The sequence below is a fragment of the Gavia stellata genome, chromosome 15 (assembly GCF_030936135.1).
Source record: "Gavia stellata isolate bGavSte3 chromosome 15, bGavSte3.hap2, whole genome shotgun sequence".
Classification (NCBI taxonomy): domain Eukaryota; kingdom Metazoa; phylum Chordata; class Aves; order Gaviiformes; family Gaviidae; genus Gavia; species Gavia stellata.
Window position 1 is genome coordinate 9,793,312 of NC_082608.1, and position 72,089 is coordinate 9,865,400.

The following is a 72,089-nucleotide window of genomic DNA, read 5'->3' on the forward strand; positions in this document are numbered from 1 at the left end:
CTCATAATGCAGTCTGAATGTTGGAGTCCTTGTTTCATAATTTATCACATCAGATTTTGACTCGTAAGAACCGTCCAGTGGGTGAGACTGGGAGAGCTGCAGCTGTAATGGCATGCAGCACTTGTGATTTCACTCCATCAGCAATCACTCAGTAGCCACGCAGCAAAGTGAATAAGAAAAGGTCTAGCGTAATTGACAGTAAAAGGCCTCTGAATTGAGTTACTCCTGCTTTTCCTCTTAAAGTTTCTGATTAGAGTGTAATTGCTACTCAGTAGCAGTCTTCAACAGAACTCTCATTTTTTCTCAACCATGTTTTTTTGGTTTTCTGATGCCAGTGTTAGTCAGGAGCAGCTCAGTAATTCTATGCTTTTGGACTTGGTGCTGCATAGGCCCCTCCTTTTTGTAATGAAGCTGTTATTTCACAGTCCCTAGTGCTCATCTGGTTTGACTTTAGCAGAAAATATGGCTTTTGACTTAGAATTCATTGACAGCAACAAATAGGATGAGGTTACAGTTTGTCAACTGTGTTCACTGGGCACAGGATTTGTTTCGACTGTCTGATAGATTTCACACAAAGTTCAGGAGCCAAATGCACGATGTGCAGTGCCCCAGGCAGGCAGCACATCACCATGCTAGTGCAAGTGCCCCAGCAAAAAGATGGGACAGAATTAAGAAGAGGCTGCAGCACAGCAGGATGGCAATGAATGACTAAGACACGTCAGGCTGAAACTCTGTCTGAAACTCTGGCAGTTCACCATCATTTACAACATATGTTCTTCTCTGAAATTCAGACAAAGCACAGTAGAAGTTTCTTTCTCTACAGAAGCATCCAAGTAGAATGAAAAAAGAAGAGAAATTGTCTTTTAGAAGGATGGGAGGGTTTCCAATATGTCTAACAACCATTATGGTTTTATGTCAAGCAGTAGTTGGGGGGGGGAAGAGTTCTCTTCTACGAGATCTTTTCTTAAAGGATATGATAGATGATTAAGGTGCACAGAAATCTTCAATAGTATATACGTGAAAGTTCTTCCTGCAAGGGTTCATTGTAAAACAAATGTGCTGCTTTAAGGATAATGGCATGGTATTATTTATGTAGACAGTTCCAGCAGTTCCCAAAGAGGAGTAAATGCTGTAATCATACCCATAAAGGCCTGCCTGCTTGCTTGCACATTATTTGGCATTAATTTTAGTACAGAATAATTATCAAAGGAACATTTGGATTTATTATCTGTAGAGGCAATTTTAAATGAGGTATGAATTCAATACAGTAAGTGTTCTCTCAGCAGTGTGAATCCAGAATAGAGTTGTCGTCTTCCACCTGATAAGTCAACCTGTGCCTGGGCATATGGAGATTTTCATAATATATTCTATTCAAGAATTAGAAAGCAGTAAATATTTGTGAAAGCGATAATCAGCAACTGCTTCTGTGGGCAGCGATGATATACTGTAAGATTTATAAACGAGTCCCTAAAGTTAGTGATCCTGCACTGGATGCTGAAACCTTGGCTTGGTTTTAAAGTCTTTTTGGGGAGAGAATGAGGCAGGAGAGTGAGGTGTTAAATGCTGGGAGTACAGTTTTAAGATGAGAGCCTGAGTTAACACTACTCAGTACGATGATCACCTGGAGTGAAATGTTCACCTAAAATTCCAGCGCTGCCATTTTTCAGCTTCTAAAAGTAAATGGCTTAGGAGATGGTACAAGCCATCTGTACTGCTGCAGACTGTAGGTTTTATTGGGCTATTTTTGATCTCACTGGACTAAACTCTGCTCCTGGTTTGCTAGATAGCAGTGAAAAGAAGTGTCCTTTTCCATCTGCCCAAGCCAAGTAATTTATTTTGCTCTTCAGGATCGAAGTGTGCTTTATGGCCTCATCACCTCAAGGCTTGACAGTGCTGTAATGGGCATTATACAGTGCTAACCAGGAAAGCCACATTCAAGAATCAATTCAGGTCACCCCACTTTTTGATTAGAGTAAGCCAGCAGAAGCATAACATACCTTTGCTTCATACACTAGTGTTTGTGCAGGAACCCATGTCACTAAGAAAATACTGCAAGTATTTCCAAGAGCCTTTCAGCTGATTTTTCAGCAATTGCTTCTTCTTCAGTAATCCCCTGGGGTCTGGGAAGAGCTCCTGTGGAGAGCCAGTGGAGCCTGCTCTAGTCTTTCTCCTGCCACTGTCTGTCAGGTCATAAATATGGCTGGTTTTGAACAAGACCGAATATTCTTCTGCCTGTACAACTGCTTTATTTATTTACTTATCTATATATTTATTTACTTATCTATATATTTCTTTAATAGGAGTGGTAGATAGTGTGGGCTGGCAAACATTGCCCCATCAGGGTGAAACGGCCCTGCACATATGTGAAGTTAAAGAATGGTGTTGAGCAAATCAAAACTGGCAAGTGCTCGGGACTCAAACTCCATTTGGGACTTTTTCTAGTAATAAAATTAACTTTAAAACCCCATGGGGCATTATAACTTTTTAAGTCGGAGGAGAACAGTGTAGCAGTTCTGAACAGTAATGAGCAGCACTGCCAGCCATGGACTGTACTTTGTGGAATTTCTCCTGAATGTGGAAATATAGGCAGGAAAATATAGTGACCTACCTGAAGAAAATTTTTTGTTTCTCTTTTTGAAGTAACTGATTAGAGCACAAACCTTGAAAACTAAGAGTTATAGTGTTCACAGTTCTAAAAGTAAACATAGCGAAGTGATTGATAGAGGATCAGTTAACTCATTTATCCCTTTTCTCTCTTCATGATTTACTTATAAGTGGTGAAGTATTTCCCAAGTGGGTGGTCCTTACCTGCTTGTGGAGCTACAGGTAAATATCTGCTCACCTGGGGCTTGTTTTTCTCATTGGTGACCTCCAGGAGGCAAGAGTCTGCGAAAGTAGCTAAAATGAAAGTCAGCAGAGACCCTTCTGTAGATCGTGCTGTCACAAGCAAGATACTGGCATCTGTTCCTAAAAAGCAGAGCCAACAAGTAGATTTGGTCAAGCCAGCACAGAAGATAATGTGACCACAAAAGGGGAAGGGCCTGGTGGCAGTTTGCAGAGAGGATGGGGAAAACTGATAGTTGGACAGCTTGCTGGGATGGAAAATAGAAAAGCTTAGGAGAGATGGACCATGCAGAGAAAGAATGAGAACACTGCATCAGTAAAGAGAATAGGATTCATGGCACCATAAAAAAAGGAAGTAGCAGACCAGATTCGCGTGTGGTGTAACATGGTGCTGCGACCATGCCTATTTTTACCAGGTGAGGATCTGTCTCACTCCTTGTAAAAGGGCTGGTGGGCTTGTCTAGCTGAAAAATGTCCTGCGACTCAGTGAGCAGCAGTGGCCCTGACACAGGAGTTACAGGGGGGTGTCCAGTCACCAGCACTGTGCTGGAGGTCAGAATTAGATGATCATAATTTTCCCCTCTGGCTTTAAAATCTATTAACAGCTATTTTATGATGCTGATCATTTATCAGCGCGCTGCAGACTGCAAGACCAGGACCACCATGATATACTTCATAGTTAATTTATTTCCATTAGTTCACAGCTAAACTTAATTTAAAAGAATTTCTAGAAATTGGATTGGAAAGAAGAAAACCTAGAGACTTTCCAGTGTAGAACTATTTGGGGAAAAAAATGGAATTTCTAGAGCTGTGAGTTGGTGTGGGGGCTCAGATGCAGATGTTTGACACTTGGTTGTGGCAGTGATACCAGCCTGTTCCAGGAATGCCCCACATTTCCCAGCACATGATAAGGAAGATTAACATGTGTGCCCAGACAGATGCATGCTCAAGGCTCCTTCAGCATGGCTCTCTTCATGGCTGAAGCTTTGCTAATGAAACACCTTTTGCAGCAAGGACTGATACACAGTTTAATTACTTTCTTCTTGTCCTTCTGGTGAGTAATGTTAACTGTTCCTGAAAACAAAGCATGTCCTGTCTCTTCTTCAAACCTGTCAGAGCTGAGACACACTCTGTCCCTCAGTCCATGTCATCGCTGGTGTATGGAGACAGTAAAATGGGTTCTGCTGATGAAAATGAGAAAAGTGACTTACTCTGTAACTGGTGTGGAGAGGGAATGGAGACAGGCTTGGTGCAGGACAAAAGGAGTAACTGGTTGCATCATTTATCCTCTCTCTCTTACAGAATTGCTCTCTTTCTTCTCTTTTTACCTTTTCTCCTGTCACAACCTTGCTGCACCATGGGGAAAAAGGGATCCTTGAGGAAGTGGCCTGGTCACTTCTCCAGCACAGTAGTTCTTCTCCAAGTGCTACTTCAAGCACACGAGCTTCCAGGAACCATGTGGTTTTAGCTCCAGGTTAAATCTCACTGCACACCCCATGGCAGGATTGCCTCACAGAAGGATGGGGAAGTCCTTCTGATGATATAGGAAAAAGTTAAGATTCTTTTCTACTTGCATATGTTACAGGGATTTTTTTTTTCTGAGCTTAATCTTCTAGATTAAATTAAGTCAAATAATCCTCTTGTCACTATAAAAATAATTACCATAGCTTTTGAAAAGAACATAGAAAATTAAAGGTTTTTTTAACCCCAAAAACCCAGAGCTTTTCTTTCTAGCATTATTTTAATGAGCAAAAAACAGTGTTAGATTTAAAACTGCAATTAAGATGAGACTACAGAAATTACCAGCTTTATTTTTTGACCATATCTGCTGTTGATGCTGCTAATAGGTTCCACAGGCACTAGTACTAATTGGCCTAACACCAGATAAAGCTAGATTTTCTTTTAGGCAGATTTTTAAAAAAATATATATAGGGAGAGTAAAATCTCCTTGTTTTTCAAGCATAACAACTCCAGGTCTCATTTCAGTATAGAATGTTCTCCCCTAACTTCTGTCATCAGTCCAAGCTCTGTCTTCTCCAGCCCAGGCTGCCCTACTGATGCACCAAGCACAGAAATAGTCCCAGTGGGAGAGGAAGCAATGACCCTTAATTAGTAATATCTCTTTGCATCTCTTAGAATAAGTAGCACTATTTTTAGTAGTTTTCCTTGTAAGAATTATTTATATTCCTGTACTCTTTGGCACAGATCCATTAACGAAATGTACTTTAATGTCAGGTGTATGACCATTACAAAATACAAACTGAACAAATATGACAAAGTTACTGATTGCTAAAATACACAGGGTCAGGGTTTTATTCCCCACTGGATGAAACTCTCTACTCCCCGTGCTTAGGCATTTTCTGCACTGGGACCATAAGCCCTTAACGGAGCTTCCCAGTACAGTCCTCAAAAGGGAACAGGTAAAGCTGAAATAACTGTGACTGGCACCAGTGCACTTGTCCTGGCTATCGACAGGGCTACTCTACGGATTAGCTAAGGCCTGAGTGTTTGCGTAAATCAGGACAGCAGGAATTGACCCAATGTTTGTAGAGTGCGTTTTGAATTGTAAAGTTTATTTTCTCCTATAAACTGTCTGGTTTTCCACTGTTAAACTACAAGGATTTTATTGCACTGTTACTAATTTCACGACAGGCCTGAAAAGTATCCTAACTGAGATCAGTTCATTTTGCTTATACACTCCTTGCTGCCTTGCCTTGCAAAATGGCTGAAGTGAACAGGTTTGAACAGTGACTCAACACGCATGTTGCTTTCCAGTGTCAGGACGTCTTGGTTTATTCCCCAGCCATGGCTAATGATGTCTCCAACATTGTCTGCGCAGCTCTGGGACTTGTTGGTTTGCTTGTTTGTTTATAGCAGCAGCATCAGCAAGAGGGGGGAGCATGAAGCATCGAACAGCTGAGAGCAGAGTCTTTTGTAATTCCTTGTAGCTCTTTCAAGTGCATCCATTTGTTTGACACTGATGCTGTTGTATATTTTAACCAAATCACACGAACAAAGAACCCAGTCCTGAAGCCTTTGCTTATTCAGTGTCTGAGAAAGGACTTCCAGATGTTCCTTATAGATATTTAAACTCTTGTAATCTAAATTTGAATTTTGGATCTAAAATCAGTGAGTGTAGCTCTCTACCAGAATCTGAAGCCTGATCTGGAGGAGAAAGTTTAATGATCATATTGATGCCTACTAGTAGAAGCTCTCGTGAGATATTTTCACATCTAGGAGAAGATGCCACCTTTGTACTCCAATTACTTTTAAGATATTCCTAAGCCTCATCCTGCAGATTTATTAAAGTGAAGGATGAGTGACAATATTCACATCGCTTTTGTGGAGAAAAGTCTCTAAATGCAGAAGCAAATTTCCCTGCTTCTCTTGCCATCATCTAGCAACCATGATTTTCTGTCGGTGTGGTATCACTAATTTACCGATCTGACACCCTTTGATATCATTCCAATCCATCACAAACTCTACACATTATGCTTGTGTGTGTTTTACTCCTTTATTTTTTAACTAGATGTACACAAATGAATACTGACTTCAGGTCTAATACCCGATTTACACAGATGCAAATGGGTGCCTTTAATTTGCAAGCATGGTTAATATAATTAAAGGCATTTGTGCTTTTTAGCCACACAATTGCATATGGCTTTTAAACAGAATGATTTTCCTGAAGGATTTTTCCCCACTAATGAACATAATGACTGAACATCAGGTACAGAGCCACTCTGCAGGCAAGAGAGTGATATTCTTGTAAAATGAGGTATCTCCTACGGGCTGGTAGTTGCATGGTCTGAATATAGGCCTATTACCAAACAGACCTGATTTTTGCTGACTGTTCTGACATACAGTCCTTTATTTGGGGTGATGGAGGGGAATGTACAGGAGGACAAATATATAATAGTTCATAAATATAACATTCCTTATTTAAGTGATCTTTCCAAAAAGTAAAAACTTTCCTAACAATGCTTTAATACCATATAATCTATTCCACTTCCTGTGTAAAAGCAGAAACAGCTTAAAAATTTCAATAATTTTGTGTAAAATATTCCTGAACTAGTCATTTGTATGCTGGATTTCTACTTGATGCAATATGAAACTGGGGAGATACCTTATCATACTCTGAAAGCTGACATTGTAAGGCACTACTGAAAATATTGCAGAGCTTTGCATAGCAAAGAATATTCAGCCAGGTAGCTAGTGAACGTCCTGTGTTTTTAAACACAGATACCTTTGCTGCTTCAGTACTATTACAAGTTTGGGAGACAAGCATCTAGCCCATAATATTTATACCATTTTTAAGTGTCATGGGAAAAAAAATCCAAAACTGAAAGAAAAGAAAAAAAAAAAAAACCAGGAGAAAAAGCAATCTAGCTGGGAAAGCTTCAGGGCCTCAGTTCTCCCATATTGTCATTTTTACAACGGTCAAAGTCTCTTTTAATGAAGGGCTGAGCGAACAGACAGAAAGGTGTCCCCACTTTGGAGAGAGTGCAGGCTAATCAGATCTACCAAGGGTCTTCTCTCTCAATACAGGAGAGCACTTGCACAGTGTGACAGCAAAGGCGGTGTTGCCAGCACGTCAGGGCCTGCGGCGCTGTGGCTGTGCCACACGAGCTGCTCCTGAGCACTGCACCCCACTGCACAGCAGCCCCTTTTCCGATGGAGCAGCTCAGCGCACAGGGCACGCTGGGGTCCCGCCTCAAGGGAGAGGCGGTTGCTGTGGCAGTGCGCATGTTAGATACCAGCCCGGCTACTAGAAAACGGGAAGCATCAGGGAATGCATGGTCCTGTGAACAGTGCGGCAGGCTGAGCAGTGCTGATCCACTGGCTCGTGTGGTCTCCCATCATGGGGAATAGCTTGTAACTGGGTACCTCACTCACAAATGGATTTATAACACTGCTAAATACCAGAAGTGCAGCCTGCCAGTATCTTGGTTGGAGGTAACCCCTTGGTAGAGGGCTAACTTGTCACCATATCCACTGCTGGCACAAGATCTGTCAAAACATACAGTAATAAAAAATGAGGGATAATCTTTAAAAACAGCTGGGTTTGACACAAGATGTGGGTTGGAGTTTTTATCTTTCTGCCTTGTGTAAAACTTGGTATTTAAATTGTGGCTTCATTAGGGAAGGCTGTACTTTCAGATACCTCTTGTTTTCAAACAAGATCTCAAGCTTTCCTGCCTGGTTTTCCTGAAACCTTTGGAACTGGATCGGAATTTCACATGGAATCAGAAATAGTGTTTATGTAGATTTAAAAAAAAAAGGTTTTAAAACATCTCCCAAAGGATAAATCCTTTGCTTGCTGATGATAAGGAAACACTTTTTTTGCTAGTGGTTTACTGTTGTTTTCATGGCTTTAATTTTTCTTCCCATTTGTGCTTATGTCCAAAGGTGTTAAAGCTGAACTATTGTAAAATTAATTGCTTCGGGAAACACGGCATCATTTTTCTCCCATCTCTGATGTTCATATTGCCACTGAGGGAGGGAGAGAGATGGAAGGAGAGGTTTCTGAATGTTGTAGTAGACAAGCTGCTTGGTTTTTTTGCTGATAAAGAGAGTGATTCCTTCAAAGTGGAGTAGAAAGATGTCTCAGGACTTTGGCTGTGAATAACATCACACACGGCTGCACTAGGAGCGGAGTCGATATCATGCTTTGTGGGCCACCGAGTGTCTGGGAATTAATGCTTTATGATCATGTTTAGAGGAGGCTGAACCAAATCTAAACAAGCAAAAAAGTTTGATATTCTGAAAACTCAAACCTTTGGAGAATGTCTTATATATTCTGTGCTAATAAGAAGTGTAGTAAAAAAATTACTCTGAAGATTTACACAGACACGTAAACATACAGATGTAAATTTGTATAAAATGCAATGGAAGAGGGGAGGTAGATTTAGATGTGACTGTAAGAAGGAAAAACTAAACACAGCTGGACTGTTGTAGCCAGAAAATGAATTAGTACTGCATTTTTCTGCCAAACACAGAACATGCATCTCATTTTTAATTGTCTCCTGAGCCATGGATATACAGCTAAATAGATGTGATAAAAGGTCAGGGGTTTTAAGCTCCACACTGAAACAATAAAAAAGACAGAATTAATTGTCCTGACACCTTTTGCATCTCGTACGAAGGACAAATAAGGCAACTTCAGTGTGGTAATTTAGACTCAATTCTGTCTCATGGAGTTCAGGGACATATTGCCCTTTCCCTGTCCCATAGAGGACCAGATTTCTTCCTCACCTAAACATTTACGAACTCTTTGCTCAAACACTTCCCAGGCAGGGCAGGAGGTTAGAGCACACCAGAGCTGACAACAATGCTGGTGAGCCTCAAACAATATATAAATCTATCCATCTTAATTATCAGAGTCTCCAAACTTTTATTTCTCCCTTGAGGCCTGCTGTTTTCTCAAAATCTGAATGTAATAAATCCCATTCCTCTGCCAGTAAAGACAAAACAACAGGGAAAAAAAGCAGTGCTGTGAAAAAAGTGAAGGACCAAAGTCCATGTAAGCATCTGAGACGATAAGAATTTCCCCTCTCTGCAGGCAGATTTACCCCCATCTGTAGAGGCTTCAGAGGTGATCTGTGAAAACCATCATCTGATTCTTCTAGTTCCTTGTTGAGGGCCCCAGTTCTCCTTGCCTTGGTGACCATCTCAGGGGGCAAGTCTCAAGGCTGGCTGCCTTGTGCTAGCCTGTGCAGTGGCCTTCTCACGTCTCCATGACCCTCCTCCCTGACGTTAAGCTTTCCCCTTTCTCCTTCCTCCCCAAGAGGGCTTTCTGCCCTCCCCTTCCTCCTCCAACTTGTGCCCATCCTTCCCTAGCCACAGGTGACTAGTGTTTTCATCTTTGGCAGTAGCGGTGATGGCATATATCTTTCTCTGTTTCACCTTCCTGGCACTGGAGGTAGCTCGTTGCTGCCCTGCTGGGCTGTAACTCATTTTGGTGTGCTGCCAAGGAAGAGTAAGTTTTGGTAGACTCTGTGTCAGCTACATGGCAGCACTCAGGGCTTGTTCTGCTCCAAACTACTCCCAATAAAAATTATTTATGAGGGGCATCTTTTCCCAACGTGGTTTTGAAGAAATGACCCTGATATCTGTATCTATGTGTTTGTGGACACACACACACACACACAAAAAGCAGTGCTGAGATATTATTATTTTTTTAATATTAGACATCTCTGTGCAACAAATACACAATTTTTCTTTTTTTTTTTTTTTTTTAAGTGTGGTCACATTCCCTGGATTAAAATTCAGCATCACCATGCAGCATTTCACTTATCCTGTTTAGTGTTGGAGTGGTGTAATACTGAGATAAAGTTATAGAAATCTGAAATCAAGAAGTTTTTTATCCATTTTAAGAGCTGCTCAGAGTCATCCTAAAGTTAGGAATCATGCAGAAGGTATATCCTCTGGAAAAAGAGCAGACATTTCACTGCAGTCTGTTTATTTCTGTTTATTTGCAAAATAGCCCTCCTTTCACCTTAATAAATAGAAGAATTAATGACAGCTTTTTTTGGCACCCTGGCTATTACTTTTATATAGCCATCAAAAGGAAATGTGAACAGGATTGACAATTTCATTTATCTTTGTGATAGAAATGCAAAGTAAAGAATTTGTAGCAAGTTGTGTGTACATCATAATAAAAGAGCAGCAAGAAGCCCTTTTCCAGCCAGTGCAATTTATTTACCTCTTTTAAAAATCAGCTTCTCATTGTGTGCCTACAAATCTGTCTGCTCTGAATATGCATTCAAAGAGAAAGAAAACAGGACAACTTTGAAAGGATATTACATAGGAAATTGCAAAAAGTACTTTATAATTACTTGGAAGTTTTGTCAAATTGGACAGTGTATTTTTGTGCATTTCAATAGGGTATAAAAATGCACTAGTCTGATGACCATGGAAAAGGGAAGCCAGCGTGAGACTAGCATGGTGCATAGGTCCACTCCTGCTTGTAGCAGTTTCAGTGAGTGTGTGTCTGTCCCCAGTGAAGGTGTGACTGTCTGCAAAGGTTCTCATCTACAGAGGGTCAAAGAACAGAGAAAACGATAATCCTGGGACAGAACTGATTTATATATGCTGCGGTTAGATAGCGTTACATAAGTTACAAAAGATGAGCATAAGATGAAGGGGCTGAAATTAAGACTTGGAAGAGCTAGTTCTCCTCATCACAGGGGCTTCACCATCATGCCCGCAGGATGGAGATTATTAGCTGTCTAATGTGGATGACTCCATAGATTCTAAACCACTGTTGAAAAATATCCGAATTTTATATAACAATTTGGAAGAAATGCCCAAATCTATCTGTCCCAACCTGCTCTGTCTCACCCACTCAGATCCACAAGGTATGCTGGCCCTCACTGCCGCAGCCAGGCCCTCACTACAGCTTCACACATGCATCTGTGCAACACTCCTGGCTCATCCCAAGTTGGAAGAAGGCCCCAGTGGAGTTAGCCAATATCAAGTGCCCTGAAAGCCTTTTCCTGCTAAGATGGTTGGGTAAAGGAGCCACTCAATTCCATTAGCAGGCCTTGCACCCTCTGCACTTACTAATCATAAAAAATGTAAATAACATTAATGTAAAAAGTAGCCAGGGTTTGTTACAGGAATGGAAGAGAAATTTACTCCTTGGGTTGAGGGGAGAAGCATCACTAAAGGTCTAGAAAGAATTAGTTATGAGGCAGGGTTTTTTAAACATGAATGCTATAGTGCCCACCAAGCACCTGCCAGAAAATTTCAGATAAATCGGCCATGAGAGGTGAATCATGACAGTGAGCAGCTGGGTGAAAAAAAACAGGCTCTCCATGCCACTCCAAGCTGGTATTTCCATAACGTCCTCCTCAAGGAACAGATCCCTACCATTACTGTTTACCTAAACCAAAGGCTGATGTGGTTCTTTGTCCTGCGGATAAGATACAGTCCCTGAACAGAAGAGCATTAAACTAAAGACTCACAAAACCTCCAGTCCAAAGGCAGGAATAAAACCAAAAACATTGTTGAGTCCAAGATAAAAAGGATTTTTGGCATTCAGTTTGACAGCATTAGTATGCAGTATCAGGAACACTTTCTTCCCTCCCTCTTGTCTCTCAACACCAGCACAAGTCAAATGTGGAAATAACAATAATTCTTCAGTAGAAACAACACTGTGTTTCATGTGCTTTCTCTGTCTGGCATTTCATTGAATTTGCAAAAACCTGACAAATCTAACCAACCACTAAAACGCATAATAACAATGACAATAAAAAAGTATGCTTTGAGGGAGCATGCACATGTAAGCGCAGATGATGAAGAAACATAAGTAGAATTTCTGACTCATGATGAAGAGATTGAATAATCTGGTCAGGCAGTTTTAGTAATTCGTCATTTATTCATTAACTTGTACTGTAGCATACTCCTATTTATTTGAGTGCAATGGCAAAGTACAGCTGCACAGAATGCAGGCAGAGAGCTAGCTAAAGGATAGTTTTAGGACAGATGGTATCCTAGATTTGTAAGAAGGCCTTTCTATAATTAACAGTGGATTCACCACATCCAAAACATTTGCTCATGTAATGTGCCTTCATGTATCATCAGGGTTATGCTAAAGCCTATCAATTACTTTGCAGAATTCATAAAAATATAGACATCTAATATATTTGGAGAGTAAAAGGTGAGTCATTAGCTGCATTTTTAATTTAACAAACTTAACTGTATAAATAAGATTTTTTCCCCAGGCTATAACTTCTAATTTTGCACCTATACAAATTCATGCTATGGTATTAACAATTCATAAACTACAAAGGTGTTTTTCAGTCTGTGTGGAATATTGCAGGAAAATTTCTGTGCAATACAACTTAATAGCATATGAAGTTATAGCCCACACACTTGTTCAGTGTTTTTGGAAGCAGCTGTATGTCAAAAGTGCAGCTTTTTTTCTACCCGGGTAAGCCACAAGTTCAAGTGCAATCGGGTGAACATTTTAGTCTTAGTGTAACCTCTACCATTAGACAAAAAGTCTGGAAAGCTATCAGCTATTGCTCAAGAAAAGGTCAAAAATAACTGCCAAAAAGACTGAATTCTTTGTTGCTGGATATAGAGGTTGATCCAAGTACAGCCAAAACAGCAATAAAAAGTATCTCGCAAGAAAAGCTAAATAAAGATGACAGTATCTTAAAAAGATAAATTATTACAGCAGTTACATTGGAGGGAGAAATCTGCCTGCTTGTTTAATCTCAGGTATTAACTTTACCCTTGAAAAGGTGAGACCTTTTGGACGCTTCATGAGTAGTGCCCATGGGCTGCAGCTACCCCGCGCTCAGGAGGCCTCCACAGCCTCACTGCCTGCGCCCTCACGTCCCTGTGTCCCATCTGTCACTCCCCCCAGCTGCTTCCAGGATGGTTGGGCACAACAGAGAATTTCCCAGAGAGTGAGCGTCTCCTGTGCTTCTGCTCTCCAGGGCTTTGTTCTTCCCCCGTGAGCCCCGGTGATTCTCTGGGGTAACAGAGAGCTTTTTTGGCTTTTGAACAAGTTCTTCCCATTCCTCCCCTGGGTTGCTTTAGGTGCTGGTAACTGTCCACACATGCAGAAAGCCAGAGATTATTCCAGCAGATCCCTCTTCCTTCCCACAGCACCTCTCCCCTTTCTGTAGGGCCATGCTGTAACATGGGAATTATTTAAAAAAATGAATTAATATGATTTCTTTTAGCCATGACCACCCTCACCTACTTCAGGCCTCTGGTTTCCAGAGATCTGCTTTTGACTTGATGGTATCGCATTGACAGAGAAACTACAGACAACAGAAGAGCTTCCTAATGCAAAAAATGTTGCTTGTTACTATCAGGATTTTCAATAATCGCTAGCTAATCTGTGATTCACTGTGATGCACTTCACCAGAGTCTCATTAGCCAACCAATCCTGCCTATTTGACTTGGCATTTCTCATCCACAAAACAAGGCCATGAAGTTGGACTTTAAAAGGTGCCTTCCCTGACAGCAGAATGTATTTTGTATAAAATCATAAGCAGCAGTGAGGAATCATCACCCATAAGATAAAATGATACTCTGTCAAGCAGATAATGTAATGCTGATAATCAGTGTAAGATGAAGCATGGTTATGATTTTGAAAGCCAACTATGAGTTTCCCATTCAAAGCAGCCTCTCTCCAGGGCAGTGATTGTCCCTGGAGGGGTTGTCTTTGTCCCTGCGCCTATTGCCCTTGTGCGGAGAAAGCAAGGTGGGCTCAGCCCTGGCGTGCCATGGCCGGCACTGGCAGCGAGGAGCAGGACTGGTGCGCCTCACTGCCCAGGTATGCAAAAGTGCTTCTGACATTTCTCCCCATTTGTTAGAGCAACCATCTGGCCAATGGACTTGTTCTGAGGTGTAAAACACAGCTCAAAGAGGCTTTATTGCTAAGAAAGATGCAATAAAAATAGATAAGCAGAAAACATCATATGTAGAGCTTTCATACACAGAATAATAATGCTGGGAAAAAAGACTGAACTTCCACATACGGTGGCTTAAGTTGAAAGCACTGGAATATACCGTGAGTGCACACACAGCTGCAAGAAAAATACTGATTTTGCTGGGATCGAAAGCTCTAATCAGTGCTTAGAGTCTTCCTCGCAGTTATTCATCTGCTAACAGTGTTGTGGCTGAATGCATTCTGGTTATCGCTGCAGTTAACATCTTCATAACTGCTTCCCAGTTTCCTCCTGAAAACCTAAACTCCACAGTAGCAGAAACTAGGATCGCTGCTGTATGCAAAGAGCTCTAAGGGAGAACACATATTATAGTCAACTTCATACAGGATTATGAGGATTAACTCCTAAAAAAGATCAAAATAAAGCAGACCTTTTGAACAATGGAAATCGCTATCTCTAACTAGCAGTGCAGTCAATTTATTTAAACAAATATCTATTTTTACATGGTGGATTAATCTCAGATTAGTGAATTAAAAGCCTTAATATTTAAGTAGCAGTAAATATTTGAATTCTAGCATTTTTACAGACTTGTTACTGTTTATTTCAAATACCTTTCTGCTTAGTGATATGATTTATTCTGTGGCTAATCAAATGCATACCTTTTTCCTTCTTCCTGTCGGTTGCAATACACTTAAGGTGGGTGCTGATCTGAGCAGGCTGTAGGTCCCTAGGGTTGGGACAGAACGTGCCTTGGCACAGCTGGGCTAGAGCTGCAGTCCTGCAGTACCGTGACCGCTGCCCGCTGGGTGGTTACCCTGCCCACCACCTGAAATACCTCACAAATGTCATCCATGCAGCCGGAGTACCAGAAACACAAATTAATTCCTAGCATGCTATGAAGCCTGTCCTTTCCAATTCACCTGGATACCTGCCTCTGCGTTTGAATGACTGCCTGCAGTGAACTGGACATGACTGAATTACAGCTTGAGAAATATTAATTCTGCTCAAAAATTTTCACCATGCAGAAGGCTTCAATCAGAGCAAAGTCACATCTGAGCATCAGGACTCTTACCCACATAAGAGACAAGGAAGGGAGAAACATATTTATGCGTCCAAGTTTTATTATCTACATGTTATCGCCTAAATTAGCCTCCTGACAGTCAGTAGAGCTTTCAGAGGGAAGCATCTGAAGTCAGACACATGCTTATCCCTAACAGGAGCCACTTTGAACAAATGTGTGTTGCCATTTTTTTTCTAAGACTCTGCAAATAGAACCATTTGTCCATGAAACACTTTGTTAGAACTATTTGCTCACCTGTAAGGATTCATTTAATGAAGACCTTTTGTCTCAGACTCTTTTCCAGGTTGCCTTTTCAGATTAATTGCTGGACTTGTGTATTTCTACAGTGGTCATTATCACTATTTTAAACTAGTAAAACCTTGTTTAAATTTTTGTAAAAGTCAAACTCTCCTGAGCGTTTCCTTGAATCCATCTTTCCGTATGTTCAAAACCTAATGTGAGTATTGGGCTTTGTCTATAGCCAGTATTTTCTGCCCACCCTCTTTCCACCTGACAAGCTCCTGTCTGCTGAAAATTGATTATTAGTTACCACTCTGTAATGCACAACTTCTAATCCACACGTACTAAATGTGCTGCTGATGTTAGGTTTTGGTGTTCCCTATTAGAACCTGTACAAAGGGCTAACACAGAAAACCCCTGTCAGAAGTTAACCAGTTCACATCTTCAGAGAAGGGAGGTGAGAAAGGATTATTTCTCATCTCATTTCACTGAGAACACTGAGAAAAACATCAGAGTCCACACATGAAGGATGTGGAATCAAGAGCAATCTGCCTTTCAGTTCCCATCTTCTTCCCTTTGCTTGTGGCAGCATCTCCCCAGGTCTTCTGGTGCCACAATCTCTTTGGAGGATGGGGAGAGGCTCCTATTCTTGGGCCATTTGTGACCAAGCAAGTGACTTAAATCCCATAAATTCTTGAAATGTTGTTGGTCCTTTGGGGCTGTGCAACTCTTTCTCCATTGGGAAAAATTGCTTTAGGCTTGTGGGCTGCAGGAAAATTACCCAAGAGAAAATTCATCTTGGCCAGGAGCGGGCTTTGACCTTCCCAGCCAGAAGTCGAGAAGCAGAGAGAGGCATCACTCATGTCTTATCAGTTTCTCAGGTCACTCACTGGAGCGGTCCCTATTTCCAAGCTCTGAACATAGCCTTTCACAAGTGACTGCCAGCATCTGCCTGATACACCCACTGACTGCTTTCTTTCATTTTTGGGGATAAGTTGTTCAATTTTCTGGATGGATTATTCTTCAGTTTGAGCCTTCCTACCATGGCCATAAAATGCTAATGTATCAACAGGCCACAGCCAAACTTCCACAGTGTCACCTCCCAGATCAGCACTTATTCTCCATGTGTGTCAGCCCTGCAGCTTTCCAACTACAGCGAGCACTGAGGAAACACTAGGAAGTAATTGATCCTGGTTGAACAAAATAGTCATTTCAATTCTAATTTAGGAGCCATAGTCTCTAAGAGTCTTTCCGGAACAGTGGGTAGTGGGTTGATTCACCAACAGACTGAAGAGATACATTATTGGTGAAAGGGTTATCTGCTAACCAAAAAATACACGTCCTTTCACATTCCCTTCTCTGTTCCACAAACACATACAGCGATGAGAGGGGTGTGGAGGTGACTCCCTCTCAGGCAGGCTGCTGCAGGCTGCAGAGATGCTCTGCTGGCATCTCCATCCAGGCTGCTTTCTCCCAGTGCCATGGTTGCTGGGAGGAATGGGAACAGAATCGGGAATCCAGCCCAAAGTTTCTTTTCATTTCATATAAAGAAAAGTAATACAAATTATTAAGTCAGAGCATCTAATTCATCTGTACAGCATGAGGTCAGGTGTTTCAGCTGATAAATGAAGACATCGACGACTTTGTCTAGTTTTGGCAGAATTATTAAGAGCATGTTTATATTCAAGCTCATTAAGGGAGACATCTAAAACCAGAAGCATCCAAAATTAATGGATGTTTTTTTAAACTGTTGGCTTCAATGAGTTGTGTTGCATTCTTTTATTAAGTGGATAGGTTTTTGTGGTTTAGGCAGAGAGCCGCTGCAGATAGTTCCTTAAAAATAAAAATACAGTCTTGATCTGTAAAGGAAATTTAATTGAATACTTAGAAGCCTTTCTGTGTGTCAGCCCAGATATGGTGTATTTAATACATGTTTGTGCCTAATATGATTTTCTGTGTTGTGTGCGTTTTATATATATAACCTAACATTCTTGTTCTACTTGAACTTTCCTTTTTCTTGCACTCTGTTCTTTTATGCTCTAGTATTAATTGGAAAGACAGGGTTTCTGTACGTTTTCTGATTGCACTGATTTAACAAAGGCCGTGATTTTGGCTTTATCAACTAGCCAGATTCACATTGTCAACACCTCTTCTCTTGCTATCTCACTCACCCATGATTCAAAGACGTAGTACTTCGGCATGCTATGTACTTAAATCCCTAACTGACAGTTGCAGTAACTTGCATCCATTTGGAGTATTCCTCTATGTTCTCACAGCTGAAGTGGCATTTATAAAGGTATTTAATATAGAAGATCTTATAAATCATTTAAAGCACAACAGTTCTGAATACTGAGTATCTCTAGATATACTATATATAGAGAAATATAGATCTATATAAAATAAAATGTATTTTATGTTAAACTGTTACTAAAACAATTGGTTGTGGCAAAATGCCCACAGGTGAGCACAAGAAGGTCACCCCCCCATACCTGGATAATCATTGTGGTGAGGCCAGGAAACAGAGGCCATTGTGCTGCAGAGGATGCTGCAAGTCCTGCTGGCTCAGCTTTCTTCCTCACTTCTGCAAAGGCAGTATCCTCTCTGCCATAGCGGCTTGTTTCTGTGAGCTACCTAGCAGCCAAATCACGAAACCTAATGCAACAACGTTTAATAAAAATTTTTTTCATACTAGCTTTAGCTTCTGCTCCTGATTGGAGGAATGCAAGAGATGACTTTTTAACAGCAACATTTTTTCTTCCAATAGTTTATCCAGTATTTATTATTAAAAAAAAAAGGAAAAGAAATCAATTCATTCTAAGCAATAAAACTCATTTCCCCACCTCTAGTTAATCAGGCCCTATTTGCTTAGTATCTGTGATGTTGCAGTAATTATACTAATTCTCCAGTCATCCATTGAGTCTCCCTTGAAAAACTGGATAGATGTGACTGGAATTTCTAATTCTTTTGATTTTCTGGCTTTGTACTAGTGGACAGCCTAGCATGACGTGATCCTGGCAATGCAAATAATAAAAAGGAAAGGAAAAACAATCTTTGTTTTTTAAAAAAGTAAAGCAAACTCTCCAGTTTTACACATGGAAAACATGTATCCTTCTTTAAAATCTTGCACAGTAGGTTTATCGCCTCACCCTTTACATTAGGAGCTGGCAGATTGCTGAGGGACTTACGTTGCAGCCCACACGGAAACGCTTGCAGAACTGAGGCCTAAGCATTTAAGAGGTTGCTGCAGATCTTGTCTGATCTATTGGTTTCTTATGTGGATTTTTTTCCATATGAGGTGCTGGGAGTTCTTTGAGCTGAAATATATGTCAATTTTCTGTGTGGGAGATGTTACTAGTTGTTGTGGGCCCAGTGGGAAATACAAGGTGTTGCCTAACTTGGTGATGTTCTCTCCTGGACTTAATGTTCTTTTTTTAGTAACATTTTAGTAGCGTTCTTTTTTCAGTCTTTATTAATAATATTTTGGCTTCAGTTCCCCACTAATTATACTGCTTTAAGAATGTGATGAATCAGGATGTTGGTAAACAATTGTTAAAGTTATTTTGTAGGCCCAAATATAGAGTATTTTGAGTTTTTTCAACGTGTTTATGTCTTTCTAAAGGATGATTATATTACTTTTTCTGCAGAAGAGGGCCAAGTGTTAATTTATAATCTCTAAAACATTATTTTATAATAGTTATCTTTAAGATATAAGATATTACAAGACAGCACTCTAATATAGTTTATAAACATCCTGGTGTAAGTTAAACACAAACATGTTACTCAAAGGGAGCAACCACAGTGCGTAGGTAGAGACATTTCAGAGGCAAGCCATACTCACCTCTGCACCGTCAGGCACTGCTGGGACATCTTGGAGTCCGATCTTCTCATGGTAGTGTTGAAGTTTGGCTGCTTCCCTGTATTTAGTGCACTTCTGCAAAGCAGAGTATTTTTGATAATTCCCAAGACTGAGCTGAGTTGGCTTTTACTCTGCTACTCTGTCTCTGGGTGATCCACCTCATTCAAGCTCTTCCCAAGAAATTTACTACATCCCTTTCTGTAGGCATGGGTTGCACCGAGCAGTGAAGGTACAGCAGCTTCGATCTGCTGCAGGATGAGCTGCTGAAAGGCAACCTCACGTGCTGATGGACCTGACAGATGACAATTTTCATATGTTGTCTTCTCTTGCCATCTAATACTCCTGTCTAAGTGTTAGGCAGCCAGCATCATGTCTTTTATTAAAACAGGCTATACACCTTAAATTTCAGATAAATGTTACAGTGTGGAGTAATCTGATTTTCTGACTGCTTTTGATTTTATTGTAAGCACGGTGTACTAGAAGATGAGCTATTGTTGCATTATTATGAATATATGTTGCCTTCTCTTTCTGTATGTTCTTGCATGAGCGTCTGATACTGTTAGATCGTTTAACAAAGAATATCAGATAAGAAAGCTAGATAAAGTAGAAACTGAAGGCAATTAAAAATGCATTTGCTGCATAAAGTGAGAGCTGTGCCTAGCCAGAATGCAGAAGCGTGCTTTCTACGTTAATCAGTTTCATGGAAAGTAAAATGAAGCTTTTTGGTGGAAATGTCACTTGTCCAGAGTAAGGATGAATAAATTAAAGAGATAGCAGAGTCTGACAGTTTTAACCCTGAATTTCCTAATATAAGACCTATCAGTTCTTTCTTAAACACTGTGTTAGACTTCTGCCTATCACCTGGATCCTGGAGTAACTTCAAGGCAGTGCAGCCCACTGCTTGCAGATGGGAAATAGGAAAGTCATCATGTATATTGAAAACAATCCAGACATTTCAACTTGCAGCTTTTATGACCTTTTACAGACTTCTTATGGGAACACAAATATGCTGTCAGTTTGGTTTGGGCCTGATCAGGACTGGAATTTGGGTGGTGGGGAGAAGGAAGGAAAAATGCAATTATACCTCTTGATTTGATGTTAAACCAGTGACATTTTAAAGGCAACCGGGCTGGCAGATGCCAGCCTGTTGTTATGAGCTACTCTGAGGCAGAAGCTCCACAGTGAAGGTCACTGTGTTGGAAGCGGAGATACGAACATTTTAGCATCTCTCTCTTTTGCTTTTCTTTGTTTACATCCAATATTTGCTTCTGCCCCTCACCTATTTTCTAAAGTTAATACAGTTTTCAGTAGCCAGTCAACATGCCTTCAGCATATTCATGTTCTTGGGGAGGCAACCTGAGCCCCAGAGTTTGTTTGAATGCTGCCTGTGAGCTGCAAGCAGCAGCACTGCCTGCTCCACAGCAGGAGCGGAGGGCCAGGACTGCCCTCCACATTCACAGGAGTCATTTGCAAAAGCATTTACTTTCTATCAGTAGGAGCAAAACTGGCCCCTGTGACTCTGAAAACATGTCAGTCTAATGCGAAAAATGAGGGGAAAAAAAACCCTGACAAAAATCTAAGAATAGAGTGCTAAACAGGACTTAATTCTGCCAGAGAATTTAGGGCAGAGATGAATGTTGCTTAAATATGGTGGGAATACTGCATCAAGTATGTTACACCGCTTTTATACCAACTCAAAATAAATGTCTCATCACATATGCTTTGTGTGTGTAAAACTGGATATTTTTGCAGCTTTCTCCTTTTCAAAGGTGACCTGCACTGTTTTAATTTCTGAATGGATTAACTCCAAACAGCAGGGTATGAATTAAAGGCTCCTCAAGCAGCCATTAGAAAGTATTTTGGTTATTCAAATAATGGAGTTGCTAGTCATTTAAAAAATTACAGGGAGAAATGTTCTTAAATGTCATCAGCTACACAGTGCTGGAATCACTTATGGGATTTCATGAGTTGCTATAAAACATGGTCCAGCAACAGCAAAAGTAGTCTCCCATTACCAGTCCCGTAAGTCTCAGTGTCTGCTTAAAGCGCCAGATACTCATCCACTGTTAATCGCCATCACCTCCTGAGGTCAGCGATGCTCCTGCATTTCATATCCAAGGAGGATTTAGGCTAACAGTGGAATATGAGAATGGGACTAAGAGACAACAAAGGTGACTGCCCCTTCAGGAGGAATTCTGCTGGTTTCATCCAATGGTCCCTTCAGTCTCCTTCTGCCTTCCCTGGAAAGGTGCTCAGGAGCCAGGAAGGGCACTTCAGACCTTCTCCCTGCCACCATCTCCTAGGGGATGGCTTAGGGGTGAAGTCACTTGGATAAAGTGATGAAGAGTCCTGTTGCCAGAACAAATGCTCCTGTGTTTTGGCTTATCCTACTGCAGAGAGAATCTACTCTACTAAAATCTGATTTGGAAGTGGAAAGCTACAGAAATGTCATAGGATTTCTGCATAAAAACAACCAATTTCAGTTTGCCTAGGTGTAAAATACTGTTACCTATCTGCCACACAGCTTAATGTAATATCTGAGCGATGGTTACAGCGAAAAAATATGATCATCAACAAAACACAGCCTTCACTTTAAGCACCTGAATAGTTTCCCTGATTTCACTGAGAATCAGTGGTGTGGATGATGCTGCAGGATCAGCAACTGCAAAGGGAACTTCTCCCTGTGATATTCCTGCTGTTCATCACCTGTTCGGGGTATGAGTGCAGGCTGGTGATAGCTTCTGCACTGTAGAAGTCCCTTTTGCTGGCAGGATTGAATCAATAAATGGCTTCAAATGTTGTTATGATCCTAAAAGGAAAATTACTTGCACAGAGTACTTGCTAGTCAGTGTAGAGCACAATAGCCCCCCATTATAATTTTAGTAGAAGAGAACACAAAAAGAGTCTTGTTATTACTCTAACTTCAGACTGTGAAAAACATGCTTGTGTTCCGAATTCCTTACTTTAATTGAATACAAAGATATCAGCACTTCAGTGTTCAGCTGCTACATATAAAATTAAATTTGGTGGGTAGTAAATACAGTAGAACTGAAGGTTTAATGTTATAAATCGAGGGATGCATTCAAGATAAAACTGTCTTCACTTCAGCAACACTATTACTACAATAACAACCTTAGATTTATTAAAATAGAACTAAGTTTAAATACATTTGTCTTTCCCTGTCATTTTTATTACTTATTTTTTATATGTAAGAAACAAAACTCACTTAACATGAACTGGGTATTTTTACATTCCAAGCCTTTATAAATTTTCACAATGCTGCAATTTCAGAAGGGATTTTTAAACATCAATTTTAATAAAAACTTAAGTAAAAGTTTTTCAAATATGATTTGTCACTAGTAATTTGATATAAAAATTACTTCTGTTTTGATTCTGTTTATCCATTAGGAGTTTTCTAATCAATCCTGCTGTGAAGGGCACGATGTCGTGGAACTGCCTCACTAGCAGAGGACCCAACTAATCCATTCTTGGGATTGACTGAAAGACTTCTGCTGCTGGGCGGAGGCTGCTGGATTTACTTCCTCAGGTATGTCTGTGATGATTGCGTTTCCATGCCTTCATGTGGCCTGGTAGGTGAAGCACTACGCGGGGACTCTGGCAAGGTGGTAATAAAACTCACTGCAGTGCAACATGGCGTAAGGCCATATGTGAAAAGAAATAATGATGCTTACTTACTGCATGAAGCACACTGAGCTTTTGGGTGGAAAAGCAAAGTGTAAGTGATTATTAGACTATTTGATTAAATGGTGTTTAATAGTTATTACAATAAAAGCTTTTATGATTGGTGGGGGCTGACTCCACCTGCCTGGGGACCTGGGCTCAGCCTGCTGGCAGGATTCAGGCTGGCAGGATTTAGGCTCCCAGTAAAGACTACAGGGAAAGGCAAGGAGTTGCTCTTCAGGCAAGCTGTCATAGACCTACCAGAGGACTGTTGCAGGATTTAAATCATGATATGATTGGTAGGAATGGCTGAAAATGCTCCGAAGAAAAAATTTTCCAACAGGAAATACTGATTTGATGCAGTTTCAGTATTCTTCAGGATTGCGTGAATTTTACTGAAACTTCCTGCTGGAAACCGCGTGGGTGGGTTTTCCTAGCAGGGAGCCAGCAGCTGGCCGGGCCCAACCGCTTAAGCAGTCTGTCTGGCCAGACAGGGAGTTAGCTGGGAAGCTGGATACTAGCACCCATTTAAAACCTGGTCCGATTTAGTTATTCAGAAAGTGAATGTTTCTAAATAATTTGTTCCACAGAAATCTTCATGCATCCAGCTTTGCATTCTGGTAGAGAATGAAACCATTAAAAACATAAAGGAAATTTTCGGTGGATCATAGAACACACTTCCCATGCCATCCCAGTGATTAAATGAATTTGTGGCTTAATAAAATGGTGACTTTTAATGGCATTTCAGGAAAAAAAAAGGCAAATATTTTAGAAAGGCACCTCACATTTATTAAAATACAGCTCCCTCACATTACTTGCAATCACAAGCAGAGTTTGATTTTTGCAGTAACTCAGTGTAATGACTTTACTGACTTGACTTTTGAGTGCTTCTATTTTTTAATTGGGACATTTGCCTGAAAACAGCTGATACACAGAAACATTTTCTTTTTATGATACCGTATTCTAAATCAATAGTGTTTTGGGTTTTTTTTCGTAATGTATTTTAACAAGTAATAAACATAGTGAGTTTGGAAGCCTGACAGCAACTGAACAATCAACTCTGGGCACGCACCCCGAGGAGACCCAGACTTGGATCAGGACGCCAGCAAAAAGCAGTCAGTTTATTGCTCGTCATTCAAGAACTTCATAGTTACTTCTCGAGCGAGTCTGGGATCTTGAGAAAAGCGGGAGGCGCATGTGGAGAGTGCTGCCGAGTCTGGGTTGCACAGAAGACCTCCGCGGCGGCGGGGACGGAGGCGAGGGGCCGCGGCGCGCTGCGGGCAGGCGTCGGGCGGGGCCCTCCCGCTGTGGGCGGAGCGGTGCGCGGCCGCGGAGGCGGGGGCAGGGCCCGCGGGTGCAGCTGCGGCCGGGGCCGCTCGTCGCCCCGGAGGGGAGAGGCGAGCTCGGACGTGCGGGCGCGCCTCCTCCGTGCAGCCGCCGCCCGTGCAGGGGCAGAGCCCGGGCCGCGACGGGAAGACGCCGGGCGCTCCCCCGGCGCGGGGAGAGGAGGCTTGTCCCTGCCGCCTCGCTGGACCTTCCTGCGAGCTCCGAGAGCGGACTTGTCAGTGTGATGGGTCTCGGAGGGGAGCCCGGCGTCGCTTCCTCGCTTGCGGACAGCAGGAGCCCCCACTCAGCGCAGGGCAGTTGAATCCCGCTCGCGGCGGAGCAAGGAACCGGGACGAGATTTATTGCTTCATTCCCAGGAACGTCGCTTCCACCTGCGAGCGAGTTTGAGCAGCCGGCTGTGGATTTTATATTTGCTTCCCCACAAACTAAGGTTAGTCGAGTGGCTTTGGCTTTTTGGGAAGGAGCCCTGACCCGGCCCCGCTGTGTGCGATGGATTGAGGCGTACCCGGCTGCGCCCCGAGCCCGGCCCCCGCCCGCAGCCCACATAGATGCGATGGAAAATCGGGGGCTCTTCTGCACCCTCTGTTACCTGATGTTCAACGCGCCTCTGCTGTTCATCGTCACCGGTGAGTAGGAAACTTCTGCCTCTTCCCGCGGGGAGCCGCCGCTCCGGACGCAACTTGCCGGCGGGGCTCCGGTGCCGGCGGGGCTCCGGTGCCGGCGGGGCTCCGGTGCCGGCGGGGCTCCGGTGCCGGCGGGGCTTGCCGCCCTGTCCGCAGCTGAGCTCTAGCCGCTTCGCTGCCGCCGGCAATTGCTCCAAGCCCTGTCCTCGCTGCCGCTTTTTCCTGTGGAAGTGTTGACGGCTGGGGGCAGGGAGCGCAGCCCGGGGGGGGCTTTTTGCAGAACAAGGTGGCACTGTTGCGGCCGCAGCTGCCGGCAGCGCGGGCTCGGCGCCTCGCAGCCGCCGGCGCGGAGCGGGGCGCAGCGGGCGCGCAGCCCGGGACAGGCCCCGCGCCGGCTCTGGAGGAGGGGGCAGCGGGACACTGGTGCCCCTGTATCCAGCCGAGGGCTTGCTTGGGAGGACGAGAGGTTTTAAAGTCCTCTTCAAACTTTCCCTTTCCGCTGGAGCCGCGGCCCCCGGCTGCAGGGTGGAGGGGAACGGCTCGGCCCGGCCCCGGCTGCGCAGTCCTGGATGCTCCGCTTATCTTGCGGTCACCGGACTACAGGAAACCCCTGTCTCACTCAGGGTTTAGCCCTTGAACTGAAGCAGCTCGCCTTACACTGAAAAGGACTGATCTTGTATTTTAAGCTCTCCCGTTAACCAGCCCTTGTAACTCTTATCTTCCCCTCCCAGCTACCTTTACTGAAGTTCCCAAAGATGTGACTGTTAGGGAGGGAGATGATATTGAGATGCCTTGTGCTTTCCGAGCCAGCGGATCCACCTCTTACTCCTTGGAAATCCAGTGGTGGTACCTTAAAGAACCAGCCAGAGAACTTGCACACGAATTAGCCATCAGTGTCCCCGGCAGCAGGAGCAAGGTAATACAGTGCTATGGAGAGATATCTATTCATCGAGTACGACATGCTTAGAGGGTGATCAAAATAAACTCAGCAGTGCCAGAAAAGAGAGCGCTTCCTCTACCCAGTGCCAGCAAGCAATTGGAAGCACCAGCCTCCCTGGGCCCTCCCTGGGACAGGGGAGGACAGGGCATGTGCCATGGGGGACTTCACCTCAGGAAAAAACATCAGTGCTTTAAGGATTGTAAATAGAAAATAATAAATGTCTCACTGCAAAATCAGCAATGAGGACCCAAGAGGGGCAGTCAAAAATAGCTGTAGTATGAAGTGGGGACAAGCAAAAACCAGCGCTTCTCTAGGCTGGGCTAGGAATCGTTGTAAAAGGTGGGAGAGCCTCTGTTTGCTGACTGATAGCGTGAAGAAAGGTATGAGGGATACACCTCTCTCTGTTAGTATGTTGAGTACATATCAATCTGCATATACAAACGCACACAGTTTTTTGGGGTGCACGTACACACCTGTGTCCGTATCTGGAGCTCATCAAGACATTTTCAGACAGTCGGATGGAGTAGTTAAAATTCATGAAGCAGAGTTAAATCTTGCGTGTTCTTTCCCCTCCCCCTAGCAAGCCGCCTGGCGTGAGGGTAGGCTCTAGTCTAAATTTTTCAGCTGTATTTCCCCAACATAAGCCAGTTTATTCTGCAGCCTCCCCCTAGTGCAAGACACCTTGCTGGTGCCAAACGGGGCTGTACAAGGAGTGGGGTAAAGCAGGATTTCTAGGCTGTGTTGCCCTGCTGCGCAGGGCACGTCATCCCCTCCAGCCCCTGCGCCAGCAGGGTGCCCCGCGGCAGCCTCCGTGCCTGTGCCAGCTCCCCTCTCTGTGGCACGCTTGTTTTCCTGCAGAGCTCAAATAGAGATGCAAAGCATATAGACGCTGAGCTAATGTGATGCCGCCTAGCTGGGGAAAGTGTAAGTCAGTTGTCAGACAGGGAAATAAATCGCTTGGATTTAAATGTCTTCTTTAACCTTATATAAAAACCATGAGTTGCTTTTACAATAAATGATGACAGGGCATGCCTGGAGAATGATGACCATCTCCCTGGGAGGCGCATCAATGAGATCTGAGGCATCATTTAGGTTTACAGTGGTTGGCTGGAGACAAAAAAATAACAGAGTATGAAATCTGCTGAGTGATACCTGCTCCCAGGATGTTTCAGGACTGAAGCTCTGCCCTGAGCAGTGCAGGATCCATCCTGCCCAAGCACTTCTCAGCTGTGCTAATGCTGCTGGTAAAGCGTCTTCCCCAGTGTTTCTCAGTGACTGGGAGCAGCACAGCATGCAATGAGCATTTCTTTGGCTGCTGTTTGCACTCTTGGTGAAGGCAGCGCTTCTGTGGGTACCACAGGAGCTTTACCAAAACAGTCCCCCCAGCTGAGCACTGGTTTGCTGCCTTCCCCATCGCCCGGGGAACTCCCCGCCACCCATGCACGGGCTGTGTGAATGGCAAGCGGAGAAAGTTGCATCTGTCCATGTCCTGTCCTTGCACTGGGGTGGGAAGATGAGCATCTTGTTGATGTGCTGGCGGAGCTGAGTCTAATCCCCCTTTTTTCTGTTCTTTTAGGTAACAAATAAGGATGCAACCAAAATCAGCGTAAGTGCAGCTCGAGCTGGGTGGTGCGCACCCCTCCTCCCATACACGTGGGATTTACTGCATGCCCCCTCCTTTCCTGACACATGAATGCAGCTGATCTCACTGGCAGCCCTGCTCCTGCAGCACGGCGGGAGTGTGGCACGTTTCCCCTCCTCGGTGTGCCGTGGCTCGGTCGAAACGTTACATCTGTTCCTGGTTTAGCAGTCACGTCTCATTCCTCGCAAATCGAGAGGAGGTGATGCTTGCCTTACAGCCCTTCCTTAGCCACGTTTGAAAAGGACTGTGGGCCAGATCAGGAGAGAAGTTTGCTTTTTCCCTGCCCTCTCTCTGCAAACCCCAGTCGTCTGTGGCGACCCCCTTCTCCCCCTGTCCTGCAGGAAACGAGCCCCCTTCCCGTGGATGCGGGCCCGGGATTGCCTCCGCCCCCGCGAGGCGGCCGCTGGAGCGCGCCGGCCCCTCTCCGCGGTGCTGAGGCGCGGCTGAAGCCGTTCCCTCCCGCCGCAGCGGCGGAGCGTGGCCTGCAGCGGGACTGTAGGGCACCTCCTGGGTCTCGGCTCGGTGCCACTACACCCAGCAGAGCCTGGCCCGCTGCAGCGGGCGCGGGGCGAAGACCCCCGGGGCGCTGGGCTTTCCCCAGGTGTCGGGTTCGGGGCGGTTCGTGCGGGCCGGAGGCTGCCTGGCAGCCGGGACGGCTGCGGGGCTCCGTGCGGGACGGGGCAGGAGGAGGGGGGAGAGAGGACCCCCAGGCTAGGGGCAGCATGCGGGGGGGGGGGGGGTGTTGGCAGAGCGCTAGTGGTGAGGGGTGCGTGGTGGCGTGGGAATGATGCGGAGCAGGGGCTGATTCCGGATGGCCCCTTGGGACCCCGAAGTGGGGCTTTAACGGCGAGGTGCTGGGCTTAAAGGTCCGGTGCACTCGGTTGGGGTTAGCCGAGGTTCGGTGCTCTTGACAGCGGAAGACGCGTACCTGGGGCGAGAGCGAGCTCTGCCGGGGCTGCAGCGAGAAGAGCAGGGTCGCTGCTGGGGAAGGGAAGGCGGGGGCCGGCGGCCGCTGCTGAGGCGGCGCCCGGCGGTGCGCTCTCTTGCAGACGGTCCGCGTCCAGGGCAACGACATCTCGCACCGGCTGCGGCTCTCGGGCGTGCGGCGGCAGGACGAGGGCGTCTACGAGTGCCGCGTGGCGGACTACAGCGACGACGAGACGCAGGAGCACAAGGCCCAGGCGCTGCTGCGCGTCCTCTCCCGCTTCGCGCCGCCCGACGTGCAGGCGGCCGAGGCGGTCTCGCACATCCAGAGCGGCGCGGCCCCGCGCCGCCACGGCCCCGCCGCCCGGCCCACGCCGCCGCCCGGTCCCGGCAAGCGCCCGCCGCCGCCCGCGGCCGAAGGGGGTGTCTCCGCCGCCGCCAGCGCCACTGCCACCGCCACCGCCTCGGCGGCCGCCGCTGCCTCCTCGGCCTCGCCGCCGCCCGGGCAGGCCGCCATCCTCCGCCAGCAGCACGGGTCAGGTACGGCGCGGGGGCGCGGGCGGGGGGCGCCCCTCTCCCCTGCCCGGCCGTGGTGGCTCCCTGAGTCCCGCAGCTCGGTTTAGGGTCGGGCACCGCGACCCTCCTCCGTCATGCGCGGGAGTGTCGCTGAGGTGCTAAACCTCAGTAGTTGCACCCCCGTCTGTAAGTAAACGTACTTCAGTTATCCCAAAAGCCGGGGCCGGTGCGTTGCACACTGCCTTGTCAGAAGTTAGCACGGAGGCGTGGGGCTGGGGAGACGGGTCTGAGAGCAAGGTTGGGACCTGCTTCCTTTCGGGAGGTGCTGTGGGAGGCCCCACGTCCAGAGTTCCCCTTGCAGCTCTTTGGACGTGGTGTCTTAAACAGTAGCTGTAGCCTCAAGTGAGCAAAATGCCATGACTGTTCTGCAGAGAATTTAGATCAGGGAGCGGTTACAGGGGCTGGTCGCCCTGGGCAGGCGCGGGGCCCATGCAGAGCAGGGTGCAGGTTCGCAAGGGAAATGTCAATTGCTATGTCACGAACACCACATCTGAATTACTGGCAGGATAAGAATTGGAGATACTACGCTCTATAATGGTTTGCAAATGTAAACATAGTGCTAATACTGATTATCTATCAGTTAATACTGTGTTAAGTTAGTAATGCCACATTACCATGTTACGGCTAGCAGGAGAAGGCTAGGCCAGGCCATTGTAAACCTTTATTTACACTAGTGACAGCAAAGTCTGGGACAAAGAACACAAGAGTCTTAAATCTGTTATTGCAAAGGTGTTTCAAACTGTGTGGTGTTGCTCTGGGTGGGCTTCAGCTCCCCTCTCAGCCACTATCACTTAGCTAATGTTGAACAAATGTCCCTGCCAACTTATCTGTGGAAGAAGGGAAAGAATTTTATGCCACTGTCTGTGCAGGGAAAGCCCTGAGCTCCTCTCTCTGCTGAGTCTCTTCTGACGCAGATTGATAATCCTCACGCAGGAATGTTCGCACTTCTTCCTGATACCTCTTCACACTCTCAGGGCAAACAGTTGCAGGTTTTGGCTCACAGTAATAGAAATCAGTTGTATATGGGTCACTGTGACCTGCTAGTGCTTTACAGGTGCTATGTTTTCTCTGGCTATTACTTTTCCCTGTCTTCTGAATAATTTAGTTTCTTTCTCATGTAGAAATATATGTGGAAACTAGGTTTTACTTTTTATCATTCCTAAGACTAAGCTGGCTGTTCATTGGTGTCTAGTGGAAGACAAATTCATAATTCCTGAGGTCTAACTACAGGAGCCTGTGGGCATATAAAAAAGTTCAGTTTGCTTTTGCTGAATTCACTGACCACAAGAAATTAAACCGAACACCTTAATGCTCACGATCTGTTGTTTTCCCGTTGGAAAGATTTGCTTTCCTCCTAGGAGCCCAGGGCTGGTGGTTGCTTTTGTGTTTCTTCTTTCCACTCCCCCACAGTGAGAATTCTTGCAATGTTTTCCATGCCGACAGTAGAAGTTAGATTAAGGATTCGCTGCACTGTGCACCCAGCCTACTGAACCCGGAACTTACATGGTGCATAGGAACTGAAAGCAGGACAATGGAAGTGCAGTGGGCTCGGTTCCATCTCAACAGATGGATGTGAGTGTGTGCCGCCAAAAGAGCATGTCGCATATGTCTGTTAGGGCAAGACCCCTGCCCAGGTCATCTAAACTGCTGTCTATGCTGATTTTTTACATGTCTGTGGTTTGGGGATGTGGCACTGCAACATCATTTCTAGGCTGGATTAAATCCTGAAAATAAAATACAAGCATGGTGGCCAGCAGTGGAGATAATGGAATAATTTAAATCAGTGAAAAAAGGTAGTGGAATGCAGAAAAATATTTTGTGGGGATCTCCAGATAGAGACTGATGCTAAAAGGGCTACAAAATAGGCTAAACCAAAATTTCCTGCTGTGACGTCTCTCCTGTGCACACTGGGATCTGTGAACAGTGCCACTCCGTGGCAGTTTCCCTTCTGGGAGAAAGCTGAGTCAGTGTAGAGAGCACAGGACTCCAGTTTTTGTTCATAGTACTTACTCAGTAAGGTATAAACCAGCAGCTGCTTTTGTCTCCATATGAGGGAGGCAACTAATTTTGTATTTTGGTATGGTCCTCTGTAAAAATAATGCCTTTTTACTCTGCTTGAATTCAGATCTCCTGAATAACAAACAGGCTTTTACTTGGTTTATTGTAATTTCCACACCTGTGGCAGTTTGGAGCTGCCTGTAATTACTTATCAATAAAACATCAGCCACAGCATGGCTCAGGAGATTAGCAGCTGAAAGACTTGGCCCTCAAAGTTCCTGATTCAGGTGCCTTCTGGACCAGAACTGTCTGAGACTTGTTACCACAAGTTGTCTCTTTGGTTGCTTTTGTGAAGCAGATTGCTGGTCACCATCCCAGTCCCCATCACCTGTGTATTTTAGAAGGACTGTCTGGGCCAGGCGCTTAGTTTGAAGCAGAGACAGACAGCTTGGTGTAGAGGTAAGAAATGGATATTTCTCCCCTAGGCATGAAGTGTTGCTCCCTACCCAGAATAAAGGCATGTGGATAAAATGATAACATGGAAGTCAGTGTGATGAGGACCTGCAGGAATATCGCCTGCTTTTGTTGGGAAATCGAAGACTCGGGTCTCCAGTGCTGTCACTCAGGTTGGATAAGCACTAAACTTTCTTCAAAATGTCTTATAAGACAATGACATCCTTGACCTTCACAGTTTCCCATTTGTATGTTAAAGTGGTGTTCTTTAGAGCTATTTTAGGTACAGTAATTATTTTTCTCTGTAAAGAATGCAGTCTCTTTGTAGGAAATACTTCCTTTTTCTCTTTTTTTGCCTGTGTAAACTAGAAGCCCTGTTTCGAGTCCACGCCCTCAAGGCAGTGTCATAGCTGGTTTTCCACACAGTAGGGCCATCAAATCAAATTAAATCTTTGTTCACATAGGTGTATAAGACTGCAGGACCTAACCCTGTGTTGCTGTATGAATTATATGTATGCATAGTAGCATAATACATGTGCTTCCTTATCCTATTTTGAGCTCTGTAACACACACACAGATAAGTACTTGAACCAAATCTGTGTGTAGTAATTGAATCATCTAATACATTTACTCTCAAAAGTCTTTAGCATTTCTAAGTCTTCTCATTGTACATGGTGATATTTCCTCTACAAAAGCAGAAATGTGCTCAAACAATGGATTTGCCATCAGTGATTAAGAAACACCCTCATTTAATACACTGGAGAGCTCTGCCTAAAAGCTGATGGCATGGCACTAGCCACAGTGTCCTGCATGAATTGGGTTCTAATCCTATCTTCCTTGCAATAGAAATCTTCCCAGTATGTTCAGTGTAGTAAGATAGGGCCTCCATGTGCTTGTATTCCAATAAATGTGGTTATAGATCAAATGCTGCTTTCAGATGTGCCTGCAGGGCTCTTGACTTCAGTTGGAGTCCCAGTCACACACCGTGGAAAAATGTGATTCTTCACATCTTCTAGTTGAACTGAAACATGAACTTCCTAGAACAAATGTATCTGCTACTGAGATTCTCTAAAGAGCATACAGTCTCATCTGACAAACCAGGTATAAATAGAAAATCCATAGTTTTGGACATGTAATCTGAAATTGTATTTGGTAGAAATTTGTGATCAGCGTTATAGTATATAAGGGATTAGATCCAATGTAACAGAAAAATTGCCCAATATGCCAGAAGTATTAGCTACTCAAACAGAATTTTATCTGTAATGTTTAAACTACCATATAAAAACTTAGTCTCACGAGTAAGGTAGAATGAAGTGGAGACTGAGAACATGTTACTTAGGCTGCAAGGAGGTGAAGATCTGCTGGTAAAAGCATGGGTTTTAATACTATCAGCAAAGTTGTTGTCCATATGGTTCTAAATGAAAATAAAATTTAGCTTTCAGTTTAAATACTTATATGCAAATGGAATCTTCTGCTGTAGGGAAGAAATCAGGGTGAGCAAGTGAAAGAGTGCATGTAGTGTTAATGTGTTTGGAAGTATTCCTAGTTTTTACTGGGTAAGTAGGAGGGATGTAGGAGCATCACTGAGCAAGACACATAGTGTCTCTGTCCCAGAAAGTTTGTAGTCCAAGTGGATGAGACGGCTAAATGGCAGGAGGAGCAATGACTGACTTTGAGCGTGTGGCAGCAGTGAAATTAAATATGAAAACAAAATTTCAGATCTCTTAGGTCTGGTGCTTTAGTCATGAGACTTTGTCATCTGATAGGTGAAGTAATAAACAAGGATCTTCATACTGACCTTCTGGAAGGCAAACTGGCTGTATTACATCCTACCAAACGGTCTTCAAAATGAGTGCCTGTGTATTGGCTTGGGGGCAAATTTTAGTTTAACTTCTGAACAGAATGTAGACCAGACATTGCAACTTCCAAATTCCCTTTTATTTGTTTGATCTCTAGCCTCAAAGCTCTGAAGTGAAAGCTTTAAATAAAATAAACAAAGATGGGAGTGTGAAACAAGAAACTCTGCTTTATTATGCTTAGAGTGCTCTAGGAAGGACACAGAGACTCATATGTTATGCAGAGATGAAGTGTTAACAGTAAGGAAGAAAATAAGTCTTTACTTCACACCTATGCCCCTCTCCCCCCCACAAAGCCTTTTATGTCTGAGGCAGAAGGAAGTCTGCTTGTGGGCTACATGGCCTGAGATAATAATTCTGCAGTCCCTGTGCATGTGCAGCTCATGGTGATGCTCGTAAGAGCAGTACATGCACAAAGTCTAGCTGTGGCAACCTCCCTCGAGGCAGGAGACCATGTGGGAGAGTGTTAGATCTCCATTGTGTACTGGAAAGCAAAAGGTATTTTTTTGCAGCTTAGAGACAGGAAAGTAAATGAACACACTATTTTCTTGAGCGTAATGAGCTGTGGCTCGTTAGAGGGCCTCTCTTTGGAGTGGCTGTGGTTGAGTTTCGATTAACTTTGGGTAAGGGTTTGGGTCTAGGCCTCTCCTGGCTTTGTCAGAATTTGAATGACTCTGCATGCTAGTTTGAGAAACAGCCAGTGGAGCTCGTTTATCTTTGATAGATGAACATTACACAAAATAGCAAGAAAGGAAAGTCTCTCTATGTTGCTGTTCAGCTTAGGCTCCCTACCTTTCCAACTTGGTAATGTCTGGGTCTCCTTCACTCCCCCTGTGCTTTTTATGAGACCATATATGAGCTCACATTTTGTTGTTATTTGTAATTAAATGCAACCCGGGTCACATCACATTTTCCTTTACATTAAATAAAGTAGCAAGACAGAGGCCATAACTGAATTATCAGGCTGACCTCCTAAATGTCACTGGATAATAAACATGCAAAAAGAATTCTCATTAAATACACATCACTAGCACTTTAATATCTAGGCAAATTAGACTGCTTTGGGGACAAGTGAGGTCAAATATCTTCTTTTGTGTGTGTGTAATACGGATTAATTCTTGAACTGGACAAAAGCACGAACTGCAATACTGTGTCACCTCATTACATAGGGCAGAAACAAGCTGTGCCGGGGTGTTTTTGTACTGTGGAAATGCAATTTATTTGAGTAACCTCCTTTGAGCAGTTCTTGCTTGTTCCCTGGAGGACAGACAAAACTGTACTAACCTATTCTACTAAAGCCTGTGCAGTGTCCTTGAAGAAATCTGAATATTATTTGAACTTCTTTAATATCTTTAAGTTATTGATGAAAAAATGTTCTAAAAAAATATTGCTGAACACAATGAAAGGGGTATTGCAGGTCTTTGTAATGAATGTGGAAGCTGTACCTAATGTTGGTCTAGATTTCTATATGAGAGTGATTCATTAGTGAGTGAAAATTAGAAATTTGTATGATGGAAGGCTGAGTGTACCCATGTGTCTTTGTGCATGAACAAACAGCATTTGGGGCAGGAATATACATATACTGCTAGTTCTTTATATACAGTTTCAATAGATACTTTGCAAAACAGAGTCTTAGTTTGCAGTACCAGCTAATGTAGTCTGCATATTTCACAAGAGTCAGATAATTGGTAGGTATTCCCCACCTCTGTCACACTGATGCAGCTTTACAGATTTATAAAGTAACACTTGAACTGTGTTGCGAATTATATAGTTGCCTAATACTCTAAGTGGTGTACTTCGAAGTCATAGCAGAAAGAAATGTCAAGACAATCTTACTGGTACTAGCTTTGAGAGGATAGTAATAGTGGTGGTCTGTAGTTGGAAAGCAAGCATGAAGTAGCATCTGCTGGGAAATGAATCTTACAGTAGTCCTGTGAAGAAGGCGTTTCTTCTTTACATAACAGAGCCTGACAGGACTGTGCTGGTAGTAAGAGAGGTTTGGTTTGGGCTTTGATTTAGCTTTGCTAAAGCAGTGAGAATGCTGGCAGGTTCACTATTGCTGTTTACGATGTGTTTTTTTAAAATTAGATAATGGCAGAGCAGTCCCATATGTCAATAATAAACAGTTCAAGTAGGTTTGTATTGGAAAAAATGGGGTTGTCAGGAGAATGGTATTATTTGTCACAACAGCGGTTAACAACCGAGTATTTTATATTGCTAGGCTGTTATCAGTTGGGAGGCAATTTTATTAGCTGGAAAGAAGAGCAGTTTGGCAGAGCAGCAACTGTGCTCTGTGGAGAAGTCAGTGTGATCGCAGCGCGCAGATCGTTGTGCCACGACTGGAGAAGGGAGCTGTGCTAACGAAGCTTAGGCAGGATGTCAAGTAGTTGCCTAATACCTGGTCTTACCCTGCATTTGCATGGTTGCGGCTAGGAAGCAGAGCATCCGTGTTGTGTGTGCTAGGAGTGGCTGCTAACTTCAAAATGAGGCAGAGCACAGTTAGTAAGTCCTCCAATGGACATCGTCTTCTATGTCTGTTGTTTTATTGGTCGTGTGTAAAATTTACCAAACTGGTATAATTAGAACTACTTTACTACTTTATAAATTTTAAAATCGACGTTTCAATCCGAATCCCTCTCACGCCAGGGAGCTGGAGATGCCACATGTAAAGAGGGCACTGAGGAATATCCCGTGACCGCAGGTTTTCTGAATAACCCCTTGCTGGCTTATTCTGTAAGGTTTGGCCTCCCTTAGATCTAGGCCATGACAATGTCTTTAGTTAGCTAATGTCTAGCAAATATCAATCATTGGAAACGTTTGGGCGGTCTGCATACTTGTAGGTCACTCCCAAAATGTCACTGTTTGTTTATAGCAAAAAGGTGATCCCTTCTTTATGTAAATCACAGGCTCTGCTTTTTTTCAGGCACATGCTCTCAATACACCCGTTTTCCTTGTGTCATCATGTATTCTGCTAATGCACTTAGCTCTATTCTTCAAGTATGGACAGGATAGGGTTATTTTTCAAAAAAATCCTTAGATAATCTGCACTTGGATCTGCTTAACTTTACTAATTCTGATTGGAGTGATAATTACAACTACATTGGCAATTTGCTCCTAATCCTGATCAAGTGAAAAATACTCTAAAAGGCAGTGAAGTGAGAACTACAGTGTTGTCTTCTTTACTTCTGGGTTGCAAATATTTAGAGCTTGTATCAATTACAAAATGTGAAATCTGTGGTTCAATCCAGTGTAACTTTTATTGCAAGTCTTTTCCTATGGAATTGTGTGACTGTATCTAGCTTGCCTGGTTTTCGCAATGTCGCTTTAGTCCTCCTGCTTATCATGAAAAACTTGAGAATATGGCTGAGACTCACTTCAAAGCTCAGTAACTGAAACCCTGCTACCAGCATTCTTCACTGCCTCATGATTTGGGTAGTTGGAGTTGTGCTTTTTGCAGTTTGTGTGTATCAATATGCTGTGGGCTTGCTCACATAGTAGTACTGAAGAGGGACATGTAGGGCTGGATGCTCATTTACCACCTGAACTATCACTAATGTAGTCAGTTATTTTTTTATATGTTTTAGTTCAAAATTAATTTTCCACCAAATCACATTACAAAGAATTTTGTATCTCTCATTATTCAACTGTCAAGGAGTGAATTAATGGTGCTTGGCTTTGTTAAGTTAGTTTTAGATCATGGGACTGCAGAAAATTCTGGAAATGAAACAAATCCATACCTGCATGTTTTGGGTCTCTTTAATAAGGTATTTGCTGAGGAGAGATCATCTCACAGATACCAAAGCAGAAATCTGTTTATGGGAACGTACTATAAAGTAGAGACCAGCTGCAGGTCTCAAAAGAGGACAGTTACTGGCTTATTTAAATGCAGACCAATATAAAGTATTGAAGCTCTAAAATCTATACAGAATGAATGACTCTTTTTAAGTATTCAGGATGCGTTCCTATTCTACATGGACACTGTCTATAGCAGTGTTTCCTTTTGGAGCTTGTTAGAAATTAGTGTTGGTGTTTTCTTGAGGCATGTCTTGGTGTTTTCTTGAAGTTTTTCTTTAATTTCTCCAAGAGTGGATATTTGGAGTCGTTGGGCAGTTTATTTGGCTGTCTCCAGTGTAGGGCAGATCCCAAGGGCAGCTGCTCGAGGGTCCGGCTCCATGTGAATCAGCTCAGCTGCTGCTCTGCTGAGCTTTCCGGAGGCACCACCTTCTTTCAATACAGCAGTTCTCATAGTCAAATGTAGCATTTGGAAGAAGTGGAGTGAGGCTTTCAGTAAGACTGCTGACTGCTCTATACATCTTTGGCTACCACAGAAGGGAAGTAGGGATATTGAGAGAAAATGTACCACCTGTTCCCTGTATTGTGTGTCCCTACTTCTTGTAACTGTAGTGGGAGATGAGTTTTCACCAGCCTATTGACAATGAAACTGCGTATTTCTCTGGTAACCTAAAAAGTAGAAATATTTTTGATAAAGGTAGAAGTATTTCTTGCTCTCTACCTGGTAAGGACTTCCATACATTCACAAATCCATTAGTTTAACTACCCCTCTTTGTGTTTGTTAGTAGCTGTGTTTAATACAAAAATGTCTTGCCATGCAGACATGCAGCAACTGCCAGACTGGATCAGATCAATTGTCCATCTAATCCTGTAGCTTATGTCTTATAATGTCTTTACAATCCAGGAGAAAAAGGGAAGAGCCTCCATAGAGGATGATTGAGCACTGGACTGATCCGTGTACCATATGCATGTTTGGAAGGGATTGTCAGTCCTAGTATTTTGAGAACAATTTGGCCTTAATAAGTCTCAGTTGAAATGAGCTCTAATGTGATCAGAAATCCACCTCAATAATTGCAAGTGCCTTAAGAAACATATACCCAACTCCTCTACCAATTCCTGCATCTGTCCTGTCCCACAGCCACTCACACAGACTGACTTCCAGCAAAGCACTGCAGTACTTTAGAAAATCAACACTGCAGAAGGGATCTTTCTCTTTTCTTAGCTTCATATCAGAATGAAAGTTTTCTTTCTGCATTACTTTCTTTCCTTGCATGGCTACACCTCCCTCTCCTTGCCATCCAATTTCTTTGTTTTCTAATCTGTCCATAACTATATGAGGTACCTGACCTCAAAGTGGGGGTTAAGTATGTCGGTTGAAATGTGCTGGGAGCTAGAAGATGCTGCTTCTCAAGAAAACAAGGTTCCGCTGGTCTCCTTAACAGATCTGTCATGCCTGTCAATATGCAGCAATTCCCATGCCTTCTTGCTACCCGTGCTGTGGTTTACCACTAAAACACCAGTTTTCTGTCCTAGACGGGCTTTTTCAGATGTCACTTCAAGAACAATCAAAATTAAGAACCAGGCTGCTACAAAGAATTGGATTTTTTTGAAATACACATACTTATTTTTCCACCTATGCTGGAAATTTGCATCATGCTGCCTTGTATGCAGCCTCTGTAGAGTTATCAAGCTTTAAATTCTACCTTACCTCTACGTTCAGTCACATGAGTTCAGCCCAGCATGTAAATAGATACAGGTATGGGCAAGTCAAACATGGTCATTTCAGAAGTACTAAATACTCCAAATGCAAAGGGAATCTTGTTTGAAATACTAAAACCTGTTGAGTTTCCAAAATTAGGATAGGAGTGGCTTTCAGTTACCCTTGTTACACAGTGTTTTGGCAATTCACTTCTAAATATAGGCCTGAACATAGCAGTGCATGTCTTAAGAGAGAAGGTAGACAAATGGTGAAACTCAGGTGTAACTGAGAAGACCTAAAATGATGATACAGTTTTACAAAACTCTGGCCAGTGTCTTTGGGCCCGTAAAACTGGTTTCAATTTCCTGGAGAGTTTGAGGCTATGGTGTTGATAAAGAAAGTGAAATGTGGGCATTTTCAAGAAGAAGGCTGTGGAGGGCAATGCTGATAGTTTCACCCAGCTGCATGAGAAGATGTACTCTTGACCTTAAAAACCTTTATGGCATGGATGAAGGAAGAAAGCCGGATCACTAGCTTATATCTGCACGGTTGTGTAGAAATAGATACACATGCTGACTTCTATGAGGCATTTTTTTTCAGATTAGTTATGGAAAGCTGTTCCAAAATTCAGCAAATCATAAATAAAAATGTGTAGTGGGTAGAAAACTAATTTTGTCATCATACCTTCTAGGCAGGTTCAGTGGTGAGCAGATCCCATCTAGTTGCTTACAAATACGTGGGAACTCACCATTGCCAAAATTAGCAACACCAAAAGGCAGCTCAGGAGCTGTTTCTAGTTGTGCCTAGGCATGATGATCCACAGCCAGCTGAAAGCCAGGAGCAATGGGGACCCCATAGTTTAGTATTTTTGCATAGATTTCCATAGTACCACATACTTTTTTTAACAAGAGCACCTCACGTTACATGCAGCGCTCTTGGGTTTAGCTGGGAGAGTGTGCTAAAGTTAGCACAGGCTCTGGGTACACTTCTGCATGCCATCCTGGAGAATTAGCACTTAGTGAGGAGTAGGAAGTTTAAGGCACTGGTTAAAAGCCTTTTAAAAAAACCCGATAGCAAAGATGCAGTGTGTGAATTGTGCTGTAGGTGTTTAAGAGTGGAAGAAGAATATATCCAGCTTATAAGATCAGGTCTCAGACTGTGGAGTAATTCTAATGTGGTGTAGCTTATTATCTCTTCAGTTCAGTAAGTGTATAGTGACTTTAGTAATTGTGTCTTTTTAATTAAAAACTTCTAAGAAGCTCTTAGATCTGAAGTTTGGTAAATTCCCTTCAATTCAGTGGAAGTGCTCCAAATGTATGTCAGTGAGAGAGAATTTGTTTTATCTAGGATGTTATTGCCTGTAATGATCCTTGACCAACAACCCACATAAAACCCTATTTTTTCCATAGATACGAGATAGTAGGAGCAGTTTTTCCAAGAATGTGTCTCAAGCACAGTCTAAAGTTTCTGGATTGAGAGGATAAATCAATCTCTATGGCCAGTTTGATCCCTCACCTCTTAATGAAATGCCAGGCTTGAGAGTTTTAATTGAATATTGTTCTGTAAGGGAACAGTCTGAGGCTAACAGGTCACTGCATAAAAGCCACTACAGAGAAATGTCTTGTGATACTGCCAACCGGGGTCCCAGCTCCATCATGAATAGGCAGTCAAATTTTGGTGTTACCTTATCTTTCAAGGAAAATAGACGACTGATGTTGTTCAGCTTTTTATTATATGGGGCACTGCATTTTGCCACCACCTCAGACAGAAACATCAGGGAACTTCTCAGATTCATTCTGGGAAGGAAAATAGGAAACTGCTGGAAACTGTGCTTTTTGGCCATTGGTTAAATATAGCTTGTAAAAGAATCATCCCATTTTTTCCATGTGTCACAAGCCACTTCGTTAATTAATGATTGTTTTCAATTGGATGAACTGTTCTAAGTCAAACTTTGATGAATGCTTGCACGAAACAAATTATTAAATAGAAAACTACAGTAAAACATTATTATGTTGTAAATCGAAAAGAAGGATGAGTGATGCCAGAGAGCAATTCACCATACACAAACAGAACAATTTGTTATTGTTCTGCTTAGTGGTAGACTTTCCTTCTAAGCCATGTGCATATAAATAATTTAAAAGCAAAATTGTAAATCTGTGTAGTGATAAATAAGCTTACAATAACAAAACATCAAATGAATATTCAAAATATAAATATTTTCTCGTAAGTGTCTGTAAGTAACTGTGTAAGCCTGATTTAAAGTCTCTGGCTAGAAACTCTCTGTTCTCAAATCTGGGTCTACCGCATGTCCAGATCCTTGTGGTCAAGACCACATTCTGTTTGTTTACATCTACAAATATAGCAATTTATTAAGTAAAAGTCAAGACTTCCACTACTGCAGTAAAAGCAGGCTTGAGGACACCAAGTCTAGCTTGTTTATAAACAATACTAACTATAATGAAAAGGGTTTGGGTTAACTAAACAGGGAGAAATTACTGGAAATTATATTTTTGTGTCTGCTTATGTTCAGAGGGAGGAGAATTCTGAAGTTCTGTGCATCTGCTTCTACTGCCTGAAGTCTTAGAACAGAATAACACTGAATCAGTATGAAAAAAAAGCTTGTATTTGGTGTTCAGAAAGAATAATTGCTTTCAAATTTTTTTTTAAATATATTTTACTTAACTGCTAAGATTCTGTTAACAGACTCTGAACTCATGTTCTGCTGTCAAATGAAGAAGATGGAGAACGTAGGTTAAAAACAATGCAATTTCTACAAGAGCAAAAGACAAAAAATTTGGACTGTTGCATTAACTCACAGTCCTGCACTGAGATTTAAACTAAAACTAGTACATAAAGGTAAAACTGGTGTAGGAATGATGTTTTTACTGCATGGAGTTGTGATAAATACTGCTTTCCATTCAAAACAGGAACAATCCTGTGGTTGTAAGAGCACTTGAGCTACAAGAGCCCCTTTCTCCAGGTTGAGTTCCTCAGCGTTTCCAGGGGGATTTCCCCCTTACAAAAGTGCAGCTTTCTTTTTGAGTAACTGGCAGCATCTCCTCAAATTCGAGTCCTGTTCATTGAAAGAACGGGTTCAGCCCTGGCAGGAAAATATGGGTTCTCACTACCCTCAGGTTTGAGTATAATAAATACCCAAGGCCAGATCTTCACTGCAGTGGTGGGCAGGTGTGGAATTGGCACGAATTCGGCACCTGTGAGCTGTGGGCAGCTGCCAGGAGTGTTGGCGGCTGCCAGGCTGCCCTTGCCATCCCCGGGCACCGGGGACCGCGATAGCACATGGGGACCATCCTGGGCTGGCGTTCTTGCAGCTGTGCCATGTCCCAGAAGCGAGAAAAGCCATCTGACAGCTTGGAAATGGGGATGTGCTGACTGGAAGTATGGGTCCGTTGTGCCAGTGACTGCGATTTGTGAATAAGCAGTGTGTCTTCAGATACCACGTAGCATGTCAGGCACAGAGATGGATAGAAAATGGGGGATTACCTTCCGCCTTCCCAGTCAGCAAGGTGTTTTCTCTTGCTGGTGTAGGTAGATTTGTTGTTAGGGTTTTAGTCTTGCTAAAACTGTAGGGTATAATATATTTGTGAATTGACTGCATATTTTTAAGGGAACAGTGGGACTTGCTGGAGGAGGGAGGTCCCTGAGGCTGGGGAATGGCTGTCACAGCCCTGTTTGCTCCCAGGCTGGCACAGAAGCTGGGAAGTCTGGCAGGGTTGGCATCACCACAGGCAGAGCTCCCGCTGCCCTCACCCTTTCAGCACAGCGAAGGGGATTGCTTATCCTGCCTGCAGGTCTCTAGGGGCAGACCCTCCTTGCACCTCGGCTCCGCAGGTTCCTGGGCAGGGAAGGCAAGTCCGAGCTTGCGAGCTCCTGCATTGCTGCCTCAGAGCAGCAAGAATGTTCGGGGCTATCTGTTCCGTGTGCTGGCCAGGAACCTGAGCTTTAGCAGCTGTTGTGCACTTTCCTGCACGCACTTTTAGTGTCTTTTTGCAAGAATTTAATGAGTTACTCTTTTAGTTACCTGAGTTAATTGTGTTTGTAATGATTTTCAGCTTTAAAAAGAAAAATCCTGTATTCATCTTAATGCCTTGCTGTTGCTATGTAGGCAATCCTTAGCCACATGTTTGTGCATGCAAGGATTTAATTAAAACCTTAATAACTAAATAATCTCCACACAGTCTAGGCATCTATGAGATAGCACTATGGGGACATTTCTTGAGTTCCTCAATTGCACACCACGTTACTATGAACTATTTTTTTATATTGGATAATAATACTGTAGCTTTGCTGGTGAGGTGTATATAGATTACGAGGCAGCCCAAGAGCAGTGGTTTACTCAGGAACTGTTTGAGGTATTTCCCTTGATCATGCCACAACTGAGAGAGACTCATATCTCCTACAGACCCAGACTAAAGTATTTGCATTAGGGTGTCTGAAGCGAGTTTCTGAAATAGAAGTGGCCTGATTCCTTTTTCAGAGCGCGCGCGCACACACACTTACTTTTTGAAAGCTTTCACGCTTTGTAAAGTGGCTCTGACAGTCACTTTCTGTCGGAAGGTAATCGGATTTTCTAAGCGCAGATTGGAAAGTGCGTCCCGGAGTAATGACACTTTTCAATGTGAATATGATCATTCTCCTTTATTTGCGACAAGCATCAAGCTTATATAGTTTACAATGTGTTCACGCGAATCACAGTGTTTAGTGATTGGTTAACTAGCATTGTCCACGCGCTGATTATGCTTTGCTGATTGGCTCACGCTTCTTGGCTTAGTTCTGCAAAACTTCAACTTAGTTTCGCTTTTTCTGCTTGCACAGCTGCTTGCTCAGCTGCTTGTAGTTGCCTTTCTTCCTGCTTGCTCAGCAGCGTGGAGCATGAGTTGCTCAGCTCCAAAGCACTATGGCCTCGTTCAGCTAACCATTCCTCCACAATTCCCCCTTCTTTCTTTTGAGCAAGCCATGCTTGGTCAATAGTTTTCATAATTGTTCGTTTAACACAGCTAAATACAATACAAAAGCCTAAACATAGCAATAATAGTATAATTAAAATGCGTAAACCTTCCTTTATTAAACCTATCAGCCATTGTGGTAGCGCTCCAAATAATTTTGTAAGCCAATCGTCTAAAAACCCATGCTCCTGCTGAATTTTTCCCGTGTGATCTTTCAACCACTGTATTTGTTTATGCACTGAAGCCCCATGATCGGATAAATTAAAACAGCACATTCCTTCAAAATCTTCACAACCATGTCCCTGGGCCAACAGCAAAAAGTCAATCGCTGCTCTGTCTTGTAAAATAGCATGCCGTAAACTATTTTGATCTTCAAGCAAGGTTTCTAGCACTTTTGTAGTTACATTCGCCTGTTTCTCTGCCCAACAGGCTAGCTTCCCTAGCTCATTTAATGCTCTACCTGCAGCAGCCCCAGGAATAAGGAAAGAAAGAAACGCCTTTTCCGTCAAACTTGGCAACGTTACCTTATCATTACAGTCAGGGGGTAAGCCTGAAACACTTCGCCTTTTTCGGACCCCTGTATTACTACTTGAAACGTTTTTCCACCAATCCTCCCCAGGGGCTAAAAGAGCCAGTTTCCCTAAATAGCATGGACCTCCAAAAGCGTTGGCGGGGATTCCTTGCCAGGCTCTGTCTCCACATATTAAAAACACCTCCGGGGGTAGAGCTTTTGGGGTACCATTATTCCATATATGTAAACGAGATCCCAGGGTCTCAGCGCCAGCGGCCCCTAATCCCTGTCTGCTGCTATCATTGGTACCACAAAAATCGCCTGCGTCTTGATAGTTATATTGGCGAGCATGCGGTGTGATGTTGGTCCATCCCGTCCAGTTCTGCTGCCTATAATAGTTTATGACCTGTCTGTCCTGGGCCCCCTATTATAAAACAGGTTTGGGTCCAGTTCTGAGAGGTGTTACCAATACGTAGAGAGCCTAACAAGTCTAATTCCTGAGGGTCCCATGGTAAGGTTTTGTTTAGCCTGTTGATTAAGAGCGCTGAACAATTGCTTACGGCGGTCACATTCGAGCAGTCGCCTGTACTATAGTTACCAAAACTGCTGTACTGAAACCCAGGTACTCCTATTAAACAAGTTCGAAAAGGCTCAGTAGCGGAGGCCAATGATAAACAAAATGATGTTTTGCCAGTCCTATTTGCCCACGTTACCCCTAAGTTTTCTCGCGGTTTAATGGTATGCAATGTATAGGTCCCCTTTATTACTGTTAATAAGAAAATTGTATTCCAGATTATGATTGGCCACCAAACACTCATACCTTTCGAACTCATTACGTTAGTCTATTCTATTTATTACCCTCGTACTTCTTTTTCCAAGCAAATCGTTTCTCACATCTCCTTTTCGTCTCTTCCCATCGATCTTTGGGAACTTTTCAAATTTCTGGTACCAGATTCTTATTTTTACATTCCACAGCTAATAAACAAAGGTCTTTAGCTCTATCATATGTCAAGCTAATCCAGCTATTAGCATCATTAACATAGGCAAGCGTCAAAGCTACTGCGTGACCTGTAATTAACAAAATCTTATGTGTGTCTAACTCTTGTTGGTAACATGAATCACAACACCTTTGGGCATAGTTAAGCCGCACCCACCATTTCCTTTCACAGGTATAACACTGACATAATACCCAAGGGCGACACCGTTTGCAATTCTCACAACACACTTGATCTCTGTTAATATATTGCAAAATGTTCATAATTCGTAACCACCGTAGGTTATATGTTGTTGGGTTCCATCTGCGAGGTGGATGTTGCAGCTTTCACTGCTCTGCTTGGCACCCAAAGTGGTCCGTTATCTGTAGAAACACACATATAACCTCTACCATTAAAAATTACAGAAACAGGTCCTTTCCATACACCGGTGGCAGGGTCCCGGTACATTACCTTAAAACCTGGTATAGTAGTTTGCTGGTTAAACTTTAAATTCTGGTGATGAATTATTATGGGCGGTTCTTCTTTGTCCCCCATTAAACATAAGTAATTCAGCGTAAATAACACTTTATCTAACCTCACCTTGGGGTCCATTTCTTCATTCTTCTGCTTTTTTAGATAATCCTTAAGAACATGATGCGTACGTTCTATCATACTTTGCCCTGTTGGGGAGTGTGGTATACCGGTGATATGTTTAACTCCCCAGGTCATTAGAAATGACCTCAGTTTTGCACTCGTATAGGCTGGACCGTTGTCAGTTTTTATTTGTTCTGGTACTCCCAACGCAGCAAAACAAGCGAGGAGATGTTTACACACCTGTTGAGCCTTTTCCCCTGGCAGCGCTGTGGCCCACACCACCTTAGAAAAGGTGTCCACGGTAACGTGTACATACTTAAGACGTCCAAATTCTGGGATATGAGTGACATCTATTTGCCAGAGCTCTAAGGCCTTGAGGCCCTTTGGATTTACCCCAAGCCCGATGCCCGGGCCATGATTGCCACATCGCGGGCATGACTGAATAATAGAGCGAGCCTCATTATCCGACAATCCATATTGTCGTCTTAACCCCTTTGCATTATGGTGAAACATTTCATGGGCTTGTCTGGCCTGTTGAAATTTACTCATTGGTGGCATGTGGCTCACAGCGCTGACCAGGTTGTCAGCTAACTGGTTACCTTGCCCTAGCCCTAGATTCCATTGATGACTGCGTATATGAATGACAGCACACGGTGCAGTTCTTTGGGAAATTATTGACCGCAAACGGATAAACAAGATGCCTAATTGTGGGTTTTTTGATTCCCTAATCAAGGCGTCTTGGATTCGGGACACTACACCCACCACATACAAGGAATCTGTTACCACATTTATCGGCTTATCCAACCAGTGTCCTAGAGCCCATATCACCGCACTTAACTCTAAAGTCTGCAAGGTATCTTCTACTTTTCCTTCTAAAAGATGCCTTTTCCACTGCGTGGCTTCCTGCCAAACGCAAACAGCCTGTTTGGTTCGTTTCCCTGCATCTGTATATACTGTTATTCCTTCAGGGATTGGATCCTTTACTACCTTAGGCCTTTCCAGCCACTTATTTCTTGCTATAACTTGCCATAACTTCCCTGATGGTTGCTGCGAATGGACATTACCAGCGAATCCCAATAACGCTTCTTGAATGGGTAAAGAATTCTGCAGCCACCATTCTAGGTCTACCGCACTGATAGGTACACTGATGTCATTGGGCTCTCGTCCTGTTAATTCCAGGACCCGCGACCGGCCCTTCCTGATTAATTCTCCTATTGCTTCTGGCCGCGATTGTATGCTAAACACCGGCTGCACCCGCAAAAAGATCCATTCTAAAACGTTAAAAAATGTGGAATTCTTTTGAAGTCTTTTTGGGTTCTGATTCTTAGGCATCACTTTCAATCCTTGCTCCTGTCCCTTGTCAGTGGCACGGTTATCCCCCTTCAATTCCCCCTTTTTGTTTTGCCACTGACAAATGACAGCAAACGGAGAGTCGCTGAAATTACAAAGTAACAGGGAGATTGGCAGTTCCAAGATGCGTCGCGCTGACCATGCGGTGGATAATTTGTCTATTATACGTTGAAGTTGCACATGGTGCTCTTTTGTCACTGTAATGCCCGCCGCTGGGTTTGTTCCCCGGAGTAGCTCTACTAAAGGCTGGATATCAGCATTAGAAATACCGGCACAGTTCCAGATCCACTGTATATCTCCTAAGACTGTTTGTACGTCTTTCAACGTCTTCAGAGGAGTGTCCAGTGTTAGTTTCTGAGGTCTAATTTTTGCATCCTCAATTGTCCATCCCAAGTATTTCCAAGGGGCTGACTTTTGAACCTTTTCTGGAGCTATTACAAGTCCTTTTTCTTCCAATATTTTAGTCATCTGCTGTATGTGGGCTCCTGTGAACGGCTGTTCCTAACAACACAAGATACCGTCCATGTAATGATAAATGATGGTATTAGGCCACCTTTTCCGCAATGGTTTCAGTGCCCATGAGACATACATCTGACAAAGTGTAGGTGAGTTCTTCATTCCTTGTGGTAAAACAACCCATTCATAACGCTCCGAGGGTTCTGCTTTATTAATCGACGGTATCGAAAACGCAAACCGTTGTGTATCTTGTGCATGTAATGGAATGGTAAAAAAGCAGTCTTTAAGATCGACTATTAACACATGCCATTCTGCTGGCAGCATAGATGGCGAAGGCATCCCAGGTTGCAATGCTCCCATAGGTAGCATTTGAGCATTTATCTTCCTGAGGTCATGTAGTAGCCTCCATTTCCCATTTTTCTTTGGAATAACAAAAACAGGAGTATTCCATGGACTCACTGAGGGTTTAATGTGCCCAAAATCCAATTGTTCAGCTACTAATTGTTTCATTATTTGCAACCGCTCTTCAGTCATGGGCCACTGGTCAACCCATACAGGCTCATTTGAGAGCCATGTAAGTGGAGGGTTGGGCGATTGCTCTCCAGTGGCCATCTCTAAAAATGCGCAGTGGTTAACACAGCTCCTATTTGACTCAAAACATCTCTGCCTATCAAAGCTTCTAGCCCTCCGGGAAGTGGCATGACATGTACTCTCATGTTCACTCGCTGTCCTTCAGAAAAACTTATTTGCACTGGCTTCCTGCTCATGTATGAAGTGGATTGACCACCAACCCCAGCAATCGAGGCTTTTGATATTATAAGTTCCCAATCTTTAGGCCATACTGAATGGTTAACGATGGTCACATCAGCTCCCGTATCTAACATGGCTTGGATTTTTATCACCGATTCTCCCTGTTGAAAGACAACATGCTCTACAGGTCTTTGGCTTAATTTGGTAGTGAAACACACTGCTGGCCCGGTAGAGCCGAAACCGCTGTCACCTCTTTGGGTTTGACTTACTGATCGGGTTAAAATAGGGCTTTCAAAAGCTAATATCTGAGCAATTCTACTACCTTTCGGCACAAACAAGGGAGGACTTAACGTATAAGCCATAATATGAATTTGCCCTGTAAAGTCTGCATCAATTACCCCTGGTATGACAATAAGTCCCTTTATTCCTGCTGAGGACCGCCCCAATAACAGACCTCCTATCCTCCCGCCCCTTATAGTAAGGGGACCGTCTGCATTGCTTGGAATTTTACAGACTTCGGTATCAGTCAATGTAACATCTATTGTTGTTTCCAGGTCAACCCCCAGGCTTTCTGGGGTGGCTGGCCCATGTTTAGCAAAGAATCCGGGCGGTTGTGTTGTGGAGAAGACACTTATTTCTGCAGGCGACCCCCCTTCGCGCTCCTTTTGGAGTTTCCCAAGTAACAAGCTCGGGTAGCATGGGTATTCTTTTGGCATTTATCACACCATACAGCGGTACGACAATTACGTTTGCTATGCCCTTGTTCCCCACAACGGTAACACATTCCACGGAATGGCACGGCTCTAGGGGGGGTCCTTGACTGTACAGCTGCCGCCAGGGGCTGAACTACTTCCTTTACGGCCGCCTGTAAAGTTGCAGCCATAGCTTCATTTTGCTTTCTGGCTCGAGTACGTTCAACCCGGGTAATCATTTCTTCCACCCCAGCCCCCTTTGGCAATGTAGCCAGTATACTCTTTGTAGCATTATTAGCGTTGTCAAACGTCAATATGCAAAACATTTGCTGTTTATTTTCTTCCCCCAAATCAGGGTGGTTCATAACCGCCTCCCACAGTCGGTCAATAAAGTGACTATACTGTTCTGTAGCCCCCTGTTGTATAGTACCAGAAGATGGTGCCCCAGACCCTGGCAAGCTCAAAAACGCATCCAGTGCAAGCCTAGCAGACAGTCGTAACATCTCTACCGAGAATTGCAATTGGACCTGTTGATCTCCATATGGCCCTGACCCTAGGAGCATCTCAGCTGTCACCCCATACAAAGGATCCCCTAGCTGTTGATGTTGGGCCGCAGCGGCCGCAGCTCGATGAGACCAAGAGGATCCCCAAAGTAAAAACTGGGTGGGTGTCAAAAGCAGCCTCATTAAACTTTGGCAATCATGTGGGCACATAAGATCGGCAGAAAAAATCCATGTTACGATTTGTCGCGACGCCTCAGACTTTACCCCGTATTGTGTAATGGTGCTTTTTGCCTGTTGTAAAATTTTCCAATCATGCGGCTCCCATTTTGCTGTTCCATTTTCATGCACCACAGGAAAAGCTGCAGGCCCCAGGCTAGAGGCAACCCCCCATTGTCCTTCCAATATCACGTCTCGTACAATACCGCTCCAACGGCCAGGACGAGTCATACTATTATGTCCGGAGAGATTGGGAGGCAGGATTGTTCCTGCTTGTGATTTTCCTGTCTGCATAACTAGCTCCAGGTCTTTCAATCTTTTTTCCACACTCTGCAGAAGTTTAGAAATATCTGGTACAGTCTTTTTTATATCATCAGACGGTGGCGTACTTGGCCCTGATGAATCTTTTGAGGGTGGCAAGGGCGGGTAAAGAGGTGGGACCGATGGCGGATAAGAAGGTGGAGCCGACGGAACACAACAGGATTCCCCACCCTGTGGGTTGGGCGGTTGTAGTCCTGCCTCCTTTCTTAACTGTGTTCCTTCCGCATTGGAGTCAGACTGCAGCTGTATCCTCGAATCGGGAACTTCCGGATCTTTACCATAGGCGACAGAGGAGATACCCCCCGTGCGCGAGTCAGCCGCATGCTGTTCTGCCAGATTTTTTACCTCCTCTACAGTCTTACATATGGGCCCCGACATTCCCTTGACCGCCGGTAAGCCAAAAAATCGGGCAACAGGTCCCACTTTATTCTCAGCGCGCTTGGGCAGATCGGGGGCAGACTCTGGGGCAAGCATCTGCGCTGCAGCGCACGCGATCTCTCGTTCTGCCTTCATAGCCTTTAATGTGTCTAGTACAATCCGCCACAGCTCCCTCACGGATTTGATTTCTTTTTCAGTCTTTTCATCTCCATCGATAAGTTTGTCCCACATCGAATTCCCCACTTCACGCCACTCGGACACCGAAAATATAGTATGAGTGTCCTTAAAGTGCCCTAAACACTGTCCCAGCTTAATTAATTTACAAAGCTGTTTCACCGTTGTCTCAACTCCTCTCTTAGAGAGTATACTCGCGAGCAACGTAGCAGCTGCCTCACTTTCCATGATAGCAGCTCTTCCCTGGGAGGCAGGTGGCCAGTCTGCTCCGCTGTCTTGCCCCGGGCACTTATGGGGCAGCGCGTCTCCCAGTCGCTGTTTTCCCAATCCCTTCTTATAATGCGCTTACCGCATTCTTGAAGAGTTGCGCCATAACCATCCTCTGCTACCAGATGTCGGAAGGTGATCGGATTTTCTAAGCGCAGATTGGAAAGTGCGTCCCAGAGTAATGACACTTTTCAATGTGAATATGATCATTCTCCTTTATTTGCGACAAGCATCAAGCTTATATAGTTTACAATGTGTTCACGCGAATCACAGTGTTTAGTGATTGGTTAACTAGCATTGTCCACGCGCTGATTATGCTTTGCTGATTGGCTCACGCTTCTTGGCTTAGTTCTGCAAAACTTCAACTTAGTTTCGCTTTTTCTGCTTGCACAGCTGCTTGCTCAGCTGCTTGTAGTTGCCTTTCTTCCTGCTTGCTCAGCAGCGTGTAGCATGAGTTGCTCAGCTCCAAAGCACTATGGCCTCGTTCAGCTAACCATTCCTCCACAACTTTCCTGGTGGCTGTCAGTATTTTGGGCACTGATTACTCCTGTATGTAGGATGTTCAGCGCTGATGAAGCCTCTCCCCAGCTGCCTCTGTGCACTCCATCTGCAGGGCAAAGCTCTGGCTGGGCTCCTGCTTTCGCATTTACCCCTGTGGAAACGTCCCACGGCCACGTGAGACATCAGTCACGGATGTGCAGCCCGGTATTATCATGTTACAGTGTTGGTGGCAACTGCACACGCTAGGCAATGTCATGGCTTTAGAAAGGTGTCACCCATTGACACTTGGGACCCAAACAGTGTTCGTGTGGGCTCAGCAGGGGCTTGGGGAATGAAAGGCAGTAATCTCTTGCCCTGCAGCAATGCCGTAGGCTGCACCAGGACAGCAGAACTTCTCCATAGGAAGGGGCTATTCTCACCCTTGCCCAGCAGTAGAGCGGGGACCTGTTTCAGAGCTGGAGCAGCCCCAGAGCTCCATGCTGTGCCAGCGTGTCCTGCTCTCCTGGCAGAGTATGGCCAATGGACCTCGGCCCCATGGCTCAGCCCTCCCACACAAGGGATAGGGGCTGGACCATGGTGGCACACAGTAAATTCCTCTTTTTGGCACAGGTAACTAGAAAATTAAAAACCTGAACAGCTATCTTAGTGTAAGTGGATACAAGGCAGGGAGAGCCTTGTTAGCTGTAGTATGGACATGGGTGGCACTTCTCGCTGTGAGCAAAGCCGTCGGTGACTGCCCCTGCCCAGGGAAAGCTGCGTCCTCCCTCTACAGCTGTAAGGTCACAGGCACCTGCTTTCCTGTGATGGCATTACATACCTACCCCTGCAGCCCTATATCGTGCTTCATAAGCTTACCTCATAGAGGCGGGAGCGGTCTTGCCCTCCCTGGGTTTGGAAGAAATGACTGTAACAGATGTGTTCCACATCTGACCTCTGTTTTTCTGTAGCTCCTGTGCACATTTTTAATTTAAAATTCTGCTCTTTCCTATAAAAGGTAAAGAAGATGTCAAGGTCTTGCTGTTCCCATTCCAAATGAAATGGGTTCATGTCCTGTTAATCAAGGAGTACAGCTGCAGCATTTGTCATTTCCCTTTAAAGTAATGGGTGGTTGATACCTGTCATTTCTCAAGAAACTATATACCAGATTAAGGTGTATTTATAGAAATCTCAATTGCTGGTAACTTGGCTGAAGCCAAGTTTAGGCATACCATTAGTAACGCATAATGAAATGACCTAAGTGGAGTTAGATTTGGGAGGGGGAAGAGAAAGCTATTTGAGTTGGATAGCTTGAGGATGCTGTTTTACTATTAAAATTAAGCTTCTGACCCCTGGCTCTGAAGTGATAAAAATAAATCTTCCTATATTGCTCTCCTGCATTTGATCTTCTGTATTGGAAAAGATAAAGAATAAAATCTCCTTCTCTCCCTTGTCTTTTTCTTTTTTAGGTACAGGACCTATTTATGCTACAGACCCACTCCTATATATGTTCCTGTTAATACTGCATAAGCTTGTACGTTTATTAGTAAACCACTGACAGACTACTTCCTCCATTCCTCCTCAGCCAAACGAAAAGGAACCTGTTTAAAAATAGAACAAACCCCTGACAAAAAAATACCTACAAAGATGGACAGAAAGAGACTGAAAGAAGCATGATGAAAACCATATTTTTGGGGATGCCACAGAAAGTAAACCACATAGAATAATGCATCTAGTTTCCAGACTCTATGGTGTAAAGCCCTGCTCTGTGCATGGCACTTATGATTTCTCTATTTTAATGTAATATTTTTTCTTTTCTAAACCTTTCCTCTGACTCTTCATTTTGCACGAACTGTTGAGCAGTTATCTTTATGACAATATGTAAAGATGTTGGGTCAAAGCCCTTCCTAAGAAAGGAAATATTTTTAGTAGATTATTGTGTTTAGGTTTATTTTGGAGTTCCTTTTTCTTTTTTAATTAAATTATTTCTTTTGGAGACATTTTAATTAAAAAGGTACATCTTACCATAATTAATATTCACTGTCAATAATATTTATTTTTAAATGAAGATTGGAAACAAGGTAAGACATTTGTTTATAAACTGTATTGTATATTGCTGAATAACAGTTGAATAAAAAGATTTTGAAATAAAGTTTTTACAGATGTGTGTGCCTTTCCCTGTGTCCTGAAGCTCCCTGAGAAGGCTTCACAGCTGTGTCTGTTCCCTACCTTGTCACAGCACAGAGAATTGAGGAAAGGTGCATCACAAACAAAACAAAACTGAAATCAGTTATTTATTACACACCCCCATGTATTGCCAAACCCCACAGCGCAACATGCTGACATCTAGTCACAAGCTACAGCTGCGTTTTCCTGTGGTAACACCAGTTATCTCTGGGCAGTTAATGCAAGATCTAGTCAGATGGACAGTGTGACAGTGTGGAGCATTCAAGGTAAGTTGCTTTGGTTTTCTCCAGGCCTCTTTGAAAAAAGATGAATCAACCAGTGGAAAATAAAAATAAAAATGAATCAACCTGGAATGTTGTATTCCCCAGACCTGTTCCAATGTTTGTTTAAAATATATTCAGATTTTTAAAATTACATAATTGTGTCACTTGTCTTACCAAGTGAGCTTTCCTCTAGTGAAGCAAAAGGCTTTTTTACAGTAAATACAGCAGTTACTTTTCTGTTCCAAAATGCTTGTTTTTTTAAGTGAGATAATAGGATGGCTTGGTAAAGAAACACGACCACCTTTAGCTGAATTTAGTGAAGTACTTTGAAATTTCACATGTCTGACTGTGATTCTTATCCTTTCATTTGCGTAGCACTGTAGAAAGGACCTTAATTGTGGAAATGGTAAAGTGACAGCTACAGCACCAGCAGGACTCTGTCGGCAGAAGCTGTGGAGCAAAAGCAGGACGTGCCGTCGCCTCACCTCGTACCTGAGTCGTCTTCTAGAAGGAGGGTAGGAAGGGATTTTCAATTTCTCAGATGGTCAGAATTTGCTTTTTCTAGGATGCCAGTAATAGTGAGGGATTTGTGCCACTCACATCTCACTAGGTGTGAGACCAAAACACAACTGTCTTTCAAAATGCTACTACACTGTGGTAATAAAAGCCCTTGTGTCCTAGGGCAAACTCACCATGGGGATCCAAAGGTGGTAAAATCTTTGTAAGACTATTCATCCCCTTAATGCTAGCTGTAGTATCCCACGGATTGGGGAATAATCTATAATCATCCTACACAAAGCAGAACTGCTCTTTGGAAGGACTTGGGGGAGGTGGTGGTTGCAAGCCTGGAAGTGCATCAGAGCATGAGATGCTGAAGAGCATGGTCCTTGGCTTCCATATGCGCGTGGGAGGGTGAGTCTTTTATAATGTGAAAGGAAAAGACAGGTGGAAAAAAAGATTTGAATGTCAGACCATGCCTAAATTAATACTGGCATTCATGTCTGGGAACTTGTTCAAGGACAATTATTCAGTGCAGAGGTATGTGTGGAGTCTGTAATGCCACGAGAGTGCTAATCCTTTGAGTAATGGCTGGTCATGGAAGTCAAACCTGCCTGGGTTTGAACTGTGGGTCCGCTGGCAAGCTCAGAATCATCACTGCTGCTTTTTCTCAAGTACAGTGAATGTTTCTCAGTGACTCGTCTTCCTTCTAAGGGAGAGAACCAAAACAAATTTTTCCACAAGAGGAAGAAAATCTGCCTAAATTTATCTAACTAAATAGCTGACGCTTGAAGCAGTGGACCGTGTCTATCTAGGAGCAGTTATGCTTCTATTTCAACTTCAGCCATACCTCAGCATGGTCTCTTAGTAAATAGATCATCTGCTTTGCTGTGATACTTTTATTTCATCACTTATAGAGTACATTATGTCTTCAGTTGCATACTGTGTGGTTTGCAGAAAACATGGGAGGAAATACATAATCTTGCATTTGTCCTTCCCTTTGTACTGTAGCCTGTTACCTGCACAGGGATGTGGCAGCAACTGGTAGTTTTGTGTGCAGTGGCGGGAGTAGACTTATCAAGGTCTTTTAGACTTTAATCACATTAAAGGTGAAAAAAATATTAAATCTGCAACTAAAAATAACTTTTTTTTATCCTTTCTGAGATCAGAATTAAGTGTGCCGCAGCAGGAATAACAATTCTTATATTCCAATTCACTATAAAACCTCAGAACTACTAAACAATAACCTGAGGATTTGATGAAAAATCTCTTCTAACAAGAGCAATAGGCATCTTTTCTTTCCAGTGAAGACCTGCACACATGCAGAGATAACTCATTCCCAGCACACAGGATAACTTCAACAAGGGAGCAGATTGCCAAGATAACCTGGCTCTACCTTCACCTTCGCTATATTTCTGCCTCCAAAAATGTGCAGAATGAGTCCTCCGGGTTTTGGGGCCTCGGTTTCCACATTCAGGCCAGCTTTTTTGCAAAATACACAGCCTATGTTTGGCCCGGTATTTGTGTAGTGCAGGGGAAATAACCAGCTAAAGAGGAGGCTGCAGCTTTCGCTGCAGTATTTAGTCTTTAAAAAGCACTTAAAGAAATGAGAAACACTTTGATGGAAAATTGTAAAGAATTTGGGGCCTTAGTGCTTGTGAGTGCGTTACGGACTTTTGCTAAAACATCTGTCTTTTGAGAGTGCTCTTTCTTCTGAAAAGGGCAACTGCCTCACTTCTGCTGATTGTATTTACAAAGGGCAAAGTGAGGTTTTGCTGTACCCTTAATGGACAGAGGCTAGTGGCAAATCCTGCTCTCTCATAAATCTCAGCATTCCTCGTGGTGTCTGCTGTCAGAATCGATTAGGAATAAGTGCTCGAACTGCAGAGCCGTGGAAAGGCGGCGTGTCTCCTGCAGCACCATGCAGAGCCGGACAGAAAGTCCTCGGGCACCGGTGGTGGGGTGGGCACGTCCTTGGGCACCTGGGGAGACAGCCCCTGGTCCCTGCGCTGGGGGACAGCACAGTCAGCGGCTCCTCCTCGCAAAGCCAGCAAGCAGCCGAGCTGGGAAGCATGAGTGATGGCTGTTAGGGGCCAGAGCCGAGTAATCTATAATATAATCATAAGGAAACACACATTTTTCCTGAGAGCAAATCAATAGAACTTTGCACTTTTCCTTGTAATATTTCCAGTCTGCGCCATCAGCCATAGTTTGCTCACAGTTTTACTGCTGTAAATTTGCTGCAAGTTAATGGATTTCTGCAAAAATTAATGGATTTACAACAGTGTGAGAGCTGATGCTAGAGCCATGCACATGTAAAAATACACGGAACAAAAGTAGTTTTATAGCACACAGGTGACCTTCAAAGTGCCAAGGCCTAGCAAGTAAAAAGCAAAATTACCTCGTTCCTGGTATGCTCCTTTTCTGGCAAAACTCCCAAGGAAAATAAAGCACGTGGTCCTGAAACCATCGCTGTGCGTAGCAAGAGGGCCAGAGACCCACCGAAGGGAAGACAGGCGAGCGAGCAGCTTCACACTGTGATGGAGGATGCAAAAGACTGTCTGAACATGTCGTTTTTTTCATTTCCTGCATAAAACATTTTGGAGCCTCGTCTCACTTAGAATTAGTAAGTAAGTAAATAATGTGCTCCCAAACTCTTGTGTCAAAAATAGGTTAGTTAATGTATGAGCTGCCTCTGTTGCATTTGTTACTACGCAGTAAATTTCATGCTTAGCCAGAGGCTGGCAAAGTTCATTTATTCATTATCCCCAAACTTTGGGCAGTTATTATTCAAACTCCCCTAGTACATCTGTTTAATAAGAAGAGAACAGAAAATTGATGGGATCCAAAATGTTAAAAGTCTTAATTAATGCTTTTAGCAAAGACTGATTGGAGTGGGGGTTGTTGTGTGAATATTAATTTGTAGCGAGCGAGTGTGCTGCCTGGTTTTGGTGGGAGCGGGGAGGGCTCTCTCAGCCCTGCCGAGGGAGCTCGGCCCCTGCAGCCTGGTGAGCTGCCGGCCCATGGGGACACCACCTGTGTCGCCCTGGGGGCTCTCTGCCACCCAGTGAGGGAAAGAAAACCAGTGCTACAAGCCGTGGGAGACTGCTAAAATACTAACACATACACAAATTATTGCTGATGAATGGAGAGAGTGTTTAGATGGGAAAACATTCACTTACGGCATAGAAGATACATGGGATTTTTTTCTTCTTCACTGTTTTTGGGCTTTTGTGGTGTTTTTTGTCCCCTGGCAGCCTCGTAGTATGTCAGATCACTGAGCTGCAATGCAGGGCCTGCCGGGCAGCTGAGGGCTTTGCTCTCTGTGTCCTAAGGCAGAGCCCTGGGCTGTGGGCATGCATGGGACAGGTTTGGGTCTTGTTCACACAGGAGCAGTTAAGAGTTACTCCACAGGAAAATTAACGGGCCCTAAAACAGAGGGAACGAGACGAAGGCTGGAAGAATCCCAGCAAGGCAGGAGGGCTGCCGTGAGGGATTCCTGCATCACCCTGTGCTGCCCCAGAGTAGCAGCAGCGCCTGTTCTCTGGGCACGGCCGTGTGATTTGACAGAGAATGGCGAAGAGGAAGGGAGGGGGGTTTCTGTTGCTGTTTTTGGACCATGTTTCCAAAACCCAGCAATCTCTGCTGAGTAAAAGAAGATGGATATTATTATAAATGGAGCCAGCCGGGGAAAATATGTGGTTCAGCTCTGCATCAATGACAATCCAAAATACAGCACTGAACAAGATGGCTTTTTCAAGGATCCGTGCTAATGTCAATGAATGGATTGAAATCTCCTATTTTTCCTCTGCTTACTGCCAGCCTTTTAATTATAGCAATTATGGACATTCCAAACAAATCACAGTTATATTAAGCATCGAATTGAAGAGGACTGTGCTGTAGAGTTATGTAATGTATTTCCCTATTTGTTGCATATAGCTTTGGTTTCCTGTTATTGTTAAAATGTTTCTTAAATTTCATATGGAAAATCATCTGTAGTTTAATACAAATTAAATGACTACGGTCTTGATAAATAACTCAAAAATGCTTACAGTTCAGATGAGGATTATACTTTTCCAGTAGAGCATTTTTTGAATTTACTCTGGGGAAGATGGGAAGAGGGGTGTTAAGCTATTTTTTTTCTATTTCACAACAAGATCCGTGAAAAACTTTAATTCATCTCTGTGTTAATACCCTTGAAATAGGAAGCAACTGGTAAAACTTTGGGAGTGTTACGCAGGATGAAAAAACAGATGACTGCATAAAATAGGCTCTTATTCTTGGATTTTCTTGTCATGTTCCTTGAAAATCTGAAGTCATTTTTTTAACAAACTAGAATAGGAATCCTTCATTACTAAATGTTTGAATTTCAGGCTTGTAAGTTGCTCTGACAATCCAGTAAGTATCATGACTCATTTTGGGTTTCAGGGTGATCTGCATAATCTCTAGGCAGGTGTTGATATTTAGGCTGTCAGTTGAAGTCAGCTGTTTTGGCAGAAATTAGTAGGATACTTCGCATTTCCAAATGCTGTGTTTTTTATAATAGTTTTTAATTTCTTTTTTTTTTTTTTTAAGAGTGGTTCTGTATTCATAGTCTATGGTAAACATGAGATTAGCTCTAAATTCCCGTGGCAGAGCCTCTTTTTAATGTATATGCTGTAATTTATTTACTTACTGTTCTGGACAGTTGTATTTCAATGCTTCCAGAGTTGTCAAGTTGATCCAAGTGACTGATACCTGTCAGCATGTCATTAATCACCTGTCTTTGCAGCTTTAAAAATGTGTCGTTAGCCCCACAGGGAGAGCTTCTGCGCTGTTGGGATGGGTATGAGGAAGGTCAGTGTCAGGACTTTGACACCCCACCTTGGTTTGCCTCATCCTTCTCTCCCAAGAAGAGCAGCATGGTGGGTTGCCATGACCTAGATATGAGCAGCTTGGTCAAATGCTAGTGAAGGGTCTGATAACTAACTTACCCCTTGGGACACATGCCCTCTCATGGCATCGGGCAGCCGTGGGCCAGCAGATAGTCTGTGCTCCAAGACGTGCACTCAGAGAATCAGTCCTCTGGGGCCTCCAGGGCATCACCAACGTGGTGAAGACTCTGTTTTTCTTTCTCTGCTTTCTGGGATCCCCTCGAAAGCACTGAAAGCAGGGCAGCAGGGGCTATACTGCCAGGCTCCCAGAGCCATGGCCAGTGCAGCTCAGGAAACATTTTGCCCAGCGTCCCAGTGCATGGCTTAGCCTTGTGTGCTCTGCTCTGACAAGACAGCCACCAACTCTCCCCCAGCTTCGAGACAGCAAGGACAGCGGGAGCACAAGGAAAAGTCACCCATCGGTTCCTGAAGGTACCCTCAAGTGCCTCAGGATTTAAAAGCCTGCCTTCTCTAGTTAAACTAATCCTCTGTCTCCAACAGGAATTAGGATGTTGTTGAAACACCCCACATCATTACTATACCGAACATATATTGCTCTGAGCTCTGGAGAGCTGGAAGTACCTCGTCAGTGTGCCCTGCCACGACTAAGCCAAGCAGTGTGTAAGCTGGGGAGCTGCACTTGCTCAGGAATGTTGATAAATCTTTGGATAAGGACATGGTGCGCACATCTAAATCCAAGACAGGCCAAGGAATAATGGTACCGAGTGATGATCTGGACCAAACCATGTCTGTCAGTGATACCTGTTACCCTGAGGGGAATGCAGCACTCGAGAAAGTGCGCAAGAGAAGCTAAAGGCAACAAAATCAAATAAGACAATGAAAATGTACAATTTGATTAAGGAAACATCAGTTACTTTATGATCTTTACCAAATACACTCACATTTGTGATTCATTTATGCTAATTCAGTGCAAGACAGTAAAAATACAATCATTCAGTGCTACAAATAATGATATAGTATAATCCATTTATAAAGTGCTTGGATATAATTTGAACTTTTATAGTATAGTGGTATGAAATTCTCAAGTTAGTTAAATGCACTGCAAGGTGCTATTTGCAATCCTGGTTAAAATGAACCTCGGTTTATGGTTAAGTCGCTGGTTGAGGTAATGACTTTGTATCTGAGCTAGCTGAGTCCCACTGAAGTCAGCAGCCAGACTCCTTACATAGTGAAATCTTTTAATAATGAGTTAACACTGGCATTTCAGTCTCCAGGGTAGTAAGCAGGGTTTGAGAAGACAGGAAAACCAAAACTGAGTACATACCAGTGCATTGAGCCTGTTGTGGGTTTGTTGATGTGGCCACCTTGCAGTTTTTTCAGCACGTAGGGAGAGAGACAGAAGAACGCCTTGCCTCGCTGCCGCCAGAGCTGGGGGAGCTCAAACCCGAGCAAAGAGTAGTTAGCACACACAGCTGACACCTGTCAAAATCTGAACTGTAACATGATTTAATATCAAGACTGAGTAAATGGAACTAAATCTAGCTTGCCACAGTGTCAAATGTGAGAAGTTGAACTTTTTGCAGTATTTTTCAAGAACATAAAAATCTCTTTATTAACCCAAGAGTTAATTATTTTGAGACCAGAGAGGTCTTATGCTACTTATGCTAGACCAAAGCATTTCACTAAAGCAAATAATCTCCAAAGCAAATGCATAGAGCTTTGCTGGGTTCAGATAGTATTTGTCAACCTGGTCGTAAATGTGCATGGAAAAGTCAACCAAGTTTAGGCTCATTACCCGGGGTAATTCAAGCCTTGCGGGTTTTTGGAGCAGAGCAGCACCAGAGAAAGCACTGCTCATGTTCAGGGCCATGAAAACACCATGTGTTCACACAGCGCGTTTCCCTTCATTCGGTGCTCATCTGTTGCTGCTGCAATTAAAGGGCTTGGGAAAAACATCCGTCCAGTTCGTTGTTTATAGCTGGGAGTGCGACTGCAAAATGGCGAGGGAGGAGGGGAGGCGGTGAGGGAAGCCACAGGGGCCATTTACTTGGGGACACTGAAAAACTCACCTGCTGTGGGTTCTCAGGAGTAGGAGGCAGCCACGCTGCACAACCTGCGCAGGGAATGTGCTCAGTCAGTTCTGCAGTCATGCCGAAGCCATTTATTTTTATTTGAGCAACACTTAACGTTCCCAAAACAGCCGGATGGCGCTCAAGGAGACAGGTGAATAAGCAGGAGCTGCACGATTTGCCACAGCTCAAAGTTTCACTGTGCTCTAAAACAAGCTTTTCTCAGTGGAGAAAAAGGGTGTGTGTGTTTTTCTTCATATGCTGAACCAAGTAGCAAAATAAGGTGTTTTCCCAAATAAACTCACTGATAATGATTTTCGTCATGCATCCCTAGCTAATTGGGGTGCGATGGAGTGCATAATTCAAATGCTACCTAGCCTGAGGGCTTAAAGAAAAGCTTAACTCTGCCTGCAAAGCAGAGTGGAGATCCGTGATGTGACAACTGCCTATCAGTAGGCTGCAGGCTTTCAAACAAGCAGGCGACATAGGTGCACTATCTGATTGCAGCTTAAATTCTGCCCACTGTCGTGCTTGCTTGGTTCAGCGTAGTTACTCAACAGCCAATAAGGCATTGAGTAGTCACAATGTACAGCTTATTTCAGGAGAAAATATTTTAACAGCACAGGTGACTATCATGCATGCGTTAAGAAAACCAGGACACAGCATACCAAAGTTAATCTAGCTACAGTAAAATAATTGTAACAGAGCAATGCTGACCCCAACTGCTGAATGGTGACGCCTGGCTTTTGCTGCACAGGAGAGATTAGGTTTTTCTGGTTCGTTTTCCTCCCTCTCTCTTTATATACATATATAATTCATGTCTATAGCATATATTTAGTATTCAGATGTTTGAGACAAAACCCCAACATTTTAGAGAGAGAGGTGCCCTTTAAGCCCAGCAGCGCAAACCATGATCTCACAGAAACAGCAATTGCAAGTGGAAAATTGCCCCTACTGTGCACACCTCCACTTTGTTATATTGCAGTATATTTTCTTGGTTTTCGTGTGCCTTGTTCGTGTCACCCTGCCAGTATGTAAAAATGGTTGTTGACAGTTTTGTTGGTTTTGTTTTATTATAATGTAATTTATGGGATGTGGAAAGTTTGCAAGTTACTTGTACTTGACTGACATTTCTCTGAGAGTCAAAAAATTGCTATGTATACTTGACTGAGATTAAAACGGGTAGACTGTGTATAGCTCTAGCCTGCTTTCAAAGTGCAGAATTGGAAGGCTTCCATTAAATTGTTATTTTCAGTTATTATTAGCTCCTAAATCAGTTAGTATAATTTCTTTCCCATAATGAATGCACAGCATTGTAAGCCTAAATGCCATATTTTCTATTGATCTATTTCCACAACCTGTTTAGTGAAATAATTAAAATGATTTACAAGGCTGACCCAATATCTTAGTGGTTTAGTAAATCATGTTGCCACGTGGGAGGCTCAGCTGGTTTTAAACTCACAGCTCTTGGCAGCACCAGGGCCTCGGAGTGGAGCTGCAGCGAGTGCCTTGTTGTGTCTGAAGGTGCGCTCAAAGCCGGCCTGCAGAAACACCGCCTCTGATGCTCAGGGAGAACAAGGGCTCCAGCTGGTTTGTTCGTTCACCACCTGTGTTCAAAGTAGGAAAATTTCTTCGTGCTACTAAGGCAGAGCAGAATTTGAGCTGCAGTCTGCAGGTAATGTATCTTCACTGGCAACTTGAACATCCCTGTTTTCTACCCCCAGCATTGATCCCACATGTCTGTGTGGGCAGCGAAAATAGGGGCAACTGTGGAGCTTGGTATTTTCACATGCAAGACGATGTGAGAAATTATTATTTCTATCTTTTTTGTTGTTTTAACTCGTAAGAAGAGGACAACTCTAAACCCGATTTCTGTTTAAATGCCAGGGTTATGGAAGGGCTCAATAGGATTCAGTAGTGTCAAGACAGAGATACACTAAGGCATGCCCCAAAGTCTCTTAAAATCTGTGGAAGTCCCTTTGGTAATCTCAAAGGGCCACAGGTTAACTCCTCAGGTGATAGGGAGGGCTTCATTAAGACAATCCTGGCACAGGAGCCCTTCCCATAGCAATAAGGGCTCTCCTGACTCCTCCACATTTCCCACAGCTCTTGCAGGCAAACACACAGGGCTGATACAGACAGGACTCAGAAAATACTCCCGAGTTTGTTTCTCACTCACCTGCCGCTGTTACGGTAACACTAATGGGGAGCCCTCGGAGCAGGGGCAGAACACCGCTACTGCAGTGCCTGGGAGGAGACCTAGAAGCCAGTCTCTTTAGCAAGAGTGGCAAGAGCAAACTACATTTAAAGTACTATTATGAAAAGCTGGGAGCAACCCTCTTTCCCCTGAAAAACGTGCATTTTGACAGCTGCAGTCTGGAACAAAACCGACTGAGGTAACTTCTGTGGGATCAGGGCAATGGCTGCAAAGCAAGGCGTGTGCAGCCAAGGCCAGCCCCCATGGGGATCGTGCCCCGTGAGGTCCTGCCCTGGCCAGCTGCGCACCGGGGACATCCCCTGGGGACACATGTGCAGGCAGGAAGGTCACAGACCTTCAGCCTGGTCTGTGACAGGGACAGAGCCCATAGCTCTGAAATCACTCAGCGTTTGAGACACCATTCGTAATGTTTCCACTTGCAATCCCTGAGCAAGCCTCAAGCTTGCTTTCAGCATCTAGTGCATTTCTTTTTAATTCTGTTCTTTTGCATAATTATACAAAGAAAAGAAAAATGTCCTATAAAAACTTAAAAATTGGAAGACGCTTGTTGGATGCACTTTGCAGCAGATGTTATTATCTTCCTTCCCTGACCCTGACCCACCACCATTTCTATTTTGCTTTAAATGGACCTGTAATTTCACAATGTGAATTCAGCTGGAACTATTCTTTTTGTTAATAAACTTTACCCTTGCGCTGACTGCTCCAGGCTCTGAAAATAAATACTTCTTGCTTGTGACTGTTCCAAAACTAGGTCTGAAATTCAAAAAGAAGTGTTGGTAAATGGGCTGTAATCACACTGAAGGGCAAGCAAGTATTCCTCCTCTAAGGCAGAAGAAAATAAAGGAAAATCTGCTTTGCCTTCTGCTGCCTCAATGGTGATAATTTTAAAGATGAGAGGATTTTTTTAGAAAGAAACCTGCTGTGCCGCAGTGTGTGTTTCAGAGCTGAAATACCTATAGTCATGCCCTTAACGCCACACTTCAAAGTGTAAATCAGGGCCTCATTTCTGCAAGCACCCAGCAGAACCCCGCGCTGCCGGCAGCAGAGGGCCTGTGCGGTGGCACACACCACCAGCAAGCCTTGGCAACTCTGGATTCGCCACGGGGCAGAGCACGCGATGTTAATGGCATATCAATCCTCTGACACAGGCAGCTGTGTGCACGAGAGCTGTAGGGAAGTTATGAGAGCACTTGATAGCTGTGACAAATATGATTGAAACTGGACACAAGGGTCAAGAATGACCTCAGAGAGGGACCGTAACACGCAAACACACCCCACCCATGCGCACAGCAGGGTCACAGTACCCTCACTGCCTTCCGCATTGGGTGAACATCTCCCCCACTTTGATGTCTGTCTGGCCTCAGAATTAGTTTTCTTCCAGAACAGGATAACCACAAACCAGAAGGAGCTGGGCAGCTCTGTCAACAGTAAGTGCCACATAGCTAAAGGTGACGGGGTCCTGAGCAGAGACTTGCTCATTGCCCCACGCCCAGATGGCACGTGCATTCTGTTAGTGATTACCAGCACACTTCTACATACAAGTCGGTCCTTTCCTGCAGCTCCTCTGTGCACCTACCACAGCATCCTCGAGTTTACCATCATCTCAGATAACCGCTGTTCTTCCCAAAGGTGCAACCTGCCTAATTTCACACTCGCGTAACTCTTAGAAATCCTTTTAAACCACACCAACACAGAGTGACTCAAGCTCAAGCTATTTGCTAACTAGGGCTCTGTACTTACCGAGCTGTGGCAAAGCAAAGGATCTCTCGACAGCTGTCTGCAAATGTGGCTCGGGTCAGTTATAAGTCTGTGATTAGTTAATTCTGTTTAGAGGATCTGCTTAAATTAAACATTCTTCTCTCTCTCATTTTCACCGACTGGTCTCTTTTTAGTAAGTATAAGGTGCTTAATAATCTCTACCACCTGAAATAATCACTGGCAGGATGAAAGCTCTCCCCCTCCCACCCTGCCATTTTGTCCCACTGCAAAATATATAAATTAATCGCATGCTAAAATTAACATATATTGCTGAGGCAAATGAATTGGCATCTCCATGTACATCTATTAGCTTCCAGCATTTCCTTAGAGGGGCTTTCATTTAATTACCAGCCTGACAGGCTAGCTCACGCCAGAACTGCAGCTGCATTTATTACTTTTATCTCCATGGACACCTGCCTCTTTGGATGAGCTTTTTTTTCCCAATTATCAAAGCAATCCAGCAGCATTAACCCCCTCACTGCCCCACCACACACCAGCAGTTCAGAAGAAATCAGATTATGGACAGGTTGCTGAAGGCCTCACCGTTAGCAGCTGACCACCGCTCATAAAGACCTTTGCCTGCAGTGGGAGTCAGAACCCTCAGATGCTGAGACTACTTTTCATTCTCCCATGTATGAAAACTTCAAGTGGAAATGCCAGAGACTCCCGAGCACATGGCTCGGTGCTCTCCGTTGCACTCCAGTGAGGGGGATCCGCCTGAATGCCTCCTCCCGCGTGGAGGCATTGTCACCAGTGCCTCTATAACTGGTTGATAAAAATCTAATGTAGATATAAGGAACATTAAAAAAAGAAAAAATGCTGCCTACATGCATTACCAGCACAGCCACTGCCAGCGTTATGGGTTATACGCAACCTGTGTGACTACACACCACTCCTAATGGCTGGGTAAAGCAGCTATTAGCTCTTACTGCCTCAGGCAGCCGCTCAGGACACTGCTAGTTCAGGTGCTGATCGTGGCAACAGGGCTCATTCAGCCCAGTTTCAACAGACCAATACTTTCCACTTGTTTTTCTCTGGGTCTCACTACCTGATCTCATGGAGACACACATGTCATGTCCCATGGGCAGGGCTCTCATGAGCTGGCGTGTTGTGACAGACACGTTCAAACCAGTGGGACCTGAAGCTACGTGGTGCCCCTGCAGATGAGGCCTTCATGTGTGTGGACTCAGCAATGCATCTCTTGGACACGAAAAGCGCAAGCTGACTCAGTTTATGAAAAAGAATGGTTCACTACTGACAGCCTAATCGTGTTACTTCAAAGGAGTCTGGGAGAAACAGGGCCTTGCTGCTGGTGATGCCTTTGAGAAGACACCTCATTACAGAGGAAAAATGATAAATTTGTATCTGTTTAATTAATGAACCTTTTCAACTTTCTTGGGATTTCATCCCAGTTCCTAACTCCAGGCATGCTGGCAGTTTGGCACGAAGCACCTGCTGCCTGTGAGCTGTGCTGGAGGCGGCTGCGCTGCAGACACTGCCCTGCTCGGCTGGAGCCTCCTGCTCCTTCGTGGGTCGGGGAGGCAGGAGCAGCCCCCGCGGTCCCGGCGAGAGCCCCCTGAGCTGGAGGGTGCCCTCTGCCTGGACTCTGACCCAAGCAGTTTCTGGGAAATGCAGAAAAAGGATGCATCAGTGAAGCATAAGTAATTTTAATGTAAGCCTTGTGCAAAAAGGGCCTCTTCCTTCCTGTCACCTTAGTCCTAGCAAAAACTTCGTCTCACTCCAGAGCCCTGAGGCTGACTTACACACAGCATATGTAAAACTCTTGTTTATGTTCAGGAGCTCACTGTGTGTGGTCCTTGAGCGTGTGGGTGGCCTGGCAGTGCCAGGAGGTTTGGAGGGGACCAGAGGAAGCGCCCTGGCTGACAGGGCTGACAAATACTGCCAGCAGCCACAGTACTGCAGCATGAAGCTATTCAAGGTATCATTTTTCTATTGCACTCTATTACAAACAGTAACATGCAGTATGCAGTAACATATTTTTGGCCAAAACTTACTTCCCATGGGTAAAGTGCCAAGTTAAGACAACCAAACCATGTCACACAGGCTTGCAGAATTTGACAATCCTTTTCTAGAAAAAAGTCTAAACATTTTTTGATGAAAACATCATTTATTTTTGAGCCTAAAACCTTTTTATTGGTGTTTTTAAAAAAATTTAATGGATTATGTTAATTTTATGTAGTTTAACCAAAACCAAATGAAATATGTTAAACCATTCGATCTGCTGCAACTCCAATAACTATTATTACTTTATAATATTTAATACTCATTTTGCATCAGACATCCCTATCACGTATAAGCCAAAGTTAATTATGTTTTAAAATAAAATATTCAACAAGATCTAAATGAGACTCAAAGAACAGCAAAAGTAATGACTGTAAGACAGACTGTCATGGAATAATACATGAATGCAGAATGCTGGTATTAATTAGTAAATACAAGCTGTTCAGGAGCAGCAGCGGCGTCTGTCATCCTGATGTGTGTTTGGATCATACCTGATCCCATCATGCAGAGAAACCAAACGTCAGCTGCCAAAGCCTCAGCTTACTGACTCCTCGTTACTGTTTTGAGGAGCAAGCGTTGCTTTTTTAGCGTTACTCTGCGAGGCAGGGCTGGGTAGTTCTAGTGCACAGTAGTTTTAGGGTCACTCATATTTTTAATATTTTAAGGACATTGCTTCTTATTTTGCTATAAAAATACACTGGTGTTTTAAAAAGTGGCCTCCTTAACTTGTGGGGAAATTGAATGCCTTCAAAATCCTCTTTCCACGCATAATTTTACTGTGATGCAGAAGAGGTTGGTGTATGGGAGAACTGGAGTCCTGTGTGCTAAAAAAAAGCAGCAAACAGGCAAAGTTCTTCCACAAGAGGAAACAATTTTTAAATTTAGACTTGAAACAGTTAGTTGAATTACAATGACAGGTAGAGATACGTACAGAGAATCCCCAGCAAGTAGTACTCAGAAGTCCGTCCCCCACTCTATCGAGGCCCCAGGGGCTGCCCGTGGCCGGGCTGCAGAGGTGCTGGCAGCCACCCCGCTCTCGGGCTGCCCTCTACCACGAGCGGCCCCAGTGAGAAGGCCTGAGCTCCTTCAACCAGCCTTCAAAAAAAGCCTGCTTGTTCCTTTGTTTTTGTTTTAAAACCTGGCTTTTAAATCATTGAAATTTTCTGAAAGCATTTTGGGATTATTACTTGCCTTTGGATTTCTGTGCCACTAAGATGTATTTGGGTTATGTTTCCAAGCGCTTTCTTGTTTTCTTCACACACAGAAAAGCCAGTCTTTTATTCACCTTGAAGTGGTATCTGCAATTTCAGATGACAAGGAGCCAGGACTGTAAGGAAATAATGAACCTCCAGCTGGGAAGAGTAGTTGATCAGCTGCGGGGGGGAGGCACATCTCATCCTAATCCATGAGTTAAAGACGAGCTGATAAAGCAGAAAAACTTACGGAAAAATATATGGAAAAGAAACATTTGTGGGATACAGGGTACATCAAAAGACGACGCTCACTAAGCAACCACGGCCACGTAAAATCGGTCAACCAAACCCATAATAAAAGAGTTTGGGTTCCCACACACAAAACTTACAAACTTGCCTCTAGCAAACCTACACCAACATGAAATGAAAACTCAAGCTACTAACATCAACTACTCCGTCTACCCACCTGGCTGAACGGCAGTTCTTGCCCTGCTCGCTCACTGCTACCCCCCAGACACAACCCTTTCCTAGACCGGTTTCTCCAGGGAACCGTGAGTACCAAATCCCTGGAAATGTACCACGCATGGGACACCAGCACCGCCCTGACGCTGCACAGCCAGAGCTGGGAGGAGGACGAGTGTGCAGGGTACACTCAGCCAAGTTGCCCTAAAAATGCTGGCATAGAGCGGCCCTGCGCTCCCTGCCAGCCCGAGAGGAGATGTTGGCAGCAGGAGGAAAAGGCAACTGTGGAGGGGCAGCGAGACGCAGGCAGGAGGTGGCAGGACAGCCGCCGGACTTAGACAGGTTGGCTGCACGCTGCTGCAGCACAGCCATGGGAGAGGGGGTGGAAATTGTGTTAGCAGCTTGATATTTGGATAGAGGAAATCAGATCAGAGGGGTTTAAATGGAAATTATTTTCACCAGTACAGTCATCCCTAGGAACCAAATCCAGCTGCTAATACAATTTGGCCAAGAGGAATAAACTATATCGATCTTGAGAGCGCAAATGAGAGAGTCCTTCTAGAGAATTATGGTATTTATTTCTCATATCAGTGACAACCAGCAAAAATGTAACAGTGATTATAGCCCAGTCACTTTTTACAGACATCAGTTAACTGCACATACTTCTGCTCATCTCTCGCTTCAGTTCATAATTACTCTCTTTTTTAAAAAAAACCACTGATCTTCAATTCTTGTGTCACACAAATATCTTTAATTACTGTCTTGGGTCATCCTGCATCTCAAGCTATAGCGTTCTGTGACTGTCAATATAAAGCTCTTTCTCTAATTGCTCCCACATTCACTCAGCTTCCCGCAGGACACTGCTGTTACCCAGCCTGGCCTGCACACGGTTTTTTCCCCATCGCTGTAATACAACAGTACCTACAGGTACAGCAATATGGCCCCCTAGTGCACACGGTTAGATTGCTTCAATGTTGGGGTTTTGCATAGGGTTTTTTATTATTATTTTCAGAGAGCAATAAATAAAGCCATACATAGATTTAACAGAATAAGAAATGCCAATGTTGGCACCTATAACTTGATATTAATAATACATATTAGGGATTTATATCACTATAAACCTATTCCAAGGTTATTTACTTGAAGTAAAAAGCTTCAAAAGTCTAAGACACTAAGGCAGAGCAGATGATGCTGCACATTCAGAAACATGCATTATAATTGTTTTGTTTGCATATTTCCACTTCATTTTATATTCACATTTTACCCATCTTTCCTCATTTCTCTGAGCCTTCTCTTTCTTAACTACAAACTGTCTTTGCATATTCTCTGGTTTCTCAGTTTCTTTGCCTATTCTTTTTCATGTTTATTTGATGGAGTCTCGACTCCTGATGTGGAGCCTTCTTGCTGGGACACACACTAACGCGCTGATCTCGCTCCCTCAGACATTATATCTGAAGATAAACTGGGAAATGAAGATGTAGAGCTGTTGGAAGAGACTGGCTTCCCCAGGCACCAGTTTAGCCTGGATCATTGGATTTACAACACCAGCACCGCCAACACTGATTTGACTATTAATCCCTGAAGTGCCCTAGGAATTGCAGCATAAATCCAGTGAAGGAGCACTCATATGGCCCTAAAGACCCATAGTGCTTATCCTGGTACTCCATTCATGAAAACTGATCTTTTCTTAGTAGCAATGACAACTCAAGGAGTCCATGCTTTGTAAAACCAAGAGATCTGCTTGCTGTGGCAATGTACTTAACTGCCAGGAGGTCTGTGATACAAACTAATCGGTGCTCACACCTAATACTCTGCAGAGACTGGCCCTTTTTTCTTTACACACATACAGAAATCTCTACAATTTCACTCCCTGTTAAGGATCACTTTAGTGCCTTTGTGCTCCACAGCACTACTCAAAAAATCACCGTGTTTCCTATACCCTCTCTCAGTAACTTGCTCCCTAAGTATCCTTTACCAAGCAGTGCTTAATTATCTAAGCCAATATCCCCCCGTGACAAGAATATAAACCTCTTCTGTTTTTGGAGAACCATCAGGTCTGAGCAGAGGGCAGCATGACTTGGGACTAGGCTGGCAAGGAAAAGGAATTGGCTGCTCTGGTTTCAAAGTACCTCGATGCTGTACAGCGAGCAGGACTTTGTCCTGTCCTAGAAGAGAGGCAGCAACATATCAGAGGAGGTAAACCCCACAGCGAGCAGCATCTTCCTGATTTTTTGACCTTGCTTGCTAGAAACATGGTGACAGATTTTAAACAAAGCTCTCATGCTGGTGGGTGTGCAAGTACAGGCACAGTACGGTAGCATTTGACACACTGTTAGCTACTGGGAACAGCTGAATAGGAGTGTGCAAAAGCTGGGTACCTGCAACGGCTGGAGAGGCCTTGAAGGACAGGCTGGGATTAGGGAAGAAACTCTCTCTCCTACCCAGAGAGGTGGGATGGGAAGAACTTCGGTGGGGGGCAGAGAGGGCCTGTGCCTGCCCATGGCCTGGGGAGCTCGGGCAGCGGCTGGCTCCAGCATCTCATTTGTAAATCATGGGCAGGGGAGATCTGCAGAACAAATGAGGCAACAAAAGGTGGAAGGTGAGGGGGCTGCAGGACAGAAAGGTGGAATTGAATGCCCCAGCATCCCTGGTGGGAGCAACTGCAGGATGAGGGAGAAGAAGTGAGGGTTGACATGTCCAGGCTGCCCATCACGAGTGTCCAGCAATGCTGTTACTATGGGAAGGACACTAACAAACCAATACTCGACCAACAGACTTGTCTACTCCAAGGGTATGTGATCATACTGAAGTGGTGGATGACTAGAGAAAATGAGGTGGCCTGTGTTACAGAAGGTATGATGACAAGATTTTTTTAAAAAAGAAATTTCCCCATGATAGTAACTGAAATATCTGATGCTCAACTTACTCTCCCAAGTCAGAGAATTTGTTAGTATAAAAGAGATAAATAATAGCCAG

The 72,089-nt window shown here is 43.9% G+C and overlaps 1 protein-coding gene across 1 annotated transcript; it reads left to right on the forward strand.

The window, feature by feature from the left end:
- Nucleotides 1–24,662: 24,662 nt before the first annotated feature.
- VSTM2B (V-set and transmembrane domain containing 2B) lies at nt 24,663–53,203 on the forward strand. Its single transcript, XM_059824952.1, is given in 7 exon segments — nt 24,663–24,736; nt 24,906–24,957; nt 24,960–25,065; nt 25,794–25,978; nt 27,579–27,608; nt 28,694–29,108; nt 53,039–53,203. Coding segments are annotated over 7 exon segments (951 nt in total). The 3' UTR covers nt 53,128–53,203.
- Nucleotides 53,204–72,089: the final 18,886 nt, after the last annotated feature.